Source organism: Solanum stenotomum, chromosome 8, assembly GCF_019186545.1.
Source record: "Solanum stenotomum isolate F172 chromosome 8, ASM1918654v1, whole genome shotgun sequence".
NCBI classification, from domain to species: domain Eukaryota; kingdom Viridiplantae; phylum Streptophyta; class Magnoliopsida; order Solanales; family Solanaceae; genus Solanum; species Solanum stenotomum.
Genome location: NC_064289.1, coordinates 9211629 through 9273354, shown reverse-complemented (window position 1 = coordinate 9273354; position 61726 = coordinate 9211629). Strand labels below are relative to the sequence as shown.

The window sequence follows — 61726 nt, the reverse complement described above, 5'->3', positions numbered from 1 at the left end:
AGATTATTGTATTTTTATATACATCAGTTCATTGTATTTCTATATACATTTCAGGCTTATTGTATCTTTGTATACACACAGAGTTTATAGCATGTTTTAAACAGTCTTTCTTTATATCGCACTTGTTTTAAATTGCCTTATATTGAAAGAAGTCAGTCAGGTTGAGTTCAGTTATTCAAGAGTCGAGTATACTTGAGTTAAGTATCTTTGAGTTAAGTATATATCTTTGAGTGGAGTATATATCTTGAGTTGAGTATCTATCTTGAGTTGAGTATCTATCTTTGAGTTTAGTATATATCTTTGAGTTGAGTATCTGTCTCTGAGTCCAGTATCTATCTTCTGAGTTGAGTAAGTTTGAGTAGTTTTAAGTATTCCTTGAGTTGAGAAAGTTTGAAAAGAGGTAAGTTATTCAGTTTATTCCAGTTTTTCTTCTAGCCTATGTTGTTTAGCTTTCCAGCTTACATACTCGTACATTCCACGTACTGAGCCATTTGGCCTGCATCTTTTTATAATGCAGACACAGGTATTCAGGATCATCAATAGGATATTCGTTGATACATCCGGGAGTTCCAGTTAGCTATGACAAGCCTATTTGCTTCCGGAGGATTTCATTTACCTTTCAGTTGTATCGGTTGTTAGGAGGTCGTGGGTCTTGTCCCGGCTTCCATCTTTATCAGTTAGAGGCTTCATAGATAGACAATAGAGTTTCAGAAGTCTCTTCATTTATTTTGTTAAATGTTTTGAATACTAAAGTTGCCTTTTATGGCGAGTTGTATATATATTCTATTATACAGAGTTTTCTTTTGAGTTAAAGATTTGTAAAGTTGAGTTTATAAACTCTTTTTCAGTTTTAAGCTCTTGTGTGCTTAAGTTAGTATTCCGCTTAGAGTCAGCCAGGATGAGGGTTCGCTTGGGGACCAGCAATGGTCTTCTAGTGCCGGCCACGTCCAGGGTGTAGGCTCGGGGCGTGACACTGTGGTTATTAAGGCTCAAGGCAGTTTCTTCTTGTATACTTATTATGTTGATTTTCTTTTACTATTGAATAGATTCATTAGTATATGTGCTTCCAATACCATTGATTGGAGGTTGTGGGTTAACTTGAGTTTAATATAGATTAGTGATTTGGTTTTGAGTTGACTTGCTTCATTCTATCTATTTAATCACTTGTTTGCTTCTATTGGTAGTGATAAGCTAACTTTAGCTAAAAAATCCATGTCTAGTTTTTTTTTTGTGTAATTTTTATCCTAGTTGGACAGTGGATGAGTATGTTATTCCGTATTTGCATTTTTGTTGGGTTGTCTCTCGTAATTTCGAAATTCACTCATTTTGTTATATCGCGTCATGTGCATCGTAATTTTCCAGCATGTCTTAGTTTTATTTTGCATCTCGCTGTTTTAGATTATATAATATTCCATTGTTTACTGGTTTTCTTGAAATTCGGAAGATGTTGGAATACTTTGATTTACATTGCAAATTGGCTACAATATTCATTATATAGTATTTTAAGTAACCAATTTGCTTATACCATTATGATTTCTTTTTTTGTTTTATCTATTTTTTTTTTTTATTCTCTTTTAATTATCTTTTGAACCTATTTGGAACAGTAGCTTAAGTACAAAATTTAGTTTGTTAGCATGATTTGAGGCCATCAGTTTCTCTCATAAATTTGTTCCATTTTATTTGGATCCTCGGCATTTAGTTTGATCAAGTTCATTTTGCTATATTATTTTAAGAGTCCTTGTGATAAATTGTCTTAGATGTGTTATTATTCTCGTTATTTCAAGGCTCTAACTCCTCTCTTCTATTTTGTTTTCGCATGTGAAATTTGCCCGAGTTCACTACGAACTCACTCCTTTTCCTCACATTTCGAGAGAGCCATAAAGGCTCAAATTCCTTTATCGAGTCAACCGGCAATTGAAAGTCGACGTACAGGTCCCGGAGTCGAAAAAATATTGGAGCAGATTAGAGAATTGAAAAGATTGGACCAAAACCCCACTTTTAATTCCAAAAATTGTATTTTGTTATCTATTGGGCCTAAGCCCATCTAGTCGCTATTCTATATTTTGTTAGAAGCCTAGGATAGGTGAAAAATTGGGCCTAAGGCCCAAAAAAAAATATTTTTTTATGTTAGTTCAGGACAAGTGCAGGCGACTTAAATGGGTCTTTCAAAAAGAAAATGGGCCCAAATATTGGCCCAGGCGGACAGGAAAACCAGATTTGGGCCCAAGTCCTTTTCTCTTCTTTTGCTTTATTGTGTTTGCTTATTTGCCGATATCTGCTACTTAATCTTAAGGTTTTAAAAATTCAAAATCCCCAAAAAACACACATTCTGAATTAATCACTTAACTAAATTATTCGTCTTTTACTTCACTTAAATAATAAATAAATAATTTCACAAAAATACCTCACTTAAATAATAGGTCAATAAGTTCCCTTTTCCCTTTTTTTAAAACGATTCTAACTATAAAAATTGTTCAATTCAAATTAAGTTAAACGAATTTAGCCAAATAATTAATTGTCGGATAACCACATTAGTGGACATTTTAGGTGCTTTTAAAACCTTCCTACAATGTTAATAAGAACCTCGAACCCTTTTCAAGTTTTCACTAGATTCCTAGATTCCTGTTTTACTCTTGTGAAAATGAATAGTTTTCTTGATTTTTTTCAAAAATTAAGTGGCGACTCTTAAAACCAGTTCAATAATATTTTTTAAATAAAACATTTGTTCTTTAGTTTTACATTGGTTTAGACAATTAAAATACATAATCTAATTTTTTTTTTCCTTTAATATTTAGTCATGTAACTAATACTTATTAAACTTAATTTTAGCATGATTTAGTACTTTTAAATTATGATCATTTTCATTATGACTTGTTAATTTGCAATATTTTTTTTACGCGATTTCATTATTATTATTTTTGTTGGATATTTTAGTGTCATTAATCATATCATATTGTGTTATATTTTTAAGAAACATCTTAGATAGTTGTATTTTGGTAGGACTAAAGAAATATTTGAAGTACAAGTAAATTATATGTTTGTATGAATACTTAACCGGAAAAACTCAAAAAATTCGAAAAAACCCGAGGTTGAAAAATCTGAGTTTTATTGGTTTGGTTTGATTTATAAATTTAAAAATTCGACACAAATGGTTTGGTTTTATATTTGAAAAACCTGAATCAACCCGGCTATGTACAACCCTAGTCCCAATAATAGATATAGAATTGATCAGCTAATGTGACATTTTTTTGCAATTAAAAATATTTTTTGGACCCATTCTTTTAAAAAAACACAAATTATTCGTAAATTGGTCTACCTTAAAGGAGAATCCTGGCAAATATATAGGCTCAAGATTAAGCTATAAAAGTACTATTGATTAGTAGAAACTTTCCAGAAACACGAAGTTATCAAAGTTTCCAATGAACCAGTGAAGAACTGAAATTAATTAACAAAACTAAAATCCGTAAAAACGTACCAGTATCTGGAAAAATATAATAGGAAGAAGATCAAGTCCACTGAATGCACAGCGTCCCCTTAAGGAAATTATTCCCCTCTAGTATCCGAGGTTTGATTTGAAATATGTCCTTCCAGGATAGAATGATCTCAATCACCAGTGTATTGATACCCAAAACCATGGTGTCAGCGAGCCACTCAATGGCAGTAAAGTACATGAAAAAAAAATATTTGTGCAGAAGAAGAAGAAGAAATCATAATTTTTCGTAAGTAAAAAATCTGAAGAATTGGTGGTATTTATAGCCAAGATGCACTGGTTTCGAAAGGTTGCAACCTTTCAGAAACCAGACGACCATTCCAGAAAGTTTGCAACCTTTCAAATGGTCATGGCTGTTCTTGAAAGTTGCAACCTTTCAGAACAGTCATCTCCAACGGCGGGAAATTCAAATTAAAACAGGAAAGTGTTTTAAATAAAATGGGTCACGCGGATCCGAGTCGGGTCGGAACATTTCGATTAATTAACTAGATAATTGAAACGTTTTGGCCATTTAATTAAATAAATAATTAAAACAAACTTTGTCCAAAAAAAAAAATCTGTCGATTGATTATTTTCCGGCTGAAGCCGAATCCGAGCGACGATAACGGTGCGAGAGGGGTCCCTCTTTCCAACACTTTTAACAACTAATAGAAGTGTTTCTGTATTTAAACCCTTTTATTTTTCTTTCCACCACCAATGAGGGAGAAATGCCATTTACTAAAGCATAAGAGAACTTGTCAAGTTCCTCTCTTTTCATCTTCCCTCCATTTCCCATTAACTCTTGCTATATACCCAATAACAATTTTAGAAATTTAGAATGAATATGCGAAAACTCATTTTATCGGCTCTAAATATAGATAACGTGACATAACATGTTAAATTATGCTTTAGCATAAGAAATATTTACATAATGCTGAACATATGGTGGTTAAGACATTTTCTTTTTATCACATCGAATGATAATCCATTATGAAATCAAAAAAATTATTCGATGGCCAGCTAGCTAATACCTGTTTGAGAATCAAGTGAATAGACAAAGAAGTATTTTCACATGACTTTAAAATTTAAGCTATATATATATATATATATATATATATATATATATATATATATATATAATAAAAATAACGAAATTCATGTGGAAATATTCAAATATTTGTTAGCTGTTGGGTGGGCTGTGGGTGTATTTTAAATTCTTTTACAATGTATTTGTTGGTTTGTTGTTTTTCGAAGAAAGCTTATTTATTTATTTTTATAGAGTACTATTTGTTCTGTTGTTTTTTGTGTTTGTAGTGTGATGTCAAATTAAGATATTCAATGCAAAAATAGCTAGAAAGTCCAAAATGTATTGTTAGGAGGATCTTATCCTGAACAATCTTTTATGATTAAATAAAGTGTTTGATTAATGATTATTTATATTTAAAAAATTATGTATATGATTGTCCCAATAATACATATAGAATTGATCAGCTAATGTGACATTTATTTGCAATTAAAAATATTTTTTGGACCCATTTTTTTAAAAAAACACAAATTATTCGTAAATTGGTCTACCTTAAAAGAGAATCCTGGTAAATATACAGGCTCAAGATTAAACTATAAAAGTAACATTAATTGTGCTAACACAAGCCATAAATTTGAAGATTAAACTATAAGAAAATATATATTACCAATCATAACTTGGACGATAAAATGATCACAGAAATTGATAAAAAGAGGAATAAACTAAAGCTATAAAATTGTTGATGATATAATGCATGAACGCAGATTTTGGACCCATTAATCTTGATAACATACTAAATTATAAATTTTTGGTGTATTTTTCTAGCTAATAATGTGAAATGGTTAGTTGTCTCCACAGCTAAATGTCAAAGGTTTTAAAATTGTGTGTCCAAGTAATTGCAACTTTTGACAGTCCAAAAGGTCATACATTAATTAATCCATAATAGTTTAATTTTCGTTTTTTCTCTTCTGAATTTTTGTAAATATTGCTGTTCAACATTGAAAAATAATAATAACTCGAGCTAACTTTTTTATTTTTTTAGATATGTGCATCAAAATTCAAACATAACGTTGGGAAACGACCTATTATAATGCAGAGATAGTACAACATCATGTTAAATATTAGTACTGACTAAACATGTTAACGTCTACCAAAAAAAAATAGATTGTCACTGATTGGGTGATTAATCTAACGTTTTATTTTCATAAGATTTTCCATTTATTCAAATAAAAAATTTAAATTGTAGTCTAAACTCTAAAAGGTTCATAAACTAGAAAACAAAAAAAAAAATCATTTCATAAATAATTATCCCCTCCCCCTACCCCCAAAAAAAAAATCATCGGCCAAAAATTGCGAAGAGTTCCATTCAAAATTTTATGACTCGTTTGAATATTACATTGGTTACTTAACTTTTATAGTATTAAAAAACTTTATTATCCTTTTGAATTAATATAATCATCTATAATCGAGAATGATCAATGCATAAGATTATAGTTTGCTCAAAGGATCCGATATTCTTTTTTTCTTTTGAAAATAGAACAACTATAGCTGAGATGAAAATATCATTTGAATTGATTGAATGATTTTGTAAGTGAATTAGCAATAATTGAGTGATCACTTGAAGGGAAAAAAACTTTTTAGATTGTCTTGTGTCTCAGAAATAAATGGTGGGGCCAGCCTGAATCCGCGGGTAATGGATTCACATGGCTACCTCCTCCGGCCCTATCCCACACATGTTGACGTACGTATCTACAATCAAATTAAATCTCTTCTATTATAAAATAAATTTGAGTGACTATTAGTTACGTTGAGTGACTTTTGTTGAAATAAATGTTCACTAATTTGAAAATTAATGTTTGATAAATCGTATATAACATGTTTTCAATCTGTTTTTTACTTTTGAAGTTATACTAAGATACATTGCTTGAATGAACTTTACTTCAAATATCCTTTGTAAAATAATATCTTTCGTAAAAGGTATAATCAGACCCAACTCCATCTTCAATTCCGAACTTTATAAATATCAAATTAAGTAAAAATATATTGAAATCTATTACCCAACGCTACCTCATAATTGAAAAAACGAAAAGGAATTCACAAATTTCTAAATGAGGATAATTTTAAAAAATATTCTAAAAAAGCTATTCGCATTCGATGCTTACATCAAAATCATATTAACTGAAACTTTATTAGTATTATTTTTCCTTTTCCCCTTCTTTCACCTCCTGGAAATTAAAATATTACAAGCAATTTGCATATCAAACACCACAATAGCTTTTGAGAGCACATTCAAGTCTTCTATTTTCCTCTTTGCTAAAGAACTTTAGATAATCAAGATGATTGAATGAGTTGAATAGTAAAGGGTGCTCTTCATCAACAAGCTCTTTTGGTGTTTCAACCATTAGTGAATCTTCCATGAATGAAAATTGTGCTATGGAGTATCTTGCTCCTTTTTCTTCCCCCATCATCACTCTATGATGTGGCGATTTTATCCTATTGTTGCTCCATGCCTATTATCCAACAAATAATATCAAGTATAAAGACAAGAACTTTTATACACACTTAACGTTATAAAAGAATTTTTACGTTATCAATATATATTTATCTTGTGTATATATGTACTAGGTTACTTATCGTATTATCCACGTTGAGAATTATTTCATAAATATCTACAATGCTTCTTTCATTTATTATTCCTACTTATCTGTTAAGTTATTCAATTTAATATTACTTATAAAAATAAGAGGTAGAATCAAAATTTGAATTTTATGAATTTTACTTCTATAACAGTGATATCTGGTATTAGTGACGAACGAGTTTGCATTTAACTTTTATACATATTTTAGTGAACTTGTAATACAAATATAGAGTTTGAACTAAAGCTATTGAGTTTGATCAATTTCATACACTGGCTTTTAGCTCCGACAAAACTTTTACACCTTAAGTAATTAAAGAAGATAAACTACTAATATTTTACTGACACGTGATGTATTTATATATTATTTCATTTGTTTCAATTTATATGTGTTTTACTTTTCCTTTTTCAATTTAACCCTAGTAATATCGGAGATTTATCAGGACCGCACGATATAAAAAAGGCATTATGTTTTTTGGTACGATGTTCACATCTCATTTTTTTACTTTCTTTAAATTTTGTAGTAATCAGTTAAATTAAGACACATAAAATGAAATGAGATCGATACCATGATCGCGTCCCCAGCCATGACGACGATGGAGGAAGGGGAAAGCTCAACTCCAAACCACTGTCCATCTTTCCCTTTGATCTCCAAACCATTAACTTGATTGGTCTGATGAATTGTTGACATGAAGCTCTTGTCTGTATGAGCAACAAATCCCAGTTTTGCTTCTTCTACTTGTGCTTCTCTATATTTCATTACTCTAGCTAGATAATTCACTGATTTGACATGTGGTTCATAGTATTTCTCTACACCATAGCTCTCAAAAACCATTTTCACCACCATTTCTTCTAATTCTGCTGCTGCTTTTGAGTATGCTAGCAATGCTTGGCTAACAAATTAAAATTAAAAAAGGAATAAAAGGATTAGTGATCAGGACGTAACTTAACCTCAAAAAGTAACTCGTATTGTCCAAGATCATAGATGTGGGACCACTAATACGCCTAGACATGACAACTAGAGTGTGGACAAGATAATATGGGACCCAACTAAATCGCTCCAACCTAATGAGAGGTTATCATTGTCTTAATTTATTTTCTTTCTCAAAGAAATTGGAATGATAAATAGTGAATCATTCAACTATATACATATATTTCAATCGTATGACTACTTCAATCTCAAAAACTCGCTCAAGAGTTGCAATTATCCAAGATCATATAAAACGACAAATTGTCATATCATCCACCGATGTGGGACTAGTAACACCCCACACATCTAGACCTGATAATTAACTAGAGTTATGTAGACAAGATAATATGGAGAGGCCCAACATCAAGTGGAAACAAGGATATTTAAGTGTGTCTGACTGATTAGAAAATGAACATTCAACCTAACTCTATACTTCGAAAACTAGATGCTAAAGATATGAGATTCGCCCAAGACTATACATTAAACAAATTATCATCACCGATGTGGGACTATTTAACAAAGAAAATATTACCTAAAATCATTGTTTCCATTAGGCCACATGAAATTGGTGAAATTTTGGATACCTTCAAGTGTATTAGCATTATCAATGCCCATACTCTCATAAAGAGGAATAAATGGGATTTGCCCAACATAACCATACAAAGGTTTACTAGACTTATTTTGTACTTTTTTCTGAGTTGGAAGTTCAAACAACTCTTCTAGTGCTTGAAAAACATCATCATGGATTTTTAATGAAACTTTATCATATAATGCTACAAAATAACCATACTCTTCAAGAGCACAAACAGCTTCTTTACTTGTTTTGGACCATGAATTTGTACCTGGTTCCAAATTCTCCATGGTGAAATCAATAACAGGAAGTTTGTGGGAAACTGTTAGAGAACCCATGGATTTTTTTAATTTACTACTTGTTTTGTCTCTTAATTGTTTTCTTGGAATTGATGTGTGTGACACATTAATCCACATATCTTATATAATGGTATTGCTGATATAGGATAATAATATTGGTTTGTCACAATATCAAATGCTGTTTTTGGAGTCATATGACAAGGAATATTTATTTTAAAATATATATTTTTCAGGACCATAAGTATGGCGCAAGATTATTAATTTATATTTGCATGCGGGGAGGTTGTGGTGTATGATTGTATGCAAATTATACTTCTATTTTGGATAAGATAGAGTGATTGTTTCTGATAAGACGCTCAATTCAAGAAAAACAATTTCAAAACATATTTGAGAGGGACACATTATTTAATTTAGTGGGTTCCTACATGACGAAGATAGTGATTTCAGATTCAATATAATAAGAACAATGTTAATTTACTAGGCTAGCTTAGATATCAGTTGGAAGCAAGATGTTTAAGCTCATTTAACCTTTAATTAATAATTTACATATGCACTTTTGATCCTTTTGACTATGCATCATCACAAACTTAATAAATTAGTAAGGATTTTCTTCTTGATGAGATGGATATTAAAAACAGTGCGAAGTAAAGATTTTCTTTTTGATGAGCTCGATATTGAAAACGGTGTGAAGCTCATATTCACGGGCCCAAAATGCAAGCCCAATACATAAAGCCCATAGCATTAGCCCACTGCAGAAACTAGAAAAACATCCCACATCAGTAAGTAAGTGAAGATGCAAACGGCTTGAACTTGTATATAAGGAGATCAAACGCCTCAGCATAACTCACGCAGCCACGCAATGAGCACATAGCGAACTATTCTTTCGCTTTTTACTAAAGAATACCATGTGCACGTTGCAAATAGTGGCATACGCCTATTTTTAGAGGGGAAACCTCAACAATACAAGTTAAAATTTTTGCAATATTTCTGTTTATGTTAAGTAAATATCCCTAACGATCACATCCATAATTTAAAAAGTAACATGCCCAACTAATAGCAAAACTAACAAAAAAACATCAATTGTTGTCATCCCTTCAATCTGATAGTGAAGATATTCCTTTAGATCAAATTTCAGTAAATCAATTTGTTTTGATGTAATATCTCTGTTTTATTAATATACATATCCAAGACATCATCATTGATTATACATTAAATATACACAATTACACATTATTTATACTATCGATACATTATAGATACATTATTTATACAATATCGATACATTATAGATACATACAATCATTTTGGTTGATTTTTTTTTTGTCACTTGTACATTTACATAAGAAGTCCTTTGTTACCGGGTTGGCACATTTATGCCAATTTGGTCATTCACAAATCGCAAGAATGACTTATTTTATGAAGGTGTTTAATTTTTATCCTTCAAATTCACTGTCTTTAATTTTTGTCGTCTGATGTTTTAAATAACAAAAATAGTGATTGAATAAAAAAAATATTTGCAAGGTTTCATTTATTCATACTTATGGTTATAGAGGCTAAGTTCTCTACTCTAAACTTTTGTAAAAAATTTACAAGGTACAAGTTATGCTTTTTAAGACAGTTTATTCATACAAACTAATGTTTGATTGAGGCTAAGTTTTCTAAATAAACTTTTTGTCTTACGAAATTAGGTCATATTTAAGATATGTTAGCCATAATTTTTTCTTGAACAAAAATTAAAGACCACCGATAATTTTCCTCAATCGGCCCAAACTTTGTTAAATTGACCCAAATAAGAAGGTAGTGACCCGGTCCAACACGATACATGCTGTTTTCTCTCTCCTTTGATTCATCGGATTCAAGTAATTGAGATCAGGATCGTTTTGTGTGGAAACAATCAATAATGGCGGGTCCATCGAGCTCATGGTCGCGAGCGTTAGTGCAGATCTCTCCGTACACCTTCTCCGCTATCGGAATTGCCATTGCTATCGGCGTTTCAGTCCTTGGTGCTGCTTGGTAAACTTTTCATTTATTACTCGCTAGGGTTTTCAATCAATTTTTTATCAATCTAACGATTTCCGTTGGAATTATGAAATGTTTTAGGGGAATATATATAACTGGAAGTAGTTTGATTGGTGCTGCGATCAAAGCTCCTCGGATTACCTCCAAAAATCTGATTAGGTAATTTGCTTTTTTTAATTACTGCAGCGTGAATTGAGAAGGCTGATACCAGCAGAAATTGCTAAAATTCATGTATTTAGTTTTGTTTGCCATAAAGTGGAAATGAATAGGTGTATTAGGCTATTAGATATACTAGGGGATTAAGCTGATTATTGGCTTTTATCTCGATCTTTGCATAATAATCCCCTTTATTATCATCCATTGCTAACAATTCATGTTGTTTTTAAAGCATATAAAGATTCTGTATAACTAGTTCGTGAACCAAAAAAAAACCTTGAAAATGTCACCATGCATGTTAAAGTGTATAACATGGATTGATATTTGGCTTCAAGTCAGAGTAATTTTTAATAGATGTATTGTTAGTGCGAAATGAGAAGTTGAGTCAAGCTTAGGCAGACCAAAATTTCTAAGAATGTGTTGTTTTACCTTACTCTTTACTTGCCTTAGCACCACATATGTTTGTATCAGAAATTTTGCTTGCAGGTTATGTTTTTTATTCTGATGGTAGATTGATTCCAAACTGTGAGCTTAATTAGTCAGTTTGCTCTACCATTATTATAGCTCTGTTTAGCTAATAGTGTAATCACTAGGTGCTGTCAGCCAATGATACATGAGTTTGACAAACTATTCCGTGATTGCATAATTTTCTATTTGGAAACATACTCTCATTAAGAGTGGTAATTCTATGTCTGAGCTTCATTTGGTCAACTATCCCATTATACTCTCTGCCATCTTCATGAACTTCTGTTTACAATCTTGTCCTGCCCTTTATGACACTTTTAAAGTTATATATAAGAAATGTTATGCCCTGATGAGAGAACAGAGATGTATGGTTCTGGGGTATTGGGACGATTTCTGGCCCTTGGCTTACTATGCTTGTGTACTATATCTTTAAGCAAGTTTGAAGTCAAAGGCTCATAGTCTACCGCATATGCATAATGCCATTATTGATGATTCTTATCTTTAGTTTGTTTCCAGTCCTATTTGTGCAATGTCTCAAAAAGTTTCTTCGTCAGTGTAATTTTTTGTGAAGCGGTTGCTATATATGGTGTTATTGTGGCCATCATTCTTCAAACAAAGCTCGAGAATGTACCTGCCTCACAGATTTATGCACCAGAATCTCTTAGAGCTGGCTATGCAATTTTTGCTTCTGGTATCATTGTGGGCTTTGCCAATCTTGTCTGTGGGTGAGTTTGAAATAATTTTCTCCTTGTACATGGATTTCTACTAGTGGTTTTAAGTTTAAAGCAATGTTTTTTCTTCCCTTTAATTATTGTTATTCCTTTTATTTCTTTTGAAAAGGTTGTGCGTTGGAATAATTGGAAGCAGCTGTGCTTTATCTGATGCACAGAACTCCTCACTTTTCGTTAAGATCCTCGTGATCGAGATTTTTGGTAGTGCACTTGGGCTGTTCGGTGTTATTGTGGGAATTATCATGTCAGCTCAAGCATCTTGGCCATCCAAGGGTGCATAAGCCTTCACATAATGTGCTTGTCATTAATTTCATAGCAAATGCATTAGTCTTGGGCTCTTGGCCATCCAAGTCTGTGTAAGTCTTTGCATTATGTGTTTGTTGTCGGTGTTTAAATTATACTGTATTCTGTATTATATGCGTTTGCACGAGTCCTTTTTTGTCCCTTTCTTCTTTTTGGCCTTCCACAGTTGCATTTTGATGTGCAATTACTGTGTCAACTTCTTTTGTTAGTCTGTTCATTGATGTAATTTTTCTTAATAAAGCTATTGAGTACTAGTTCATCTACTCTATTTCAAAAATTGTATAACTTACCTCCATTTGTATTGGATGGCCCCATCCATAGCATTTCACGGCTCATTGGTAAATAGATTTTGATCCTCCAGCTTACCTTTTCAGGTGGCCAAATAAGGCTAAATCATATTTGTTTCATTGCATCATTTTGCCAATGAGACTTGTTTCTTATTTCATGACAAGGATAATTCCTTGTTCCTCCGTTCTGCCCCCTCATTAGTGAACACTCATAGTCATAGACAAGGTGCATCGGGTAACAGGAGAACGAGTGGGAGGAAAGTCGAGGATAATGAGAGATTTATGGTATAAGAAGCAAAGCAAGAGCTGCAGTAGGCATTCCTTTGTCATAGAATCATCTCATATTAATGAATGAAAGAAATCCTTGTCATGGAAGAGTTGCTGAAAAAGTGATATGAATATGCAGAGGCTGATTTATCTACCAATTCCAAAGACCCCTTGACACCATGTTATATTTGTCATAACAAGCTAAAAGGCCAGATTCTATCTTCTTTTAACCATGTGGCTCAAAAAGGTAAAGCTGTGTAGTGTGGAGGGATGATGAGGGATGATGAGTAGTTCAGCCTCTATTCGAATTATGTTAGTGGCTTTCGCTTTTGCCAGATCTAGATCTGAGTTTCAAATTTGAGTATAGCCGCCTTCAGAAAAGCGTTCTTATTTCATTGCTTTTCTCATAGCACAGGGTCAAATATCAACCCATGACCTTGCTTTTCGTACACATATATACACTGCCTGGAAATATATTTCCCAGTGAACCTTGTTTGGTTGATAGCAATTATTTTTTGTTTCACAGGATCTTTGCCAGTCTTGTCCACCATTTTGTTATACGCATTCATGCCCATTTATCAGCTTTACAAGTTGCAGTCCATACATGAATTATTGTACCTTCATGTTACAGAGTAAAGTAATGATATATGTCAAGGACTAATGGACAAAACAATCTTGAAAAAAGTTTTTTGAATTACAAGACTAGAAATGTGTCATAATTTTGAAAACTTTGTGCATTATTTGTAACTGGTATGCATGTTGTCTTTTTTAATGGAAAACAATTTCAAATCCTTCTTTTAGTTGAAAAACTTCCAAAGATGGGGAAAAAATGTGATTGGTAAGAATGTTTGTCTTTTAAGAAAAACTTAAGGCTGCGTTGCCAAATCTACATATTATCAGTATGAATGTTTGTCTAGTATTTTTGCCAGCTTATACATTATATTCATCAATAGCCAGAGAGGACTTCTTTATAATGGGTTGTTTGACTCTAAATACGAACTCATTAATTTAGCATTACATAATAAGTTCGAGACTTTAAACCGTGAAAAACTATCAAAACTTTCAGCAATTCTTGTACAACAATAGTTCATAAATAAGGTATCAAAACATTCTACGGTGTTGCATTAATAAATTGCATAGCTCTATGTTCTTTTTATGAGTAAATACTTGCGATTACATGTTATTTCAAACTCTCAAATATACACGATTTTACAAAGATCCACTGCTATGATCGATCAATCAACAACAATAGTAACTATTTTTTCTTAATAATATTCCTCAAACATGATACAAACAATCTTTTCATGTTGAGTATGAGTTATTTTTCGCAAAAATAAGTATTATATTTTTAATAAATCGGAACCATACTTGAAATTTGAAATCCTATTGTTTTGAAATTTCTAATCGAGATTGAAGTTAAAATTGAAATTTTCTTCACGATTCATAAATACACTGATTTTAAATCAAAATGTACAAGAATTATCATTCGCTTGCCTCAAAAATTATAAGCAAAAGAACATTCAGTTATATCTCAAATCGCATGGCGAAACGCCTATTTAATATTTAGTCCAACGCCGATGAGATAGATGGTAACCAAATTGTGATTACCAACTGTAGAGTTGGAGGGGATCTGTTTCTCCGTTGAAGAAAAAAAAACAGTACTGTTTGAACAAAAACCTAACTTCACGTGTCCTATTTAATAGCTCTTTTTCATGAATCAATGAAAGAAAAGTTTTGTTAATTTACTCTGGTCGAAACTCTATATTTGTTTTAAAAAATTCATCTAATATGTATTTAGCTGGAACTACGTAATTTAAAATGACTAGATTAATCCTAAATACAGAAATTTCAAATTCTGATGCCGTTAATAACACGTAAACCCAAAATAACAATACAATAATTATAGACTTATAGTACTAAAAAAATTCATTCAAATGTACGTTCGCTTGATTTTTTGATAGAATTGAATAGTGCATGCAAATAAAACGTACGTCCCAATTTGTGTCCTACATATATCATAAAACACATGCCCTACATACACCTATGCCATCAGAAATTATATTATTATTTCCAGAGGGTACACATAATGAAGTACAAGTATATGTTTAGGCAAATATTAATGTGTGGTAGGTGCAACTTATAAGAGTCATTTTCTCATTCTTAATTTGCTTTGTTATTTGATGATCTTCTTTTTTGAAAACCCAATCCATCTGTGACTTTATATATAACCCTCTAGTTGCATGTAAAATTTTACATCAATCGAGTGTTTACATCAAATTATATAAATCTATTTATCATAATTAATCAAGTAATTTGATGTTTAGATCCTCATATATTATAGTACTGCACTTATAAGGGTGTTTTGGTATGGCGTTTCCAAATTTTTTTATGTTTCATCTATTAAAATATTTTTTTAGGAAAACAAATTTCTTAAAAATAAGAAAAACGATATATATGATGTACATAGGGAAAATAAGTTCCATAATTAAGTGAGATTTCAAGTTAATTATCGCTCCTCCCCAACTACCCAACACCCCCACTCTCCACCCCTCTACCCCAATAGTATTTTACTAGACTACATATATAAATAATCTTGTAATGATATATTTTTTAACTTACTTATCAAACACTACAAAATACGTAAGAAATTGGAAAACATTTTTCTTCAATACCAAACACACCCCAAGTAATGAGTTATACCGGAAACCGTCTCTATACAGACATATTATTCTTCTCAAACCTTACTTATAGAACGACTAGACTAAGTATGTCATTATATGATTATAAAGGATCAGGACAGGGCGGTATATGACAATAGCAGGCAAACCAACAGAGACTTTGATCAAAATATACAATTCACTCGTAAGTCAACCCAATATTTTTCCAAATGGCCAAAAAGTGTGAGTTATGGAGTTCTTTATCATATGGTTGGTGGCAGTAAACGTCCACATGAAATATTAGGTATGGCAATGGGAAAGTACTGTGGGGAACTTTTATTTGTCCACCATATTATGTAAGAGGAATCAAAAGTACTACTATTTATAGTATAGAAATATAATATATAAATGAATTTACGTCAAACGTCCTATTTATAAAAATGAATTATTCAAAAAGAGCGAGATAGATTTAGAATTATCTACTCATGAAATTAATTCGGATCGAGATCAAACGGAATCACTTTGATTCGAATGGGAGAATTTTGCGATGATGAATTATGAATTAGCTTCTTGTCAAGATCCATTAATTGTAGTCCAAGCTTACCCTTAGACACTTTGATCAGCCTTTTCTTACGCACGAAAATGACAAAGATCAGTCAAACTTTTAATTAGGAGTGGGCGTTTGGTTTTTCAGTTCAGTTCGATTTGGATCTTCGGTTTTCGGTATTAGAAAAGTGTGCACGGTTTATCAAATCAAACTAATTCGGTTCGATTTTTCTACTTCGATTCGGTTTAGTTTGATGTTTAAAATCGATTTTTCGGTGTATGAAAAATAAAATGAGGACAAAATCAAAGTATAGATACTTTAAAATTTAAAAGTATGTTAAGGAATAATGTGTTTCGTCCTGAAACACTTATTGTGCTAACTAAAAGACTATATTTACATTTGTCAAGAACATTGTGCCTCCAATTACTTCTCGAGAAAAAAAAAGGACGAAGACGAGTTCCTTTGCATAATGTACATCGACAAAAATATGTTTGGTTCCTCTTGGAAATTAATATTTGAAGCTAACTATTGAATTGTGCATTTGTTGCTTCTTTGATTTGTTCATGAATGATTTAAATGTTATATTTTTAGTTAAGAGAATATCCATAAATATATATATATATATATATATATATATATATTATTTTATTTCTATTTTTTAAATAAAAGTTCGGTTCTTCGGTGCACCAATATTTTAAAACCCTTACACTGAACATCCAACAGAAGAACCAAATTTTTTTAAAAATAACATCAACATCAAACCAAAAATTGAAGAACGAATTAGTTGGATTCAATTTAATTTTTAATTTTTCAATATTTATGTCCATCATACTTTTTACCGAATAACATAAATTAATGTTTTGTCAAAGTTTGATGGCATGGCATTGCATGTTCTTTTCCTTGCGATTTTCAAAGAGTTTGATGACTGGACTTTTCTTTGGGGGTTGGCAAGTGTTGGAGTCATCACCCAGGTTATGAAGTCATCTAATTTGGCAAGCATAAACAACGTGACCTACCCATACGAATCTTGAAAATCAAGGTTCACATTTGATGTGATTTGAAAAAAAGAAAAAGGTTGAATGTATTCATGTGATCTTAAATTTGTTAGTAAATTTTATTTAAATATTTTTATTATATACTTGTTTTGATTGAGCATCTAAATACGTGATAAAGTATTTCTATTAGTTATTTTCGACATATATTTTGAAAAGGTTTTTGTTATTCTTGAGGTGTAGATAAGTTGACCACTTAAAATACGTCAGTTTCTTTAATTATACACATTAACCTCAAAAAATCCTACTCCCTCCATTCCATATTAAGTTAATTTTTGAGGCATTTTTCCATTTTTCAAATTAACTTAATTGTTCAGTTTTCAAGACTACTTTTAAAGTGTTCTTCCAATTTTACCCTTCATTAGTTAGTATTGGAATTAGTGATTAATTAATATTTAGTTATTTTAATCATAAATTTGAAGGATAAAAATGAAAAACTAGGTTCAATTTATGTCTTAATCTACTTTTCTTAAAGGGTGTGAAACACCTTAAAAATTAACTTAATATGGAATGGAGGGAGTAAAACATTAGGCTTATTGAAATTGAGGTTGATCAATGTGTATAATTAAGGGATTGAGATAAAATAGTTTATATCGCTAAGATATCCCGTAAATTGTAATAGGCGTTTGAGAACACACACATAATCTTATTTTTCAAAATTTAAATAAAAAATGTCTAATAAGATCAACATTTGTTATATATTGTGTTTAGATGCTCAGCTGAACCAGACTATTAATCGAGTATTCTAAAACAAATACAATTATACATAATATCAAAATGTTCTCTATAAAAAATTCATATTCAAAGCTTGAATCGGTAAGGAATGATTACTGCTCCAGTGACCAGAGTATCTTTGGTGTTTCTACTGCGGTCTGCACATGTTACTCCTTTACAAAAATTAAGAGTATAATTAATGCAAATATAATTGTTGAACAATTAAAATAAAATAAATAGATATTCTTTCCATTGCAAAATAAATAATGTTTATTATCTTATTCTTAAATAAATAAATATCTTGAAAAAGAGGTAACTCTTAGTAGTTTTTTGTTATGTAAAATTCATTATATTTAAATAAAATTAAATTTGAAAAAAATATTATTATTATATCAAATATCACTTCATTTAAAATAATATTAAAAAAATAAAATATCACTTATTTTAAAACGAACAAAAAACACACCTAACTATCACCACTTATTTTAAAACGAACAGAAAAACACACCTACCTATCACCAACCCATAGCATGCCGCCAGAGATGTAGTACTAGTTATAAGACTTAACACATAAGCAGCCCCTTGGATTTGCACGCTTTTTTCGTTTAGACACCTTAGAAAGGCCTTTTTCCTATTAAACACCTAATGTATATTCAAAGTGTGTCTATTAGACACACATTGCTGATCTGGCATAGTGAATGTAGTGCACTCATTAAAAGCGCGTGAGAGATCTCTAATATCTCTCTTCATCCCTATTTTTTCTCCTCTTAACGCTTCTCCTCCATTGCCCCCAACACTGTCATAATCACCTCTCCTCTTCCTTCACTTTCTTTGTTAAATCCAGTAAAAAAATAAGTTAAATTAAAATGGTATAATTAAAGCAACATTAATCCCCATGGTTGAATTTTTTTAAAAAGTACATGATTAAGCAAAACCCATGAACAAAGTTGCAAAAAATAACTAAATACGGAGTTGTACTATTTGATTTCTTGGTAATTTCAAGTTTTGATCATATTTGTTAATGATAAAATAGAGAGGAAGAAGAAGAGAAGATGTTGTTAGTGGTAGAATTATGGAAACAATCGATAACTTTTGGGGGAAAGAAAGGATTGAGCTATGCAAGTTAGTGAATATTGTTTGGGAGGAAAGGGGAGGAGAGATTATGAAATATTTACATAATAAAAATAAAAAGAACAAATAGAGAGTTCATAAAAGTATTAATGGTGGAATTTAAGTTGGCAGTGGGGAGGGGCTTCAAAGAAGATGATGCGGAGGGGGTTGCTGGGTTTGACGAAAAAAAATTGTAAAAGATATTTTTCTTAATTTGCCACATGTCGCACTATGATTCACTCTTTATTCATGTTATAGGCGTTTGAAAGACACACAACTTGCATTTTTTGGGCAATGCCCATGAAGTGTCTGATAGACACACTTTGAGTATACATTAGGTGTTCAATAGGAAGATGGTCTTATTGAGGTGTCTAAATGAAAAAAGCGTACAAATTTAAGGGTCTGCTTATGCGTTAAGCCTAGTTATAAAGGTGTTTAATATTGCCTCATTAATAAAAACAACTACAACATTTATTCCAAAAAAAAAAAAAAAATCTATACAAAGTAAACGTAACATTCTATTTTTCGTTGTTGCATAGTACTCTATTGATCCCAATTTATGTGACATATTTAAATTTTGAAATTTAAACAAATTTATTTTTGTGCATAAATTTTTCATATATTTTTTAAATATTTTAAATTGTTAATTATTGTGATTTATAATATTTTTTATATAGCTTACAAATATATAATTTCATTTAATTTTTTTTAAAAAAATTCATATGCAAATTCCAAATCAAGAGGGAGTAATAAAGTTATTATTAGTTACTACTTAAAGAAAAATAAGTAATCGTTCAGTTTTTATTTGTTCTGTTGCGTGACCGATAGGGAGTGCCTTAAAATACTAAAATGCGTACACACTTTGGCTATAACTCTCTCATGCATTACTCCTCCGTCTCATATTAGTCGTCAATTTATCATTATATATTTCTTTAATAAAATAAATAATAAATATTTTTAATACATATTTTATTTCAAAACAAGATTAAGCTAAACCTTAGGAATGGGAGATGATATTAATAAAACCTCATGTAAAAGATTGCTCATGTCATACATTAGAGTTCATGAGGTTTATATTTTTACGGTAATATATGTACAGTGTTTTGTTGACTAGATTCAATCGTAACAATTCTCGATGTAAATTAAAATTTAATCGTACAATAAATTCAAAATCTTTTTGAAGTTTTGGTCTAGACCGCGATCCTCTGATGGACCCCACTTCCCCTTCCATTGCGAACTGCGAAACCCACGGTCACGTTCTTGGGTTTATGATCCTGCTTATTTGCCGCCCACGTTCCCCAATTACACCACTCCTCATATTTTGTTTCCTATATTACCCTTTCCATGCTTCCTTCATTTATCCAATTTTACTTTATTTATTTATAATTATTTGTCCGGTTTTTATTGGGAAAATGTACAAATACCTCCCTAGACTATGATCGAAATCTCATAAACACATCTTAACTAAACTAAGATTCTATTACCCACTGAACTCATTTTTTAAAATTTTTGTGCACCTTTTTGGCTTACGTGGCATTCAAATATCTCTCACGCGCCTCAATTGCGTGGAGTCACAGAGTGTGCCACATAAGACAAAAGGTGTACAAAATTACAAAATAAAATAAAAATCGAGAGGATAATAAGACCTTATTTTAATTAAGGTGTGTTTCTGAATTTTGGTCATAACCTAGAGGGGTACTTGTGCCTTATCCCATTTTTAATTGATACTTCATCTTTCGTTCTTGTCCATTACACTAAAAAATAGTTATCAAACAATACTTGTTCAGTTTGAAAAATCAAGAAATAATCAAGAGTTTGAGACATCTTAATATGTCATGTTGCGAGAGTATATTTAAGTTTAGCTAGTCAAGTAGACAAATATTTTTAACTATGTTAATAATTTTAAAGACGAAACTAATAATTTACATCAAATTTAAAGATATTTTCAACACTTTTCTATTTACTTTAACTATATTACTATATTTACATTTAAATAATTTAATGAATACAATATAGTTGGACCATTTCCATACCAAGTTGAATTAAAGTACTAGTACTAACATAGTGTGGAGTGGACTGTGTCAATAGGACATCTAGGGCTAGTGTACAATCCCAAAAAGTGCATTTAAATAACGGTGCGAAAGCTTAATTCTGTCCAAAAATGGTCACGTTAGGTTCATTGTCAAAAAAGAAAAAAAGAGAAAAAGTAAAGAAGAAAAATTGGAGGCAAATCTTTGGAATATACACAAAAGATACTTATTACGAAGCTGCCAGCTAATGTAAGGAATAATTCAGACTCAGAGGTACACACTTTGTATTTACAGATCGATTCATTTTTATTTGTTATATTTTGAAATAGTTATTGATATAACTATTTATAAAATTATCTTATTAAATGATGTTTAATATTCAATCTTGAAAAATATATATTTAATGGTCAGGATAAATATGAAAAAATATATTTACATTTTCTTTATATATCAAAAGTGTGACAAGTAAAACCGAAAATATATATTTTTAAAAAGTGACAAATAAAAGTTAATGAAGAGTGTATTTATTTATTTTTTAAAAAGGAAATAGCCACTTAAGTAATGACGAAATAAATAAAGAAATTAATATTAATGTTGTTAAAATCGAAATCACCCTACGAGTTTGACATTGCAACTAAAAAGTGCTTATTTTTTAGAAGTGTTTTTCTTAATTTTTTTTTAAAGAGTGCTTTGGAAAAAAATAATTGTGTTTGGCATTCATTTGAAAAAGGGCAAGTTTTAATGTACTTTTAATAATAAAATTATTTTATAGTAAGAAACAATTTTAAATATCTATTACAAAAATTTTAAATAAATTAAAATAAATAAATAAATAAATAATATATATATATATAAAAAATTTCAATCAATATTATACGTAAATTAATTAATTAAACATTAATATAATATTAGCATGAATTAAATATAATTAAAAATATTAAGCAAAATAAATTTAAAAACCATTCCGCAAATTAAATCACTACATAGGATAAATTCATCACAAAAATAAATAAAGTCCTTCATATTTTAATCCAACAAAAATATAGTTGTTATCTTTATTTTTAATTATGTAAAATAAAATTTAAAAATTATTATTATAAAAATAAAAGAATCTTGAATGAAAATTAACCAAACTTATGAGATATGCTAATTAATTAATAAGAGATATATTAATAATATGTATATATGGAAGGGATATTTTAGACTTCAAAAAAAATATTTTTCTATTTCTACTTTTTTTTTTTATGAAGCAAAATATTTTAACTTCTTGCCAACACGAGAAAAATATCTCCACTTCTATTTAAAAGCAATTTTAAAAATTTGTCAAAACACATAATTCTTTGAAATAAGTACTTTTTTTCAATTTTCAAATATACAGTCAATGTAAAAATATATTTTTATTTTCTTTATTATATGAGATAAAGGAAACAGATGGAAAATGAGGTAGTGAGAATCTAATTTGAGATTATTTCAAATAATTTAAACTCATATTTGTACTTGCCATTTTTGGAGCTTCATCATTAATTGAATGGACTCACGTGATGCCAAATCCTTCGACCAAAAATATTCAGATATACGCTCTAATAAAGAATCAAAGGAAGTCTTTTTTTCTTTTTATAATGTTCAAAAATTATTTAGATCGAAAATTTAATAAAAATGTAAAATTAGAAATTCACCATGTTGCTATAAATTGACTCGAGACTAGTCTCAAGTTCAAAACTCCTTGTCTGAGACCAAAAAGTTGGCTTGCTGAATCAAATTCATTGCTTGAATTTCCTTAAAAACTTCTTTAGTCTATATTAAATGATAAATTGTTGATTTTTTTTTTGATAATTCAAAATAAGTGAATTACTCTTAAAAAAAAAGATGTTGAGTTTTTTTTCTTACATAGTTATACTTCATTTAATGAAGTTGTTAAAAAGGTAATAGAAAAAAGTAACATTAAATTTAAACCCTTAGTTTTTTTTTAAAAAAAGAAAAAAATAACATTTAGTTTATTTCCTTAAATATTCTTTTCAAACAAAAAAAAAACAATTAATTTATGTCCTTCAATATTTTTTTTTAAAGATATGTCATACTCAAACAATTAACTTTATACATATAAACTAAAAAAAATACGATTTATCTCTCCTATACAATTTGTGGAGTTATTTCATACACAAATACGTATTCCCTTGTTAATATAAAAAAAAAACTTAGGTAAAAATTGGATGATTTTCTCCTCAATAAATAAGGGGGAGAAAATATTTTTAACTAGTATAGCAAAATACAAGTCGACGAAGGGGAGGTGCGGGGTGGGGGGCACAACACAAGGGGAGAGAGAGAAAAAAACAGTTCTAAAAACTCCCGGCGATAAACCAAAAGTCTCCTCTCTCTACATTTTTTTCAACGGCCGGAGGACGACAGAGAGGAAATTCATTTTTGTAACCGGAGAAAATTGTTTACTTTTTGTCTTTGTAACTTCATATTTTCATAACGGAGACCTCACCCGGCCTGGAATACCCAGACTCAACATCGTTGCTGACCGGCGTTTTGTTCGCCGCCGGCGAGATATGGCCGTTGCGCCAACTTGTCGTGTGGATTTACCTAGAACGTTATATCGTATTCGATCTATTATTTCAGGAAGCCTTACCTGAAATATCTTCCAGGCCAATATTGCATTGGGACTTGGAATTATGATAATGGGTTCCGGGGGAAAAGGAATGTTGGAGAAGGTGAAGAGGTTTTTGAAGATTATATATTTCATGGTGGCGATGTTGGCATCATTGTTGGTACTATCGGCGCCACTGATTGTGGCAATTGGGGATGTTTTGGTACCAAGTGTGTTGATTTCGAGCTTTACATGCGTTAAATGTTACAGTTTTAAAGAACATTTGCATAGATATGCCTTCAAAAGCTCATTGACGGACATTCCTATCGTTTCTATCATGAGATCTCTAATCATCACCTGTATGTGATTGTTTTTCGTTTACGCTTCCATTTTTTTAACAATGTAATTCTATTTATTGTTTTCTGAATAATGATAGCGAGATAGCGAGGATTGTATAGTGGACTTTTAACTAGTTTGGGTTTCTGGTATTGTGTTCTGATGATTAATTAATGCATACTGTATATAATTCTTAACTGTTGGTTTTAGATTAAAGCTTGTTTCCAATTTGCTTTGGGTTTTGTGTTTCTATCTGGTTCAGTTTTTCAACTAGTTTTTCTGCTTCGAGTTGAAATTTAGGTATTTGCAGATATACCTGGAGCTATATTTTGGCTTTGCACGTATAGTTCCCCAATGTAATATCTTATATTTGGTTTTAATTTCTAAACCCTTTTCATGATGTCCCTAACATGTTTTCGTGTAAACTTTAGCAACGCCCTCCCTCCGATCAACTTCTACCTAGGAGACCAACAGTTGCCTCAGGGTCCTTACTACTAGGCTATGGCCCCATTGATATGTTAGATAGTTGAGTTAGATTTCTCTCTATGGCTTGAGTTTCTTCTTCAAAGGTCTAATAATTTGTCAAGGTTTTACTCTTTTAACTAAAATAGCTAGATGGGATGATCTGATTTAACTTTTTTTAATATTTATTGACCTTTTTTCGAGTTTATTATCTGGTTAGTGTTTGCTATAAGACTAATCCATTTTAGTGTCTGATGATAGGTGTTTATTCTTTATGTGATGGCCCTGCTCTTTCACATGGACCATACCTCGGAACGGTTACATTCTGTTCCATCATTTCTGTCATTCTTCTTTCTATCAAAGCTTGTGTTTTCTCTGTCAATTCATATCTGGAGGTTGAAGCTTCATCTTCTATCTCAAGGCAAAGGCTTCATCTGAAAAAGTCATGGGGGATGCCTGTGTTGTTTCTTTCTTCGGTGGTCTTTGCTCTTGGACATACTGTAATTGCTTACAGAACAAGCTGTCGTGCAAGGAGGAAGCTTTTGTTTCACCGAGTTGACCCAGAAGCTGTAAGCTATTATATGCCCTATGCTTAGTAACTTTTACTCTTCTTGGATATGCTTCCCTGGAATCAATTCTGTAACATTCACAGAATGGACATGCTCTTTTCCTAACTAAGTTTTAATTAGAGGTTATCTACCAATTTACTATTTAACTGCATTTTATTTCCTAGGAAATATAGATCATTGAGATTATTTATGTAGTCTGTTTTCTTGATTTATTAGTGACCTTTTAAAGAAAAGGTACAGTTATCTGAAGCTTTTAAGTTTTTGAGAATTGGTTTCCTCTACAATTACAGGTTCTTCCTTGCAAAGTTGTTTTCTCTGCATACAATAAGGTACCACGATCTCCAACTCCGACAGGTAAAACAAGAACTGAGAGTGATATGAGGAGAAAACTTGCAGGATCGGCTCACGAGGAGGGGGAAGTACCTGCTATATTACTTGCTGATGTTGACAGTTCATTCATTTCTTGCCTTGGGCTCTCTGTTCATTACAAACTTTGCTTGCCTGGCTCACCTTACCGTTCTTTGTCTTCCACACCTTCTTCTGCTAACCCATTGCATGTTTTGTCAAAAAGCGATTATCGTATTCGGAGGAGCCAGAGCACTCAATTCCATACCCACACTCTCTCTATGCCTCTTTTAGATGTGTCTCCAACTTCCCCAGTTCTGTCTGAAGAAATCCCTACTTTTTGCCTAGATGAAACTGGTGATGAAGATGATGTTGGTAAGGTGGGATGTTCATTCCCGGTACGAGATGTTGAAGGGAATAATCAGTTTGGAATTGTTCTAGTGCATGGTTTTGGAGGTGGGGTTTTCTCTTGGAGAAATGTGATGGATGACCTAGCCCAACAGGTAGGTTGTGCAGTCACAGCCTTCGACAGGCCAGGATGGGGATTGACATCTAGGCCACGTCAGAGAGACTGGGAAGAGAATCAATTGCCTAATCCCTACAAGATTGATAGCCAGGTATTCTAATGCTTTTGATTGTATGTTCTAATGAAGTTTGTTGTAAAATTTAGCATGAGACCAAACTATAGAGATTACAGCAATTAATTAAATGGAAAAGAAGTGAGAATGTCAAATAGCAAGAGCCAGAAACTGAGGAAATTTCTGGGTTTTATGATTTAGGGGATCGTTAATTTTTGATATTTTAGGCCTTTTGTTAAACTGTCCTATTTTTTACTTTTCAGGTTGATCTGCTTCTCTCGTTTTGTTCGGATATGGGTTTTACTTCAGTTGTACTTGTTGGCCATGATGATGGTGGATTGCTTGCACTGAAGGCTGCACAAAGAGTTCAATCATCCACTAATTCAATTAATGTGAGTTTGACCTTCTTTTAGTTAATGTGTATGGCTTTTTTTTTAGTCAATAAATTTGATAAATGTGAGTTTAACTTTTTTTTTTCTTTTCCTAAGTCGATTAATGTGTATGACTTGTGACTCTGCTTTCTTCTTGGCATGTACCTTTGTGTGCTTTACTGTAATCTGAACTGCATGAGCTGAAAACTTGATGAAGCCATGATTTAATGAATAAATAAGAATAAGTTCCCAGTCAAGGTGCTTGGAAGGTGCCAGGACACCAATGTCATTAAAAAACAATTAAGAAAATGTCATTAGTCCCATATTTTGCTCAAGCAATTTCTGTTCCCATAGTGAGTTTCTAACCTATATATTGCACTGTTTTATTTTAAGAAAATTGATATGAAGCACTTTAGGATCAGTTTTAAATTAGAGTTGCAGGTAAATGATGTGCACCTCCTTTGCATGTGTTCCTGAGTAATATTAATCTTCCTGATTATTTTTTGCCTTCTAGGTCCATATTAAGGGGATTGTATTACTGGATGTTAGCTTGTCAAGAGAACTGGTTCCAGCCTTTGCGAGGATATTATTGCGTACTTCTCTTGGAAAAAAGCACTTGGTGCGTCCACTGTTGCGAACAGAAATTACTCAAGTTGTTAATAGACGTGCATGGTATGATGCCACCAAGTTGACAACTGATGTTTTGAGCCTATACAAGGTATAGAATGTGTTCTTGCTGTTTGTTTATTTATACTAGGTAATGATCGCTCTTCTGGATTGGAACTGATACTATTTGGAATAAATTTAATGTGCTCCTTAGTTTCTCTCCAGCCGGACATCTTGAATTCCACACCTGTGAACTAAACTTGATTTTGCTTGTGTTAGAATATGTTTTAACCAGGATTAACTAAACAGAACAAATGCTAGAAATTAAAAAATTAAAGTAAATACTTAGATTTTCTGATTTTAAGGAAAGAACCCAGAAGATTTGATCTATTTATATTCTCTCATTATGATATTAACAATTGACTTTGGTGGGATGCGGGTAGTGCTAAGAAAAAGGAGAATGGAGTACAAAATGCTCACTGAAAGTTTGGTCTGTCATATTCAAAGAATTTTGTTTCTGCACTTGCAAATTCTGGGACACCATTTTATGATGTATATGAGGTTACATCTTTTCTATGCTACTGTTTTTTGACGTAAGAACTTTTTTGGTGCAAAGTTCATAAGAAAACGGAAAAGACAGTGAAAGTTAGAGAGACTTGCAACTTGATAGAGGCTGTAACGGATGCATCTACACTTATTTCACTGGGATCGTATAATATATGTACCTAGAGTTGAAATATCGTAGATGAGAATAGTTTGGCCGGTATTCAGGACAAATATATCTTCCCCTGTTTTCTTACGTTGAGTACTAGATGTCAAGTCGTTTAGTCTTACATTTTCGTAGATTATGATATAATCATGATATCATCCTTTCTACTTCTGTGTGTAATCAGGCCCCACTATGTGTAGAAGGATGGGATGAAGCACTCCATGAGATAGGAAAACATTCATCTGAGACAGTTCTCTCACCAGAAAATGCGGCACAATTGCTAAAAACAGTTGAAAGTTTACCAGTTATGGTGATCGGAGGAGCTGAAGATGCACTTGTATCTATAAAATCTGTTCAAGTGATGGCATCAAAACTTGTAAATTCTGTAAGTTCTCCCTCTCACTCATCAAATTTGATCTTTGTGGTGGTAGTCTATTTTATATCATGCTCTAGCTTTGTATGAGATAAGAGTAGGGAAGGTTATTTCTTCTAAAATTTTCTGATCCAGTGTTTTATGATTTTGCATGTATTTTTCCTTAACCTCATATTACCCGTTTAGGTGTTTTGTGCAACATGTTGGTTCTGATGGGAAAACCAGTTGAGTTAATTTTAGAAGCTGAAATTCTTTTCCTCTAGGGATATTTTGGTTTATTATAATTAAATCAATTTGATGATGCGTGCTGTTACCATATGGGGTTGAAAAATGAACTGTTCAACAGTTATTTGAGTTGATCATTCTTGGTGATGAAAAGCCTGCTTTGTTCTATGTGGTAATTCAGAAGTGATATTCTTGTCCTTGTGCTGTTTTGGGCTTTTGGTTTGTTTTTGCAATAGAAGCCCAATTCTTTTAGATAGATCAGTGAGTGATTAGCTCGATCCTAGCAAGTAATCGTCTCTCAATAATCCTAAAGAGTCAAATAATAAATGCTTTTATTTTATGAGTCTTGCCTCTTGACATTATGATGGGGTTTTTTTGGAGTACACTCTTAAATATGAAAAGTTCCCTTGACGTTTAGAAAGAAAACTCTTTGGGAAAACAATATTTTAGCACTTTGTACGAGGAAAATAAAAGAATTAGGGATTGTTTTAAGACTAAACAGAGTAAAACACAAAAGCAAGAAATACTGTTTGCTTTTAAGCCACCCTATTACATCTATTGATGCACAAAGCAAAAAATATGAATTCAATAATTTTGTGAATGATTACCTCTTAAAGGTGGTTTCGGAAATTCCATTTTGTTAAAGTAAAAGAACATTCTGGTTCTAATGTTAAATAAAAGATTGAAGACACAATATGGGATAACATACTATGGGAAAGATGTTTAGAAAAGAAAAATGGTTTTTAGATGGTTGAGTTGCCATATCACAAGTAGACGCATGCAATCAAGTTTGTGATTTTAAAAGGAGTGTATTTGAAACATCCATCATATAAGAATGTGTATTTACTTGGTTTACACATGGAAACCCTACTAACCATCTCTAGAAATTACAAGAAAAAGAAAACCACTTTCCGGATTTCCCAAACACAAATGTCATATTGTTCAAAAAGTGAAAAAGAATCATTTATATATTCCATACAGATTTATTTCTCGCAATGTTCACTTTGTCTCAAAAGCATATGTTATTGCAGCTCCGCCCCATGTCTTATTTTGTAACTATTGTAAAGTTTAATGTATTTGTGCATGGCACAAAGAAGTATAGATATTTTCAACCTTTAGAGTAGAAATTATGTACAACTTTTTGCAGTCACAATAAGTTTAGACTTAAAAAGTGCAATTTCTGGACAACATACATATTGTATGCTGTTCCTGGTAAGTGCAAAAATTTGAAGCTTACTCCTGCAAATCTGACAATGATCTCCACTTACTTACAGAGACTGGTTGCCATATCGGGCTGTGGACATCTTCCACATGAGGAATGTCCAAAAGCATTGCTAGCAGCTATGTCGCCATTCATCAATAGAATTTTAGTGGAACCACAACAGCAACATCAATAGGATGCTCTAATGTCAAGTCGCAAGTATTTATTCAACTGAGCTTTTTGCCCCCTTTTTTCACATATATCTTTTGTAATTTTTCTTTTCTAAAAATTTACTCAAAAGGCAGAGAGGTTCAAGTCCACCTCTCCTTTTGGTAGCTTTAATTGTGAATTTGCAGCTCGAGTGTTAGAGCTTTCAAAATGTATCTTTCTCTACCGTCCCTCCTTCCTTCTTATTTCTGTTTTGCAGATTCTTGAACTTGGTTTTGTTTTCTGTTATCTACCACCTAAGAGTGGCGATAACATCTTTGTACACTTTCTTTATTCTTCGGAACAGTGTAGCAGATTTTCTGCTGCTAGAATCTCTCTTATTTGTGAAAAAAACTCTTGAGTAACAGTATGGTTGAATACAAGCACACAGTTATTTCTTCTCCTTTATGTTTTATACGTGCTTGCCATGAAGGACATGCACTGATGTATTTGGTAACAAATCTGAGAATATCAACATTATTATTTGTGCCTTTTCTATGACTCAACACTTACATGCCTTATATATGAAATTGTATATTATTTTGAATAATATTTTCATTTTGCAAGAATGTTGATGTTTATATTTGAATAATATCAGGGATATTTGTAAAACGAATTTTCAGTAGTACATTAAAATAGGATGACAAAAGGAGAAATTACATAATATAAGAGAAATAATTTATGTTTAATCAATATTTTTATTAAAAAAAATTTGTCAGAGTGATCAATTGCAAAAGAAGATAAAATTTCATTCTAAAAGTTTATCAATTGCAAAAGAAGATAAAATTTCATTCTAAAAGTTTCCATATAGAATAGTCTAGTCAATACACGAACCAGTGGAATTAATTTGCCTTAAGAATTTTCTTAGGTGTTAAATGTGAATTCTTGGAATATTTGTGCCAAAATTTCTGCGTCTTGTTTTTCTATTTTGGTAGGCAGCATAAAGCGGAGTTTTGACTATCAAAAGTTGTGGTAGAGTGGTAAGTACTCATCCATCCTTATAGTTGGAGGTCAAAAATTTCGATCTTGAATATAAAATCACCTTTGATAGGAGCATTTTTTACTTTACCCCAAAAATAATTTTTTCTAACGAAAATTTAAATTAGTTAGACCCAAAAGTGAATATCGATCGGAAGCAGGGTGGAAAATAAAAAAAATAAAGTGGAATTCTGTAATATTCCACAGCCCCCTTTATTTCCAGCTAACTCTCATCACTGCGTTCTGAAAGAACTTAGTCAAATAAATAAGGAACGTCATATTTTAGTAAAAGAAAATTGCAACTTATGCTACATCCGTTTTGTTTTATATGTCCTAGCTGAATTCAAAGACTCAATGGTTCATAGGATTCTGCAACTCATATCAATTACCAAGTATCTCATTTCGCTATCGTTCTTTATTGATGCGAAAGACAAGATATCGATGACCTAGAGTCGTTTTTGTTTCAAAAGAAGCGCATGTCCCACACATGACGACAAATTTAGTATTCCTTGGAACTTTTCACCACCGCGGTTCGTTAGTCACCCGCAAGCACATGAGGGAGACGCAAGGAGGGGGACCAAAGAACCCCCCGCCCACGACTTGAATGACTACCAATTTTAAGAAAGCATGAAAGATTTTTAAATTTTATAGTTTTAAATAAAAATTAAATGTTTATAATATATGAAATGTTCTTTCACATTTTGTGTTATTATACATGCTATGTGGGATATAAGGACTAAAAAGTTACTGAACGTAGAAAATGACATTTTCTTAAAATATACTAAAAAGAAGTAATTATGAAACATGAATTGAAATTAGCCCATCGTCGTTGTACTAATTCGTCTCTCTGTGTTGTTTATATTGTTAAAACTTTCTCATTTTTTCCACTTCTTTTTACTAGTCAAATTGAGACTACAACATATATTCTGTTCCCATTGTCAATGTTTTTTTAATTTAAATTTCTCTAAAGAAAAGAAAAACAGAACTTACTGTGCGTTTTCCAATGAAAAATGCTATAAGACCATCTCCAACCCATCTCTATTTTATCGTCCTTTTTCTATATTATATATTTGGAGAGTAAAATAGAGAATATCCTCTCAAATCCATTTTTATATTACTCTCTATTCTCTGTTTATAGAGATGTGAATAGCAGTTTTCCAAATTTGGAGAACTACTATTCACACTCTCTATTTTATATTATTTAGGAGAGAGAAAAAAATTCCTTTCTAACGAGTAAAATAAAGAATTGAATTAAAATTGATTATATGAAAAAAATAGAGAACGAGTAAAATAGAGTAAAGGGTTGGAGATGCCCTAAGTCCTAGTGAAATAAAATAAATGTCAAAAAGAAGAATGATATATATTACTTATGAAATAAGAAAATAAAAATGAAATAGAAATAATAATATAATATTTAGGAGAGAGAAAAAGATTCCTTTCTAATGAGTAAAATAAAGAATTGGATTGAAATTGATTATATGAAAAAAATAGAGAACGAGTAAAATAGAGTAAAGGGTTGGAAATGCCCTAAGTCCTAGTGAAATAAAATAAATGTCAAAACGTAGAATGGCTCCTCACACAACTTAATTGTACCTCTACCATTTTAGTAAATTTTTTCGAACTGTTAGCAGAGGGGATGAAGAGTTTTCTCACATCTCCATTCAGAGGCATTACCGATGATTTTCGAGGAAGAGCTTCATGTTACAAGCACGATTGGATTGCTGGATTCACGTATTATTTGTTAACATTCGCCTAAATTCCATTTTTTTTTCAAATGTTATTCACAAAATGACGTTTGAGCATGTTTCATTTTTCTATACAGGATATTGGCTCCAACTACGTATATATTTTTTGCATCTGCTCTTCCAGTAATTGCCTTTGGAGAACAATTGAGCAGAGATACAGGTTATTTTTTCGTAACATTTTGAACTTCATTAATCAACAAAATTCATTAATACTATAGTCTTGTGTCTTAATTTAGATGGGAGCGTAAGCACAGTAGAAACATTGGCCTCAACAGCTATTTGTGGTATTATACACTCCATATTCGGCGGTCAGCCTCTTTTGATATTAGGAGTTGCTGAACCAACTATTATTATGTACACTTACATGTACAAATTTGCTAAAGGGAGACAAGAATTGGGACAGAGTCTTTACTTGGCGTGGACTGGATGGTATCTGTGTTTTAACATTTTTATCGAAAAGTCACTTGAGATGAAGAAATATAATTCCTACTTATTGTGATGTGTTATTACTCTGCAGGGTTTGTGTATGGACAGCACTCTTGTTGGTTCTTCTAGCTATATTTAACGCGTGCTACATTATTAATCGATTTACAAGGATAGCTGGGGAGACATTTGGGATGCTCATTTCTCTGCTTTTTATTCAAGAGGCAATTAAGGTAACTGCAGGTGAAATTCAGCTCTTTGTAATATCTGATTAATACTAGTATCAAGTCTTAACGAGTGTCAAATTTAGCTTATGAAAATATAACTTGAGGTAGCATTTTTAATGTGATTTTGTAGGGGTTAGTGAGTGAATTCAAAGTTCCGAAAGCTGAGGACTCAAGTTTAGAGAAATATCAATTCCAGTGGCTCCATATAAACGGGTTACTTGGAGTTATATTTTCATTTGGCCTTCTTTACACATCATTGAAAAGCAGAAAAGCTAGGTCATGGTGGTATGGAACAGGTGTATAATTAGTGATATAATTTTCTTACACTGTCGATGTATATAATATAAATCTTTTCATGAAGTTGTATGTATGTAGTGACTATTGACTAACTAATATTACTTTATTTTCTCATTAAATCAGGCTGGTTCAGAAGCTTTGTTGCTGATTATGGTGTTCCTTTAATGGTTCTTGTGTGGTCAGCACTCTCATATGGAGTGCCGAGTGAAGTTCCATCTGGAGTTCCCAGAAGGCTCTTTAGTCCCCTTCCTTGGGAATCTGCATCTTCACATCACTGGACTGTAATCAAGGTGTGTTGATTTGTGAACGGATCGATGGATTATGTTTCTGTTGGTTATTGAAAAATCTTGAAATTGGACACATAATCTCAATTGCAGGATATGGGGAAGGTTCCTCCGACATACATCATTGCTGCCTTAATTCCAGCTCTAATGATAGCTGGACTTTATTTCTTTGATCACACTGTTGCTTCACAAATGGCACAACAAAAAGAATTCAATCTTAAGAATCCTTCTGCTTATCATCATGACATCTTGCTCTTGGGATTTATGGTATTCATCAATAGCTAATTTCTTGTATTGTTTTTCATTTTTCATCACTGGTGTGATAACCGAAGAGTATCTAATTACATGAATGGTATTTGCATAGACTTTGCTTTGTGGTTTGATTGGCGTGCCTCCTTCAAATGGCGTCCTGCCTCAGTCACCTATGCATACAAAAAGCTTGGCTGTTCTCAAGAGACAGGTAGTTAGTATTACTAGCTAGAAATTCTAATAAATGATTGTCATATATGCTGGTGATTTTGTTGATGCTACTCTTTTGAATCCATTAAAACTTTATGCAATGTGAACCAGCTGATTCGGAGGAAGATGATTAAAAGTGCCAAGGAGAGTATAAAGCGAAAGGCTAGCAACTCTGAAATCTATGGAAATATGCAAGCAGTTTTCATAGAGATTGATAGTTCTTCTGATGTAAGTTTCCACCTCTTATCAGTTCAGTTCTTGCTGCCTAGCTATAGCTATTGGCATCGCGTATATCATTCTCAATTTCATTTGTCAAATAATGTTTCAGTTCACAGTAATGTTTATCTTAGTTCATACAGGTGTTGATGACATGCAGATAGATGAATATTAAGCTTTGTACGAATTAATGGTTTGTGTCCTATTGCAGAACACAGTAGCTAAAGAGTTGGAACACCTAAAAGAGGCAGTAATGAAAAGTACTGAAAACAAAAATGGAGGTACAACAGAGGTCGCATTTGATCCAGAGAAACACATAGATGTTTACTTGCCTGTCCGAGTGAATGAACAAAGAGTGAGCAATCTATTACAGTCGCTACTAGTAGCAGCATCAGTTTTTGCTATGCCAGTGATAAAGAAGATACCAACTTCAGTTCTTTGGGGATATTTTGCTTATATGGCTATTGACAGCCTGCCTGGAAATCAACTTTGGGAAAGATTATTGCTTCTTTTCATCACCCCTGGAAGGAGATTTAAGTAAGTCCGCGTTTCAAATACTTTAGGAAATAATGAAGTTTTTTCTTTCACTAGCAAGTAAGACGTGTTATCTGATGTCATACGTACTTGAAAAAGGATTTAAGTTATATACATTAACAGTTTAAAGAACTTCTGCGGTTTAACTTGTTACAGCAAGTTTTCGTTCTGTTTTCTAAGGTACATATCAGACTTGATATGAAAAATTACCATGATGACGTTAAAAACTTATACTGTCAGTGCATAGAACTTTAACCCGTTTCCTTCTTCAACTAACTTGAGTGACCATGTTGGCAGGGTTCTTGAAGGGGTGCATGCATCTTTTGTGGAGTCAGTGCCATTCAGATACATTGCAACTTTCACAATTTTCCAGTTTGTATACTTGTTGTTGTGCTTTGGAGTCACTTGGCTCCCCATAGTTGGAATTCTCTTCCCCTTGCCATTTTTTCTTCTCTTAAGCATAAGACAACATTTACTCCCCAAGCTGTTCCAGCCTCATCATTTGAGAGAGCTAGATGCAGCTGAGTATGAGGAAATTGTTGGTGCCTCTCAACGTTTACGCAGCTTCTCTTCTAAGGTATGATCCCCAAAAGTTTAATGTATGATCAATTTTTCGATTTTCCTTTCAAGTATATCAACTTATTATATTGTGAACTATCAAATAATTAATTTTGTATCAGGAAAAGGAAGCACCTACTAATGGAACTCATGAGGAAGGTGAAGTAGACATTTGTAATGCTGAGATACTAGATGAACTTACAACCAGTAGAGGGGAATTTAAGGTCAGGAGCAAGAGCTTTAGTGAGGATAATCCACAGGTATTTTGAGAATCAATTCCTTCAACAGAACTTATTAGTTTATAGTCAAAGCAAGAGTTGATTTCTCAGACGGTCACTGATCAACTATAGTTATTATAACAGAAAGTCACTTTTTTTGTTGGAAAAGATCGGAATTAAGAAAAAGAGTGACTTTATGAGGTAATAACTACTCATATTAGTTGAGCGACCATTTGAGAAATCAACCTTTTTGAAATTGTAGTTCACAGAGTTGGTGAAAATTTGAGAAAACACCTATCTAAAACATTGCCATTTGCATAAACTCTGCCTAGAGAATTTGAAGTATTGACATTCTACTTTTGCAGGTTCATGCAACAAGAGACACAATTTGAGTAGTTAATCAGCTGGGTGTCTTGAATTTTTGCTCATGCACATTCTTTCCAAATGGAAATTATCGAGACAATTCACAACACCAAAAAAGATCTTTAGCGGCAATTAATTAACAATAATAGTTTAATTGCCGCTAAATATGTATTTTTAGTGACATTTAGTACTCTTTGTAAATGTCCCTAAAGTGACATTTGATCCAATAACAATTGAATGATGAAGGAACACATACTATGTTGAACCAAGAAAGGTTCTTTCATTTAATTATTCGAAATTTTTGTATAAATACATGTAAAATACAACAATATATAATGTAAAAGTACATCATTTGAACTCTTTTTCTTCTATGACATTAAAAAAAAGAAGCAACAACATGAACTCATCAACTATAACACGTATTACAAGGAACAACATCACAATATTCCGTCATGCATAAAACTTAAGTTCTATGAATAAAAAGACCTATGGAAGGTGGGGATTGCGAACTCCTACCAATCTCACATCATCGACCACAGGACCACACAACGAACCCGAATTATCACTCTTCATATGATAATACGTGCTCAAAAACCTCACTCTTGTGCGTGGTGAAATTGCGGTGAACCTAAGCCTAGCCCTCTTGAATCCACCTTTACCTTTAGATTCATAAGGAAATTGCATAGTAATTTTTCCAGCAAATGCCTCAACAAGCATGGATCCTTCACAAGAGTTGCTAGCATCACCAATTGAGAAAAGCAAATCATATATTTTTCCTGGTCTTGTCCTCACAACTTGTGCTAGGGCACTCTCTCTTCCGGCCACGAGCTCGACGGCTCGTTTGCCCTCGGGCACGTGGAAGTGTTCAGAATCGATGTATTTTACTGCTTTGAGAGATTCAATCATCCATCCAAGTAAAGGAGAATGATCATCTTCAATATTGGGAGGAATTAGAACACCCCATGTTGTGTTAGGGAAAATGTATGGACCCTCCTCAAAGTTACCATTTTTCAACATGTTGCCTGCGTGAGTTTTTATATCATCAGTATGTTAGTAGTAATTTGACAAATCATATAGTCGAAGTGTAATTTCTGTCTTCTTTTATTAGACTTTAGACTATCCTATATCATAGTCCTAGTAAATACAAATATATGTCACGGGCTCCTCCAATTGTAAAATGTGTACTAAGATTCATTTGATTGTGAAAATTCAAAAACTTATCTTATCATAATTATTAATTAACTCACCACTTAATTACTCTCTGTTCACTATTTCAAAAATAGATTTTCTAAAATTTACTTTGTCACTTTTAACATATCAAGAGATACTTTTTTTTTTTCATGTTTTACCCTAGTTTTTTAATGATCGTGGTGTTCGGGCAAGCTTTCACGCACCTCGACTAATTTTATGGGATACATGCCACCTCCCACCAGCAACATGTACCAGGTAACTCTATCGACCAAGGCTAGGACAGATGAGAAAAATCACCTAGCTTTTTTCTTATCTCCACTCAGGGTTTCCAACCATTTCATTGGCTAGTAAACCTTAATTACTTATTTCTAAAATCTAATTTATGAGCATCTATTAATAAAGATAGTGTGATAAAATAGTTATGTCTCTCAATTAATAAAATATGAAGTCTAAATACTATAAGTAAAGATGAACGAAAAAAGTATAGTCCAAATAATATATTTTGGGTGGTGTATTACTCAAGGGTCCTATTAGAGGTATGAAGTAGTAAGATTTTGTTATGCGAATTCAAATTTTAGTATTTACCTCTTGGTCTTTTGGGTGTTTTCAAAGCCTTAAGAGCAACGAAATCTATAAGCGGGCCACAAGCCGGGTCCTTCTCCACAGCTGGATTATGAATCACAATATCAATTTCATCCGCCTCAGCCAAAAATCCCCATGAATACGAATCCCATCCTTCAGAACTGTACATCGTCTGCAATGGCAGTATTCCCCAATCATTCGGCTCAGAATTAGGGGAAACGGAAACATTCAATTTCTCTTCTTGCGCACAAGTTCTAGCAAAGACAAATGAAATTGAGTAGAAAACTCCTTTTATCACTTTCACTTTGGTCTTAATAGATGCGTCTTCACCCAGCCTAACTGCGTAATCTCCTTGCGGCACTGGAAGAAGCATGTCGCCTTGTGTTTGGCCTGATTTTATGTATTCGACGTAACCTGAGATTTCCCAGTTGGGGATTGCGTGACGGTCTACTACTTTTGTCCCTTTCATTTGCGATGGTTTTGGACCTAGCTCGAAGTTGCCGTTTGACAATAATCCTGATCAAATTACAAACAAGAATAGGGATTAGTATCATTGGAAAAAAAAAATTAATTTGCCTCAATTTATGCGACACTTTATCTTTTTTGGGAGACAAATAATTTAAATTTGACCGGAAATTTGCGCATGAAATCTTTAATTTTTTGAAATGAAATTTATATATTTGTAAACTACGTAAAAAGTACTATAAGTCACAATAATTGATCAAAATATTTAAAAATCTATAAAAAAAATTACGGTCAAAGATAGACTTGTTTGAGTCTCGAAATCCAAAAAAATATAATAGGACAGAGACATACATATATTCAAAATATCATTAGTTTAACGAGCGCATTAGATCAATAAGAGTCGTAAAATGGATTCATCAAAGTACTCCTTATGTTCGACATCAGTTGTTCATTATTGATTTTATATAGATATTAAAAAGCAGTAAATTATAAGATAATTTTACCAAATCATTCTTATTAAATATAAATCATTTGAATAGTGAAAAGTGAAGAGTATTTAATAGCAAAAGTAAAATAGACGCAAAATAGTAAATTATTCATTGATTTTATATACTGGACAAGTATTGTTAAATATTTCAAAATAATATAACGGTGAAGTAAAAGATAGATAGATGGAGTAGTTTTTTTTTAAGCTAGGTGGGAAAAAGAGCATAGCATGTTGGTTGGCGGTGCCATCACATATTCTCTTCTGCAATTATCACATGCATGAATAAATAAATAAATAAATAAATAAATGAAGTCCCCCTCTATCTCTACATCGCATTGCTATTTGCTTTAGGGGAGAAAAATGAAATAATTTTTTACAATTTGGTACAGTTAATTTTGGGGTATTGAATGACATACCAAAATGGTGCCGGGAGATCGGGGACATGGCTGGATCATTCTACCACTTAAACAAATATTTTTTTTTAAAAAAATATTACTCACTTTGTTCCGATTTATGTGATGTAACAGTTTGAATTTCAAGAGTCAAACCACGTTAATTTTGATCATGAAATTTTAAAATAGAAGTTACATATTTTGAAACTACATAAAAAGTATTATAAATCATAGTAATCGACAATTCAAAACATTAAAAAGATATATATAAAAATTATGACCAAAAAATATTTGATTTTCATAATTCATAATTGGAGAATGATAGTAATAATGTTAATAAGTGGCTAACTTTATGATTTTATTAATTTTCTTCTTGCTCATATAATTACCAGTATTAGCCTCTGCACACTAGCCAGTATTATTCTTTTTTTTTTTTGGCTATTTAACCATAATGAATATTCTCATAGATCATATTTTAGTGAACGCTATAGCAAGCATGACGAAAATGAATATAAAAAAATGATTAATTTTCATAATATAAACCATATATAAGAAGTTTTAATATCATAAATGTGTGCCAAATGAAACATAAAATATTATTGATTTGATGAAAATACAAAATGAAAACTGTGATCGCTTGATCGAGAAGTTGAAGAATAGTAGAAAGTAGTTACCATCCTTTTGAGATGAATTAGCAACAGTGGCAAAGAGCAGCATCAACAATATGGCTGCCTTCTTCATTTTTTATGTTATTGAGAGTGTGTCTGTGTGTGACGAAATTCACAAGCGCTCAACTGGCTTTTATGAATTTCTCTTCATCAAATTGCCCCTAGCTGAGAAGTTAATTACAAAAACTGCCACCATTTCTCCTTTTTAGCTAAAGTTTTGACAACGAAGCAAAGGGGCACGTGCAATCCTCGTGCTGATCTAGGGGACAAAGATTTAGAAAAACTTATTAAATACTAAAAATAAAAAATTATTACTAATAATATAAAATTGATTTTGTAATTCACTTATAATTTTTTGACATAATACATAATCATGACCCTTAACTTAGCTTCAACGGACAACTATGTCCTTCAACTTTGAATGTACACAAGTAGACACTTAAACTTGTAAAAAAATGAACAAGTAGACACACATGTCTTACATGACATAATATACGTAGGATGCCACGTAGGACACAAAATTGCCATGTAGGACAAATGTGTCTAGTTGTTCAATTTTATACAAGTTTAAGTGCATACTTGTGCACATCCAAAGTTAAAAGTCATAGTTGTCAGCTGATGCGAAGCCAAGAGTCATGTTTATGTATTATGTCTAACTTTTTAATGTTCTTTATATAAGAGTTTTTTTTTTTAATTTTTACACATAAAAAATCTTAGAAAAATCATTTTCTTTTATTCAATTTATAAGTAACCAAGAGATCTTAATTCATCGTAAAATAAATAAACCTAAGCGACATTGCCTAATCATACCCTATGGGCAGAGAGTCCCGGTCAAGATTTTGAAGATTATGGATGGGTACACTTTTTAAAAAAAATTATTGGTTGGAGTATTGGAGATGGGTCATGGGTTAAATATTTTTAATGTATACATACATAGTTTAAAATTCATTTATTATTAGATATAAGTATTATAATATGCATATATGGAGTCTAGAAAAGTGAGTAAGCATCTTAATTAATGGCCTTGTTTTGGTGGCTCTATGAAAGCCACCATGTTCCTACACACATGGAAAATTTTAAATTATGTCGAATTATTGTGTTTTACTCTTTTGTTTAAAGCATTAAAAAATTTTAAGCATATGATCTTCTTCCATCTGTTATCCTCAAAGTCTTCATGTTCTATGAATTATAGTCAATGCAAAGGTCGTATATGGTAAAGGTTTGCATGTTCTACGTATTTTTCTATTTTAATTTATTTGTCTCATTTTAATTTGACATATCATTTTAAAAAATAAATAAAATTTTTAAATTTTATGATCATAAATTAAAATTATTATTTAATCCGTGATCTTAGAAAGTATAGTGCTGGCTTAGTCTCAAAGTAACCTTGTCATCTCACTGATTCATCTGAAATAAACTATAAATATTTATGAATTTATAAATCATTTCATAAAGATAAACAAATATTGTGATATTTTAAACATAAAAGTTTTTTACATATTGAATTGAAGGGAGTACAAAGTTCTAACTTGTAATGCAACCAATTAATTTAAAGAACCCACTGCCACTTGTTTAAATTGTAAACGTTAATTTGACCTGGAAATTGACTAATAGCGTTGAATCGCTCACATAGAACACCCAATACTCTACGTTTATTTTCTCGTCTTTTTTTATTTTTAAAACAAATCATCTTGAAAAACCAGAAGCACAAAGTTTATCTTCAACTTCAATAAATATACAAATAATCTCAAAAACACTAAAATTACAAAATTTATCTCAGATCTCAACAAATATATAAATAATCTCAAAACAATCAAAATTACAAAATTTATCTTCGATTTCAACAAATGTACAAATTATCTTAGAAACACCCAAAATTATAAATTTTGTGTTTAAATTTGAGAAAACATTGGTTGCATCAGAAAAAATGGAGTCCTGAAATAGGTTGGGAGCAGGGCTTCACGATCCATGTGTTAACGAGGCCAATTTATCCCTAAAGAGTATCAAACTCTCCCGTGTATTTTAGAAAGGGAGAATTTGAACTGTGTCATGTTCTTGTTAAAGAGAGTCAAGCTTTCATTCAGGTCTATTAACTTTTTTCTTGAATTTGTTTGAATCTGACATAACAGCCCTTTATAGGATCTGTCTTCTCATAATCGATTTTTATTATTATGATTCAGTTTATGTTCTCTTCCGTTGCAGTGCTTGTCAGCTACTGAATCAAAAAATCAATTATTTACCCGATCGTCCGAATCAAAAAATGAATTATTTATTCAACCGCCCTTTACTAGGCTATGAGCTAAATATATATTTGTTACCCTTTATTATTTATAGCTTCAATTTAATAAAAGAACTAAATTTAAAATATATTAATTCTATATTTTTAAATTAAAATTATAATGTTCGAAAAGTATAAAAAAAATATTATACTAGTATAAGTGAAATGTGACAAGTATTTGAGACGGAGAGTAAGGGATAGATTTATAATTATATTGTTTTTATTTGAGACTAAATTATAGTAACCAAAGTATAAAAAAGATTAATATCAACAAAAATTAAAAAAAATATAAGAATGGTTATTTATTTTCTCTTTTAATTAAGCTAAATTTATTAGTCACAGCTCCACTAACAATTAGAAATATTAATATGAGAACATGGAAATGAATTGATTATGAGAATATTAGAATTATTCATGTGTATATATTTTTTTTGGCAGAATACATTCACGTCCCATGCGTTTTATCTCAAGTACAACATGTTTTTATTGATTATCTAACCATTGGGATAATATATTTTCATAAGATACTTTTAGTTTAAATTTTCAATATTTTTTTTTGCATGTGCTTAAGGGTTTATTATATTGATAAGTTAACTATTTAAATTATATCAGCTTCTTCAATTATACACATTAGCCTTAACAAGTCTTAAAATTCAAGTCCAATTGAAGTTGTGTATAAATAAAGAAACTGACTTATTTTATGTAATTAACTTACTTACGAATTAGACGCTTGAAATAGCGAGCGTAATACTTATCGCACATAGGTCAATACACAAAACGCCTAGTACGTAGTTCATATTTACGGCTAGGAATACCAGGGCATCTAATCTCATTCGTTTTCCTAATTACTTTTGTCGCTCAATGACATTCCAACATAGTACTTTTGCCGTTAATGTTCTTTCCAACCTCTATGCAATTCACCGCACCACTAGAAATTCCCTATGCCCCTGTCGGAGTCTAGTTTGGTAGTGTCATCACAAGGGAGTACTTTCACCATTGATGTTCTTTCCAATCTCTACGTATTTCACCGCGCCGCCTAGTGGCGGAGCCAGAATTTTCGTGGAGGGGATTCAACTTATAAGAAGTAAATAAGAAAATGGAGCAAAACGGATCGGGAAAGAAAAAATTTATCCTTAATCCATTAAATATAACTTGCCTTGTCATGCCGCATTTAGCGTTTCTTCCTACTTTTACTATGCTTCATTGATTCTTTTTTTTTTAGTGATTTTTTTCTTTAATTTTTTATTATTTTACTTTATTTTGAATTTTTAAAATAAATTAAATTAGTGTTCATTCAATCATATGTTACTTTAAAAATTGTTTAATACTCTTTAAAATGTGTGGGGATTGAGTTACTAATATTATAATGCATATTAAAAGGATAAATAAATGGCATCGCCAATTTTTTGTTCATTTATTCAATTTGTAAGGTTTTCCATCGGTAAAAAAAATGAATAAATCATATCATACGTCTCTCTAGAATAGAACTGAAAAATGAGAAAGAAATATGATGAATAATCATGTCTTTCAAATTTATTCGTTCGATTAAGTTTAACTTATTTTTAAAGTTTTTTTTCTCTACTCAATTTCAAGTTTAAGAATAATTGACAGTTTTTAAAAAGTTCCTTTGAATTAGTATATAAAAAGAGAGTTACGTAAAAATAAAATGAGCAATGAAGACAAAAATAACAAGATACAAAAATGAAAATAATGTGCCTTAGAAATTCGAAAAAATGAATATTGAAAAGGAGAAATAACATTAAAAAATGAAAAAAAAAAAAAAAACCAATAAAGCTCCAGCCCAAAAATGTTGAGCCCATCTCAGCCTTGCTATTTGATTTTCCAAATGAAGAAAACAAGAAAAATTTTAGGAAAGTGTTGTTGCACAGAATCAAACCCATGACGTCCAAGCGAATTCTTGAACCCCATTTACCATTGAGCTAGCCTCTTTACATGTGTTTAAGGGGTTCATTTTAATATATACACACATAAAAACAGAATTTAACCTTATATATACCATGTAATTTTACGACGAGGGGGGTCGGGTGACCCCCCTAACCTCCATGTAGATCCGCCCCTGGCGCCACCAAAAATTTCATCTGCCCCTACTGGCCTCCAATTTGATAGTTTTCACCACCTGTTCAAAATTAACTCTCGAAACAGTTTATCATCGTGTGNAAACGCCTAGTACGTAGTTCATATTTACGGCTAGGAATACCAGGGCATCTAATCTCATTCGTTTTCCTAATTACTTTTGTCGCTCAATGACATTCCAACATAGTACTTTTGCCGTTAATGTTCTTTCCAACCTCTATGCATTTCACCGCACCACTAGAAATTCCCTATGCCCCTGTCGGAGTCTAGTTTGGTAGTGTCATCACAAGAGAGTACTTTCACCGTGATGTTCTTTTCAATCTCTACGTATTTCACTGCATTACCAGAAATTTCATCTGCCCCTACTGGCCTTCAATTTGATAGTTTTCACCACCTCTTCAAAATTAACTCTCGAAATTCGAAGCGGACTTAAAAAGCACGTTCAAAAGCTTTTTCAGCTTTTGAGACGAAAGTGTCTAATAGAAACAGTTTATCATCGTGTGTTCACGTGTCTAATTGAAATCAATTATAGTTCGATGATCTAAATAAAATCAACTGGTAAATTTAAAGTGCTATCAATACATTTTTTTCTATATAATTCATCTGTCTCATTTTATTTTATGTGATAGCATTTCAATTAAATGTGATAAAAATTATTTAAAAAAAAACATGAGAGCTTAATTTACAACCGACGAAGTTAGCTGAAGATGTTAGCACATGGTTGTGGCAGGATAATGTTGGGTGGTTGAATATTGTCCAAGATCTTATAGTAATCTTCAATTCAGGAAATGACAATGTTGTAAAAATAACCATAAAATCATACTATATAAACAAATTAACATATTGTGGAAAAAAAAAACAGAATAACGTGATAGTAGGCAATTGGGAATATAAGACATTGAAGATCTGGTACTGAAAAGCAATCCCATGTGGAACTCAGTGCATCCTTAATTTATTTGTCTTTTCCATTCAAAGGGCTTTTGGCAGCTCCTTAGTGGTCGGTTCATCCACAATAATTCGAAAATGTTTAATGACAAGAACATGCAATTAAGTCATGATGAATGGACAATGAAGCAAGGTTGCAACATGCATATGTACAATGTAAGTAATTAATCTTCTTAATTTGTATGGTATGGGGTATGTGATGTAGGGTCATGACTTCCATTTAGTTTAACTGAACTTATTATTTTCCACTCAAATTAGGTATCTTTAGTCATCAGATAAAGAGGAGAGAGGCAATGGAGATTCCAGAGAAAGGGGAGAGAGAGGAAGAGAGGCTAGAGAGAGGAATGTAATTATAGCTAGAAGTAAGTTGCGAATGATAACTAATACTCTCTTCATTCCATATTAATTAAATTGTTGAGACATTTTTCATTTTTTAAAATAACTTAATTGTTCAGTTTTCAAAACTACATTTAGAGGATTCTTTCAATTTTACCCTTCATTAGTTAGTATTGAAATTAGTGATTAATTAATATTTAGTTATTTTAATCATAAATTTAACAATAATTAATAAGAGTAAAAACGAAAAATTATGTTCAATTTATATTTTAATCTACTTTTCTTAAAGGGTGTGAAACACTTCAAAAATTTAATTAATATGAAATAGAGAAAGTACAAACTATAGTTATATTATCTAATTAACTAATATATATTTGTTTAACCGCATAATTTGCTTTCTTACTGTGAAATGTGTATAAGAAAGTGTTGTTTTCAACTTAGCTAGAAAGTTCATTTGTGTCCTATACAATAATCTGCTACGCCAATGTTCAATTTACATATGCTACTAAAAAAATACTACTTTTTTTAATTGAAATTTTCCATTAAAAAATATTCAGTAGTTATCTTTACTGATATTTGATTGAATAAGTGAGAAAAGAAAAAATATTTATTGACTATTCTCAAGTATTTTAATAATAATCTATTTCTCATAATGTGTTTTCTCAGTTAACCTATTCATTGAAANGCTTGGTGGATGACAATGGACTATTTTGCCTAGTATGACCCACCCTAAATTGCTCTTATAATTTATTTTTTCCTCAAATAATATAAATATATTTTCCAGAGAAAAGAAGAATCTAACAAAATTTCAAAGAAATAAAATTAGTATTTTTTTTTTTTTTTGATGACAAGGGAAACCCGCAGCCGCTACCCTTTGGGTGCGCACAGGGTAAAACCCCCGCTCCTATGCAATAGCTCGCAAACCACATAGGAGAGGTAACCCGCACTAGGCAAGCCCGGTGCGACGAGCTCGACCCAGAAGGCAAACCCCTTGCTTTCGCTGGCAAGGGGTTTCGAACTTGAGACCTCCAACATGGAAGTCCCAAGCCCAAACCACTGGGCCACCCCGAAGGGTAGGACAGATATATCTTTATAGTGTCCCAAGTTTGTTCGTCGTTTGTTAAGTTCACATTTTATCTAACATTTTATTATAAACTAACTAAACCTTCTCTTGACTTGTGAACTATCAATGTCTCAACCCATGAACTATAATGGGACTTTTTCATCCTTTAACAATAAAAGATAAGAGAAGAAACGTACTGGACATTCCCACGTCAGGTCCCAAGAATAATGTTCTCGTTTGAAAGATACAAGTACCATAAATAGTTAAGTAGTTATTTATTTACCCCTCAAAAAGAATACCTGCAGAGAGACAGTTCTAATTGCACTCTATTGTCTATAGTCTAGACTATATTGTATAACGCTGCAAACTCGAATCATTGGACAAAATGATTAGTAATATTATTCTCTAAGCCCTTGCACGCTTAGAGTGTACATTTCGAAATCCTCGATATCAGTTGACAACATCAAGGACCAACTTGCGAGATTTGAGGACAGACCATCTCAAACGGCGGTAGTAAGCTGCTTGGAGAAGTGCGAGAGATAAAACAAATATCCATTTGAAACCCATCTGTAGAAATTCAAATATGTCAAGAGTCAGGAATATATTATGGCACAACTTATGGGGTGATCGACTGACATTCGACATGCATGCAAATCAGCTACTCAGAATGTGATAGTAGGACACTAAACTTGGTGTTATGTGGGATACTCTCAGCAAGTTCGATTCTTTCAGGATTCAGCAAGCATACAAGCATATATATTACTAATCATTTTGTCCAATGAACACTTTTGGAAGAACTTCTAATTTAAAAAGATGGTGCCCACAAACTAATAAACAAAGCACGGATTGATATAGATGCAAGGAATGGAGGAAGGTGAAGTTGCAACATACCAGCTTTCTCTCTTCCATCTCTGGCTCAGCAGCCCAGGACAAGAATGAGACAACATCTTTTCCCATCTGTCAGCGTAAACATTATAACTTCCACAGAAATGGTTCAAAACATAAAGCAGATGTAAGGGGGTAAAGGGAAAGATATATTGCCTGTGCCTCGGTTGCAGGGATGCCATCCTCATACTCAACGGCACCATCATTAAGCATTTTAGGCATTGCTATAGCTCCACCAGGGAAGTAAGGATTATAGTGAAGTCCTTCTCGAATCTATAATGTGAGTTGAGAAGAAAAATGAGTTCTACTGAAATGAAGAAATATTGACAAATTGGTATCAAAAGACCGAGGTAATGCTTATTCTTCTCCTTCCTCATACTCTTGAATAAGGCAAGGCTTTTCCCAGTCACAAAGCAGGGTTAACCAACTAAATTGGAATGGGACAGTACTAATATCTCCTAGCAATATCTTCAGATGCACACTATCTTTTTTTCATACATAACTGTTTGTATCTACTAGTTCTTCTATTCAAACAAAAGAAAAATAGTCATAAAGCAAAAGCAGCTTGAGACAGGAATTACCGAGACACCAGCAGGAGGGTCGCGGTAGCCAGTTAGAAGAGCAAAAACATAGTTTTGACCATTATGACGAGCCTGAAAAGTGGAATAAATCAGGCAATGCAGATCATATGTTTGTCAAACTTTAGAAGATAATCAGTACCTTAGTAATTAGACTTAGATCAGGAGGATAGGCTCCTCCATTAGCAAACCTTGCAGCTGCTTCATTTGCATAAGGCTGAGGGAAACGATCACTCAGCTTCCCAGGACGGGTAAACATCTCACCTTCGTCATTAGGCCCATCAACCACCTCAATTTCTGCTGCCATGGCCTTGGTCTCTTCCTCTGTGTACGCAACCCCAACAAGATCACGATATGAAATTAGAGACATTGAGTGGCATGACGCGCAAACTTGTTGGTAAACCTGGTGACCTCGACGGATCCTGTATTAAATAAAGATGGAGGCACACAAGCTAATTGGTTATTGCATCTTCTTTGAAACCTAGTGTAAAATATAGCGTTTGAAAAGAAGAAAATTGATATCCCTTCTCTAGACGGGAAAATACTGTAAGAACACAGGCCGAATTACTTGTCTGTGGACAAATATTTCCATATGATATATAATAACTAAGAGAAAACTTAATGAACCAGATCTTTACCAATCAAAAAAGAATATAAACTGCCCCCAAGGCCTAGCTCAAGTGGCAAAAGGTGGAGGATTTGTGGCTTAGGTCGCAGGTTCAAGCCCCACACCATGCAAAGCGAAGCCCCGTATTTAAGTGGAGAAGGGTAGAGGGGTGGGCCCATTATTCACCGAGTTTAGAAGGCTGTGATTGGTCCAAAGGGCGGGTCACAGACGGATTTCTCGGTTATCAAAAAAAAAAAAAAAGAATATAAACTAAGAAACTTTAACAATATGTAGCAGCACATAAGTACTTACGAAGCATGGTCATAAGAACTGAGGATGCCTTCGTGAGGCCAGGGATAGCTGGGACACTCTAGTCCATGCTCTGCCTCATCAGAATAAGCAATTGTTGCAAAACTAAGGAGCCCAGACACTCCAGCACCAATGGCTGCAAGTGCTCTGAAAGACTTCGAGCCAGCAGATCCAAGTCCATCCAGGCCATGCTTCAAAATAAATAATAGAAATAGTTTGATCAGCTGAAAATTACTCTATGTGCTTTTATAAGGCATTCAATGCAATAATTTACCAGAACACTATAGCTCCTAATCGCAACATAAGCAAAGAATTGTTCAACGAAATGAAAATCAAATGAACAAAAGCTACTTTGAAATATTTTATCCATCTCGTGAGCTAAAAGCAAGAGTTTTATCTCTTTGGTGGTGTTATATCATAAATAAACCTTCATTTTTTCCATTTGCTACAGTAAGCACAACCAACTTCAAGGAATGCATGGAATTAATATCCTTGTAGATGAGCAATTGCTCACCTGAAAGATACTATTGTTGCAATCTATGGCATAAAGTATATATTGGCACAGTCAAAAGCAAATTCAAGTATATGATGCAATTCTATGGCATGTCACACTGTCTAAAACCCCACCAGTTTAAATTAGAACAAAGTTTATGAGAGGTTCAGTTATATGGCACTTCCTCAGGAAAATGCAAATACATTGGAATACCATAGATGCAAAGGAGGCTTCAACGAGACCTCCAAGTATCTCCTGTTCTGTATCTTTATCCTTCATTGTTGAAATAAATAAGTGTAGTTGGCAAGACAACTATAGCCATCCTCCCCAACATTTTCAGTACTGTGGCATAGTTGTTGTTGTTATTGTGTTGGAATGAAAAGAATCGTAATTGGCAAAACAAGTCATATTAATATATGGGAGGGGAGCAATGCTAGCCTTCTTCCATTCTTGTGATAGATCCACCTAAAAGAAAGAAAAGAACAATGTTTATGTTTGGTTGATTCCTAGGTGTAGTGTGTCTTCTCCTATACTGCCTATTAGTGCTAGTAGAGTAGTATTGACCTATAATACATAACCTTTAGCTAACTATTAGAATTGAGAATTGAAACATAGCATTTGAGGAAGCATTAATCGAGGATACATGACAGAAAAAATTGTTCTATTTCCAAACTTCACCTTATGAGAACTTTTCTCGAATGATGCATTTTTTCTCATCATATGACTGAGAAATACAATGTCATATGGTAATGAATGTTGGGTTGCTAAAGTCCAACATTTCCACAAGATAGTGTTGTAGAGATGTGGAAGCTAACATGAATGTACGGTCATACAAAATTAGATCAAATTAAAAATAAGTACATTCATCAAAAGGTGCAAGTAGCACACACTGAGGATAAAATGTGAGAAAGCCACTTGAGATGGTGTGGACATGGCCTACATTGACCTATTGAGGCACCGGTTATTAGGCACGAAACTATGGTGAGTGAAAGTGTTATGTAGAACTAATATAACTTGGAAAGTTGTCTCAAAAGGCTTACAAATCTTTGACATCAATGCGAACTTAGCTAAAGATGGGGCATAATGGAAGAAAAAGATGCATATAGGTGATATCTACTTGTGAGAATAAGTTTCAGACTTGTTGTCATTACTATCATTACTTATTTTCCACTTTTGTTTTAGGAAAAATGGTCAAATTTGCCCCTCTACTATGTGAAAAGGATCAAGTTTACCTACATTATACTATCCGTACCCCCTTTAACTATATGATTCAAATATACCCCTCCTCTGTTATGATTGTCCAAGGTGGACACACAATACCATGTGGCACTGACATTTTGATGAGGTAGACATCACGTGGCATGCCACCTCAACTCCCCAACCCATTTTACCCCTCCCTCATCAAGAAAATCCTCTATATTCTTTACCATTTGTGAAATGAAAGCAAGGGCTATTCAGTGAAAATTGATACCAAGATGAAGTGTTATCACCTCAAATACACTGATAAACTATTAGAAGGTTTTGCACTCTTTGGACTACAAAATGATAAAGGAATTGTTTGTAGTACAATGGACAAAATTATCCCAATAAATTGACTTCATGTTTTAAGAAAAGAAGCATTGCATTATATGACTTTCTGGCTTTGGTAAAGCAATCAGGTTATTTTGACCTGGAATTAAGCCCTTGCACAGCATGATCATCTGGTGGATTCATATGCTAAAAAAAAGAGACAGAGAATAAAGGAAAACAAAGCCAAGTCTACTCTAGAACAATCTTTCTTGGAAGCTAATTTACTCCTGTCCAAAGTTTTATATGAACACTTGTGAACAACTCTATTTCATTACCAGGTCCAAATAGTAAAAAGAAACTATTGAAGGTAAAGATCCTCTGCACAAACTCATTAGATTGTTCAGTAGCCTCTTAATTTGGAAAAAACACGTCATATTACAAGGTTAGAAAAGCATGATGGATGGTATAAGCTACACATTTTCCAACTCGTCCTATCTTTAGCACAAAGTTTTTAGTTCTTGTCAATTGAGAAGCACTTACAATTTCAATCATAACGAAGGAGATGTTGTACTGTATGTAGCATTAATTAAGTACAGCTATCTAAATACAAATAAGAATTGGAGCCAATTCCATTGCTCCTACGGGACCTGCTTTATGTTGAAGCAATTTTTGTACTTCTTCCATTTCAAACTTTTTTATAGCACTCTTTCCATTTTCTGATGCCACAAAATGGAAAACATTCCATTTATATTCGACTTCACAACTTTCAATTATTCAAATTCAATTAACTGTTTTATATGTTCCAGTGTTCAAATTAACTTTCTCAACTACTATCAAATAATATTCTCCTCCGCTATCACTTATGTAATATAATAGACAAAGAGAAGATATCACATGTGTCTGATTTTTAAGCAAAATAACATGAGATGACCCGAAGCTTCAAATCAAACAAACAGAGCTTTATAGTTCATCATTAGAACAAAGACGCAACAAATCACTCATGCAATTTAACTCTGCCTACAATGCAATAAAAATATCCTAAAAATTGATACCTTCAGTGCATCATTTCTACTGGGAAGCTTCGAGTCATTCCTCTGGGCAGCTCCTCTCGTAATAAACCGATTGATTCTTCCAAATCCTGAATTTAAGAAAGAAAAAAGCTTCTAATTTCACACAGGAATGACAGGAAAATAAGTGATAATGAATTAGAAATCGATGCTGAGAGTTAAGTTGATACCGTCAAATCCTATTCTGAACTTCTTCCCTAAACCTGCAAAAGTGAAAAGATTCAGCTCATTTTGACAACAAATCAATGAAATCCAAATCGAGATTAGGATTTACAGAAAATATTACTCATGATTCACAGAGAGGATGTTGTGCCGGTGAGTAGCGGATGGCAGAAGAACGTAGCGTGCGTCAGCGATGACTGAACTGTTCGAGACGATTTTGTTCGTGTGCGCGAGAAGAGGATCGTCTAGTTCATGGCCTTTGAGAAATGAAGGGTCAGAAATTGATCCAGTCTTCAAGTCGGGTCGCCAATTTTCGGGTCAAATTCGATTTTCGCTTAATTCGTATGTAATTTTATTAGAGTATTAAAAAAGTCAAATACAGAAAAAAAAATTCTTTAAATACTACTCTTATATATAATCTATACTACCTACCATCTTTCTTTAGTTATTTTTCATGCAAAAATATAAAGATATTTTTTTTAAAAAATAATATTCATACGTTTATTTTTGTACAAAAATTAATGGATGAATGTGAATTTTAAAAGGCAAAAAAGATAAATATACCCCCAAACTATTGTAAATGGTATGCAGATACCCTCCGTCATATTTTTGAGACATTGGTGCCCTGTCGTCCAAAAACTAGAGCACATATACCCTTAATACCATTTACGGTTGTTTTTAAAAAATCGGGTTAATTTGAGTCAATTTGGAGATTTCCGTCAATTGAAGGGTACAAATGATGAAATTAGTAATGGCAGGGGTAAGAATAACTTCGTTTTAACGGTAGGGATATAGTCAACTATTAAACTAAGGTTAAGGAATATTTTTTACCCTTTTCCCATACAAAATTATAGAAGAACATAAATAAAAATAAAAAAATTATAAAAATCAGTATTTTGTATTTAAATGATACATTAAAAAAATGGAATTAAAGAATTAAAATGAAAGAAAGTTGAGGTAGAATATATGTCAAAATGAAAATTGAGGACAAGTCAAAGGAGCTGCCTATGTATTTGGCCAATTTTATTTATGGAAAAAGTATTTTACTCATCATAAACCATTTATCTAGGGTGGAAATCTCTTTCCAACAAATGAGCAATTTTTTTTCCTAAACAATTATGACACCAAATCTTTCCAAGCCCTCAATTATTTCTACATTCCAATTTTTTAAAAGTAAATCAAGCCATCCTTAATAAGATATATATTAAATTAATTACCTTGGAAGGATATATACCCAGATTTTATTAGCATTCTGAGATACTAATAGTGAACCATTTATTATATTTCCTTATTAAGATAATATTTTGTTTTGATTACAAAGGACAATGAGACATATTTATTAATCAACAAATATATATAAATAGACTAATTCACCTCAATACTCTTATAAACCAAATATAGGGAGCCATATTTCTGCTAGAATTAGAGAAATTAACTTGTTGTTAATTATTGATTAGTGGTGCATATGGAAGATTACTGGTTATGTTATCTTATTATATTTTGGTTTGTTTTGTTAATTGTTCAGAAAGTGGTGATTAATCTCTGTTGGAGACCAAGGAGAATTCAAAATCATTTTTTGAAGCAAGGGATTAGGGGTCCTAAATATAATTTTTTGTTGGGAAATCTAAAAGAAATTGCTGATTTACAACCTTCTTCTTCTCAAAACTTTTCTTTATCCCATGACATTGTTCCTAGAGTCTTTTCTTTCTACCATCACTGGAAGAATATATATGGTACTAATTACTCTCAATTTTCTATTGATTATATGTATGCTTAATAATTTAAATTCTATTAATTTCTTGTGTCACTATTTGGATCTGCTTGAATTGGCTAAGAACAATATCTAGGTTATGCATAAGGGGTGTTTAATTGCAAATTAAATCATAATATAGTCCAGTTTATATAACTTAAATCCAATCGTATCTCAAAAGGAACTATTTCTGTCTATTATATGTCAGTGGCTTGTGCTTGAACTTGAATTAGTAGTAAATTGAGTTTTAGTTATATGCATTGACGATGTGTAAGATTTTTTATTCAATATATGATTCTATGAGTTGATGGTATAGCTAGGTAACTAGTATTTCAAAAGCAAGTATTGTTGTGCATAAACACCTTCATTTTTGTTTACACACACCTTCATAGAAGATGTGATTTGTAATTTTAAAAATAAGATAGGTTATCTGCTACAACAGATAAAAGATTGATGACATGAGTGTAAATTACATGACGATACATATATAAAACTTAAACACTCAATATAAAAATTGATTGGGAATATAACCTAGAATAACATGTTACTAATATTTTTTTGTGATATATCATGGGCTCATGGCACAGGTGCAACATTTCTTGTGTGGTTTGGGCCAACAGTTCGTGTCTTCATCTCAGATCCAACGCTTATTAGAGATATCTTCCTTGTAAAATCAGACAACTTTGAGAAAATTGAAACACCTCCATCCGCCAAGAAGCTCGAAGGCGATGGTTTGTCCAGTCTCAGAGGAGAAAAATGGGCTCACCATAGAAAGATATTAACTCAAACATTTTACTCAGAAAATCTCAAGGCAAGTAGATAAACTTAAATACTAATTATATTTAATATTTATACATATTTTATGAATTTCTTAACGTAATTATGTTTGGACTATCTTTCTTCTCGAAATAAGTTTAACTTGTACGTAAAATTTATATCTTGTCCTTTTCTTAATTAAACAGCTAATGATTCCTACGATGGGGAAGAGTATGAAGGATATGTTGACCAAATGGTCGTCAAAAATGTCGAAGGATGGCAAGGTGGAAATAGAAGTTTCAGAATGGTTCTTGAGCTTGTCTGAAAAGGTGATTACACATACGGTGTTTGGAAGCAGCTATGAAGATGGAAAAGCCATCTTTGAGTTGCAAGCACAACAATTGGTTTATGCCACTAATGCTTTTCATCAACTTTTCATTCCCGGGTTTAGGTACGTATAAATAATGAAATGAAATGAATACCATACAGGTGAAAGACGAGAACTCTTTCACCTGTATGGTATAAGACTTGCACAATCCTTATAAGACTTGCCTCCTTATAAGACTTGCACAATCCTTCTATCTTTGACCCATTAAGCTAGTTTCTAATGTGTGAGTTAGGCCTAAGGGCTTATTTGACATGGTATTAGAGTCAGACCCGATCCAATGTGGGCCTTAGAGTCCTGGACTGTTGTAAGGATAGAAGTACACACCGAACTGGATAAAAGAATGTCCTTTAATTTCTAGGCATGCAAGAGGAGGTGTGTTAGGATCAAACGCTTACCATTATGCCAAAAGTTATAAATGATTGTAAGGACACAACTCTATTTATTAACTAAGTTCACCACGCAAGCGTCATGTTCGATCATGACTCTAATTTGGACCACCCAACCCCCTCGTGAATCTTGTCATAGGCAGGATGTTGACGTTATCCAACAAGGTGAATGAAATAATGAATCCACATTTGTAAAGGACAAGAACCCTGAAGCGATAATGAATGGAATGAATGTCACACCTCAAATATATGGACATCATTAAATTTAAATACGTACTCAATTTCAAAACATTGGCGTAACTAAAATTGAAAGGTGTTATTTCTTTATATTTTGACAGGTTCTTGCCTACTAAGAAGAACATAATTTCTTGGAAATTGGACAAAGACGTTAGAAATTCATTGATGAAGCTAATTGAACATAGGAAAAAAAGTTTAGAGTGTGATCAATCGGAGGAAGGCCCGAAGGATTTGTTGGAAGTAATGATCAAAGCTAGTAATTCAACTTATTCAAATAGTGCTATCAAAGTTGATGACATTGTAGAAGAATGCAAAACCATGTTCTTAGCTGGCAAATATACAACCTCAAATTTGCTGACATGGACAACCATTCTATTAGCCATGAATCCACACTGGCAACAACTTGCACGTGACGAGGTTTTCAACGTCTGTGGAGCACGTGACACCCCATCTAAGGACGATATTGCAAAACTTAAAACGGTAAGCACATTCAACCCTGAAGTTATGAGTTCGTATTAGATGTTCACTTATAATTCATGTGGTTCAACTTTGTAATGTCAGCTTGGTATGATCCTGAACGAATCCCTCCGACTATATCCACCTCTTGCAGCAACAATCCGACGGGCGAAGATAGATACAACATTGGGGACTTTGAATTTGCCTCAAGGGACAGAGCTACTTATACCGTTTATAGGAATCCATCATGATGCAGAGTTATGGGGAGACGATGTGAGTGAATTTAATCCAGGAAGATTTGCGCGCGGCGTCGGTCAAGCAGCGAAAAGACCCATGGCATTCATGCCTTTCGGCTTAGGCGCTCGCCACTGCATTGGGCAAAATTTAGCTATCATACAAGCTAAATTAGCAATAGCTATGATGTTGATGAGTTTCTCCTTTGAACTTGCTCCAACTTACCAACATGCTCCTACTATTCTTATATTTCTATGTCCACAATATGGAGCTCCAATCACTTTCAAGAAATTGTAGTCTTTAGAAATATGGGACTACCTAGATACAATATGTTATGTACTAGTAGTATTTATGAACTATTTCTTGTTTTATCTATGGATTAATTAATGGCGATTATTTTCTTTATGTGATCATGTATGTTTTTGTTGTTGGATAAATGTTGATGATGCCCTTGATTAAATTTGTGAGACTTGTTATCAGGTCAATGATAGTAATGAGAATAAAGGTCTTTGATAATAAATTGATCTAAATTGCCTAGTTGTTTGAATTATTTGATCATGAATGGAGAATGAATTTCTTTAATCATTGGACGATTGAATGACTAGTTGTAAATGACATGAAAATATACTTAGCAATTTATTAAGATTTGACAATTAAATAAAATACTTTAGAATTAATCAGGAGTTGAAACAAGAGAGTGACATTATTATAAATATTTGAAAAATAATTTGTGATATGTTACTATTTATAAATTAGAAGGTACAAATATATAATTTTTGAACGACATGTGTGTTTGAGTTGTGTGGTTGCAATCGAGAATGATTTTCTCCAAATATATGATGTTGGGACAAAGAAGACTTTATGTTTTATATTTTTTTAAAACTATGAATACTTATAAAGATTTCTACCAGAAAAAAGCGCTTTAAAATATTGAAATGTGAATAAATTCTGGTGGTAAAATTATTATTTAATCCTTAAAAAGGAAAATGTAGAGTATAGTTAAAATTAGAAACTCACATTTCACAAAAGAGGTATCCACACTCGTGAGAAATTGTCGCACGAGCGAGTCAACCCATGGGCTTCGGGCCTGTGCCACCCTTACGCTCTCTCATTTTCCACTCCCAAAATTCTCCTTCAAAAAAAAAGCATCAACAACGGGAAAGAGAGAGCAAGAACTATTGATCTCATCCACACCTGAGATCAAATCGGAACCCTAACTCCTTGAAGAAAATCATGTGGAGAAGACTTTCTTCCCAGGTTCGGACTCTAAGCCCACTCCGATCTACCGCTAAATCCAATCGTCTTTCCGCCGCCGCCGCCGCCACCTCCCTATCTTCTTCTCCGGCGACTTTCCGACCTACGGTTCCTTTCATCTCCCGTCACTTCAGTACTGCTTCTGGTAACACTAATTTCATCAGATCTTACTCATTTATTCGCACACGCATATATTGTTTATATTTATATAGGCATATTTATATATAAACATGTATATATATTTGGTTTGTTTTTGTTGTGAATGGATTGTGATGAGAATAAAAATTGTTGTTGTGTGGAACAGCGAATGTTGTTAAGAAAGTGGAGGATGTAATGCCAATTGCTACTGGTCACGAACGCGAAGAGCTTGAAGCTGAGATTCAAGTGAGTGAGCTTCATCCTTTAGGAATTGGATGTTATATGTTTGGTTGTGGTTGTACTTATAGCTCTAATTCAAATATATTGATTTAGGTGTAGTTGTGACTATAACTGATACTTTATGTGTAATTTTTTGCTTGCGTAGGGAAAGGATCTTCTCGCCATTAACTTTCCTGAGGGTCCTTTTGGCACAAAGGTCAGTGTGGTTACTAGTTCTTGTTTTTTGTTACATTTGTTGTCTGTTAATGAAGTAGTTTTATCTTATCTGATGCGTATTGTTTTATAAGATAGAATCAGTAGTTTGCACTTGTAATGATGGGTACCTCTCCCTATCATGGATAACGTGCATGACTCAACGATAGGTATTGTTGGAAGTAGCTGTTCTTTAGGCATTTGACTGACTTTCTCGATAAACTAGTAATATATACGAGTACAATTCCATTAGGTCATATCGAGTTTAACTAAACTGAAGTTTTGTCCCCCATTCAGTATTTATTTTGTTGGATATGTATAATACAAGTGTCTGAAAAAAAATGTACATGTCGCCTTGTAAAATTCCAATTTTATGTTCCTTCACATATATCTAGTTCTGAAATTTTCATAAAGCCACTGTGACTTTCTTAAGTGATGTAATAATCCGTAGGTAGGTGCTGCTTTTCCCTCTTTCATCGATGGAACATGCCATGGTGCAGCATTTGATCCATCATAATTAGTAAGAATGGATTACTGTCTCAAACCTCCATAGTAAACATGATGTTGTGTTTCCTTTAATTTAAGGAGGGAAAGGGCACTGGAATGAGTTCGTTTGCTTCCCTTATGTTTTTTGGCACGAGTGACGTAGAAGTGGATGAGCTGCACTTCTCTTATGTTCAATTTTGAAAGGGTTAGAAAAGAGTGAGAACTGTCAATTCTCTATACTTCACTTTCTTACCAAAAAGGGGAATAGAATCTTGTCTCACTTCCTCTCCTTTCTATTCTTGCTTCAAGTGAGTCTAATCATATTTTTGGAACAAACTGTTGATGGCATGGGCATTTGTAAACCAAACTATTAACTGATGGCATTTTTGTTCAATTTTGCGTAGTTCAAGGATATTTTTGACCATTTTCTGTATTTATTATGAACACGATCATGATAAAAGAAATCTATTTAATTGAAGTGCAATGTTGCTTACTTCTTCTTCAAGTATGTCTATTGCTGTGGAAGATTGAGTAGTCAATGCTATCTCCTTGTATGAATCATGTTCAATGCTAGCTGTTAGATGACATGTGAGCTCTAGTTGCTAGTGTTCTTATCATTCAAATATTGCCCCTAGTTCACGTGCTTATGTTCATTTCCCAATGTTCTTTCACATTCTAATAAGCTGGAGTACAAATCTTTTCAATTTCTGTAATTAGCTTGTACATAGAAACAAAAAATGATCATTTTGGATGGGTATCTTCTGTCAACATTTATACGTGGAAATAAAACATGGTCAAGCTTAGATGGGTTGTAACTTGTCATCCTTTTTTTTTTATAAAAATAATGTTGTTTTGGATAAGGCATAATCTTGCACCAACAAAAAGACATGTACATGTGTGAATAAGTGCACATGCATGCATGTCAAATTATGTGGCATACCATTTTCTTTGGTGTGAGTAGCTTAAACTAATCGCTACAGATTCTCAGATTTGTCACAAAGGAACTTCATTTTGCCTGAGTATGTGTACTTCGACCAGATCTTTCAGAATTCACCAGAACGCTGATACCATACTGGAGGCTTTAGAACTTCTACATGTATACATGAGGCTCTAATTATCAGCCAAATCTACTTTTTCTTCTGTTTTTCGCTCTCTGATCTTCACTTTGTAAACCTTCTTTATTGTTGATGTTGTAATATCACAGCACTTGGCTGTTTTGAGTTTCGACCTAAGTTGCGCAGACTCTTCACTTTCGATGCCGCACCCATGTCGGATTCTCCAAAAATACCCTACTTTTGGTGAATCTGACACGCACCCCTCGACATTTTTGAAGAGTCTGTGCAACATAGGTTTTGACATCAATGAAATGCCATTTACACCTTTCAGAAAAATAGATCACTAGAAACTTGTCAAACTCTGAACCTACTCATATAGTCATGTCAAGCTCATCCCTGAATCAGGTCCTCTCAGCACGTAGGTCTCAATGTCCAATTTGTTGTGACTAGAAAATTTCCGCTTGACTTCTTGTGTTTTACATTTTAAAACACTCAAATGTAATTATTTTATGACTGTCAGTGATGTGATCTGCTAATGTAAAACATATTGTGTGCTTATGAGCCTATAGAAAAATTTAATTTCGACGTGGACCGCTGTTGCTTCTTATGTATGGTTCAGGATAAAGAATTATTTATCGATAAAGAATTATTTATCATCAAAAAACAAAGGATTATGTGAGGACATTCTTTAGATTGATATAAGCTACTACAGTAATAAGTTATCTTACCAATTAGATGTGTGGTAACATGATCAAATATTTTGAATATATTACAAATGTAGGAAGCACCAGCTGTTGTTGAATCCTACTACGACAAAAGAATTGTAGGATGTCCAGGAGATGAAGGCGGTAAGTCTTCTTTACAGATTCAGATAAAAAAATGTCTCTATTACTGGTTTTTTCCTTTAGGAAGTTCACTTAATCTTCTATGTCATTTTCTAATTTAACAGAAGATGAACATGATGTTGTTTGGTTCTGGCTAGAAAAGGGCAAGCCACATGAATGCCCAGTATGTGCGCAGCATTTTGTGGTAAGTACTGAATTTCTGTATTCTTGGGTCATATTATCATGTTCTAGGCTGTTGGGAATTTTTAGAGATTTGAAAGGCAGTGGTGGAGCCAGGGGTTTCAAAATATGAAGAAGTAAACATTTGAAGAACTGTTACCTTTGTCCAAAAAAAAAAAAACATTTGAAGAAGCCAAAGGGGGTTCAACATCTATGGTATATATATAAAAAATAATTTTAACCATTTATAAACAATGTAGTTTTCCAACGAAGGGGATTATTGGGCCCTTACTAGCTCACCCCTGGTGAAAGCCCACGGCACTCCTTAATCAGGGGAAATTTCAGATTCCTTTACAGATTGCTTCCCTCTTTTTTTCTTCCAATTTTTGAGAGTGGAATCTGAGCTGTAATCAGCTAATTGTAGCCATCAATTGTTACCCATGCAAACCTTAATTTCTTAAGCTTTTACTCATAATGAAGCTCATACTGGGAATGATTTTAATTCTATGCAACAGTTGAAGGTGGTTGGCCCTGGAGGACCTCCTGATGGACATGACGATGATGATCATCATCACTGATAGCACTTGCAACTTTTCTACCGGAATAAATCTGGTTCAGATGATGAGAGATTTTCTAACTCTACAAACACGGGATAAAAAAGTTCTGTGATTTTTTTTGCTTTTAGTGGATCGGTTGTTCTTACAGCTGCTGTGGCAGCGGTGAAGTTGAATACTTTTGCTTTTAGATTTTACTTAGACGTGGCATGGTCTGTTAGAATTAGAAACCCAGTTTCTCCAAATGCAGAGTTCAATAATCAATAGCCACATATTTGATTTTCTTGCAAGTGTTCCTTTTTGTT

The 61726-nt window shown here is 32.6% G+C and overlaps 8 protein-coding genes and 1 pseudogene across 9 annotated transcripts in view; 6 read left to right on the top strand and 3 right to left on the bottom strand.

Moving 5' to 3' along the window:
- Positions 1-6709: 6709 nt before the first annotated feature.
- LOC125874807 (2-oxoglutarate-dependent dioxygenase AOP2-like) lies at positions 6710-9066 on the bottom strand. The gene is made up of 3 exons (XM_049555840.1): positions 8631-9066; positions 7697-8021; positions 6710-7003 (listed from the first exon to the last, which is right to left on the bottom strand). The coding sequence occupies exons 1-3, from the start codon at positions 9005-9007 to the stop codon at positions 6752-6754; spliced, it is 954 nt and encodes a 317-aa protein (XP_049411797.1). The 5' UTR covers positions 9008-9066; the 3' UTR covers positions 6710-6751.
- Positions 9067-9818: 752 nt separating this feature from the next.
- Positions 9819-9923, top strand: LOC125875339 (U5 spliceosomal RNA; annotated as a pseudogene).
- Positions 9924-10792: 869 nt separating this feature from the next.
- LOC125874828 (V-type proton ATPase subunit c''1-like) lies at positions 10793-12931 on the top strand. The gene is made up of 4 exons (XM_049555857.1): positions 10793-10981; positions 11069-11146; positions 12163-12333; positions 12449-12931. Exons 1-4 carry the CDS (start codon positions 10869-10871, stop codon positions 12618-12620), a joined length of 534 nt encoding a protein of 177 aa, XP_049411814.1. The 5' UTR covers positions 10793-10868; the 3' UTR covers positions 12621-12931.
- Positions 12932-23564: 10633 nt separating this feature from the next.
- On the top strand, positions 23565-30369 carry LOC125874790 (uncharacterized). Its single transcript, XM_049555820.1, has 7 exons — positions 23565-24255; positions 24956-25263; positions 25554-26225; positions 26450-26578; positions 27072-27275; positions 28057-28257; positions 29745-30369. Exons 1-7 carry the CDS (start codon positions 23982-23984, stop codon positions 29865-29867), a joined length of 1911 nt encoding a protein of 636 aa, XP_049411777.1. The 5' UTR covers positions 23565-23981; the 3' UTR covers positions 29868-30369.
- A 2093-nt stretch (positions 30370-32462) lies between these two features.
- LOC125873440 (boron transporter 4-like) lies at positions 32463-36209 on the top strand. The gene is made up of 13 exons (XM_049554378.1): positions 32463-32587; positions 32679-32761; positions 32838-33030; positions 33119-33257; positions 33382-33547; positions 33672-33838; positions 33926-34099; positions 34197-34292; positions 34403-34519; positions 34719-35044; positions 35339-35618; positions 35722-35859; positions 36183-36209. Exons 1-13 carry the CDS (start codon positions 32493-32495, stop codon positions 36207-36209), a joined length of 2001 nt encoding a protein of 666 aa, XP_049410335.1. The 5' UTR covers positions 32463-32492.
- A 219-nt stretch (positions 36210-36428) lies between these two features.
- Positions 36429-40114, bottom strand: LOC125874799 (uncharacterized). The gene is made up of 3 exons (XM_049555831.1): positions 39972-40114; positions 37957-38469; positions 36429-37202 (listed from the first exon to the last, which is right to left on the bottom strand). Exons 1-3 carry the CDS (start codon positions 40036-40038, stop codon positions 36667-36669), a joined length of 1116 nt encoding a protein of 371 aa, XP_049411788.1. The 5' UTR covers positions 40039-40114; the 3' UTR covers positions 36429-36666.
- Positions 40115-46929: 6815 nt separating this feature from the next.
- On the bottom strand, positions 46930-52593 carry LOC125874805 (cytochrome c1-1, heme protein, mitochondrial). Of its 2 annotated transcripts, none has more exons than XM_049555837.1 (9): positions 52416-52593; positions 52300-52332; positions 52115-52200; positions 49064-49251; positions 48287-48566; positions 48148-48219; positions 47723-47839; positions 47573-47638; positions 46930-47248 (listed from the first exon to the last, which is right to left on the bottom strand). In XM_049555837.1, the coding sequence occupies exons 1-9, from the start codon at positions 52417-52419 to the stop codon at positions 47132-47134; spliced, it is 963 nt and encodes a 320-aa protein (XP_049411794.1). In that variant the 5' UTR covers positions 52420-52593; the 3' UTR covers positions 46930-47131. The 2 variants fall into 2 exon arrangements, with proteins under 2 accessions (XP_049411794.1, XP_049411793.1); XM_049555836.1 differs by having other exon boundaries at positions 52404-52557.
- A 1135-nt stretch (positions 52594-53728) lies between these two features.
- LOC125874395 (cytochrome P450 734A1-like) lies at positions 53729-56795 on the top strand. Its single transcript, XM_049555276.1, has 5 exons — positions 53729-54024; positions 54629-54852; positions 55004-55248; positions 55910-56288; positions 56370-56795. Exons 1-5 carry the CDS (start codon positions 53757-53759, stop codon positions 56793-56795), a joined length of 1542 nt encoding a protein of 513 aa, XP_049411233.1. The 5' UTR covers positions 53729-53756.
- A 761-nt stretch (positions 56796-57556) lies between these two features.
- LOC125874224 (putative cytochrome c oxidase subunit 5b-like) overlaps positions 57557-61726 on the top strand; it is a 4227-nt gene continuing 57 nt past the window's right edge. Inside the window, exons 1-6 of the mRNA XM_049555068.1 lie at positions 57557-57897; positions 58057-58136; positions 58276-58326; positions 60645-60711; positions 60813-60892; positions 61383-61726. The exon at positions 61383-61726 is cut by the window's right edge and continues 57 nt beyond it. Of these exons, the coding sequence (XP_049411025.1) occupies positions 57732-57897; positions 58057-58136; positions 58276-58326; positions 60645-60711; positions 60813-60892; positions 61383-61445 (507 nt within the window). The 5' untranslated portion in view covers positions 57557-57731 and the 3' untranslated portion in view covers positions 61446-61726. The remainder of the gene's footprint in view (positions 57898-58056; positions 58137-58275; positions 58327-60644; positions 60712-60812; positions 60893-61382) is intronic.

What these genes read in the sequence shown, in the direction of transcription:
- LOC125874807 (XM_049555840.1), bottom strand. Translation starts at nt 9,007, where the DNA reads ATGGGTTCTCTAACAGTTTCCCACAAACTTCCTGTTATTGATTTCACC. An exon ending in AATGGAAACAATGATTTTAG is followed by an intron (nt 8,022 to 8,630) that starts GTAATATTTTCT and finishes TTAATTTGTTAG; the next exon opens with CCAAGCATTGCTAGCATACT. An exon ending in TGGCTGGGGACGCGATCATG is followed by an intron (nt 7,004 to 7,696) that starts GTATCGATCTCA and finishes GTTGGATAATAG; the next exon opens with GCATGGAGCAACAATAGGAT.
- LOC125874828 (XM_049555857.1), top strand. Translation starts at nt 10,869, where the DNA reads ATGGCGGGTCCATCGAGCTCATGGTCGCGAGCGTTAGTGCAGATCTCT. An exon ending in TCAGTCCTTGGTGCTGCTTG is followed by an intron (nt 10,982 to 11,068) that starts GTAAACTTTTCA and finishes GAAATGTTTTAG; the next exon opens with GGGAATATATATAACTGGAA. An exon ending in ACCTCCAAAAATCTGATTAG is followed by an intron (nt 11,147 to 12,162) that starts GTAATTTGCTTT and finishes TTTCTTCGTCAG; the next exon opens with TGTAATTTTTTGTGAAGCGG.
- LOC125874790 (XM_049555820.1), top strand. Translation starts at nt 23,982, where the DNA reads ATGATAATGGGTTCCGGGGGAAAAGGAATGTTGGAGAAGGTGAAGAGG. An exon ending in ATGTTTTGAGCCTATACAAG is followed by an intron (nt 27,276 to 28,056) that starts GTATAGAATGTG and finishes GTGTGTAATCAG; the next exon opens with GCCCCACTATGTGTAGAAGG. An exon ending in CATCAAAACTTGTAAATTCT is followed by an intron (nt 28,258 to 29,744) that starts GTAAGTTCTCCC and finishes ACTTACTTACAG; the next exon opens with AGACTGGTTGCCATATCGGG.
- LOC125873440 (XM_049554378.1), top strand. Translation starts at nt 32,493, where the DNA reads ATGAAGAGTTTTCTCACATCTCCATTCAGAGGCATTACCGATGATTTT. An exon ending in GTCATGGTGGTATGGAACAG is followed by an intron (nt 33,548 to 33,671) that starts GTGTATAATTAG and finishes TCATTAAATCAG; the next exon opens with GCTGGTTCAGAAGCTTTGTT. An exon ending in TCTTGCTCTTGGGATTTATG is followed by an intron (nt 34,100 to 34,196) that starts GTATTCATCAAT and finishes GTATTTGCATAG; the next exon opens with ACTTTGCTTTGTGGTTTGAT.
- LOC125874799 (XM_049555831.1), bottom strand. Translation starts at nt 40,038, where the DNA reads ATGAAGAAGGCAGCCATATTGTTGATGCTGCTCTTTGCCACTGTTGCT. An exon ending in TAATTCATCTCAAAAGGATG is followed by an intron (nt 38,470 to 39,971) that starts GTAACTACTTTC and finishes TAATTTGATCAG; the next exon opens with GATTATTGTCAAACGGCAAC. An exon ending in AACACCCAAAAGACCAAGAG is followed by an intron (nt 37,203 to 37,956) that starts GTAAATACTAAA and finishes AAACTCACGCAG; the next exon opens with GCAACATGTTGAAAAATGGT.
- LOC125874805 (XM_049555836.1), bottom strand. An exon ending in AGTTCTTATGACCATGCTTC is followed by an intron (nt 48,567 to 49,063) that starts GTAAGTACTTAT and finishes TATTTAATACAG; the next exon opens with GATCCGTCGAGGTCACCAGG. An exon ending in ATCTAAGTCTAATTACTAAG is followed by an intron (nt 48,220 to 48,286) that starts GTACTGATTATC and finishes TCCACTTTTCAG; the next exon opens with GCTCGTCATAATGGTCAAAA.
- LOC125874395 (XM_049555276.1), top strand. Translation starts at nt 53,757, where the DNA reads ATGGAAGATTACTGGTTATGTTATCTTATTATATTTTGGTTTGTTTTG. An exon ending in CTTTTCATTCCCGGGTTTAG is followed by an intron (nt 55,249 to 55,909) that starts GTACGTATAAAT and finishes ATATTTTGACAG; the next exon opens with GTTCTTGCCTACTAAGAAGA. An exon ending in ATATTGCAAAACTTAAAACG is followed by an intron (nt 56,289 to 56,369) that starts GTAAGCACATTC and finishes TTGTAATGTCAG; the next exon opens with CTTGGTATGATCCTGAACGA.